The 69,508-nt window shown below is 37.6% G+C and overlaps 1 protein-coding gene across 1 annotated transcript; it reads right to left on the bottom strand.

Annotated features, from left to right (window-relative positions):
* Nucleotides 1–43,721: 43,721 nt before the first annotated feature.
* LOC103807917 (serine/threonine-protein kinase ULK4-like) lies at nucleotides 43,722–57,192 on the bottom strand (the record flags this gene model as incomplete). Its single annotated transcript, XM_009080668.1, has 4 exons — nucleotides 43,722–43,874; nucleotides 45,649–45,834; nucleotides 53,562–53,660; nucleotides 57,026–57,192. Coding segments are annotated over 4 exons (605 nt in total), but the record flags the coding sequence as incomplete, so codon positions are not given.
* Between the last annotated feature and the right edge of the window lie 12,316 nt (nucleotides 57,193–69,508).

The raw sequence follows: 69,508 nt of genomic DNA, 5'->3' as shown, positions 1-69,508 counted from the left end.
TTCCTGCTGTAAGAAGGGATTCTTGCAATTCAAATTTCAAGAAAGCACAGAAACTTAGGGACAATTACTTTTCTCAAGGTTAGTTTCATAATACTGAACTGCTTTCTCTGATTAGTCATAACTCCCATTTTGTAATTTATAACTGAGGTAAATGACCTAAGCAGTAAAATACTCTCTCACCATTTTGAAGAGAAAGAAATTATCTGTCTTTGTTGAGGTTTCAAGCAAACCCTAAGTTTAATGCCTGTGAAGTAAACTGGGAAATAATGCAAAAATAAGGAGCTTTTTATTTGAAACTTTTTTTTTTTGGTTGAAGAAAGGTCTTGAGAGCATATTTAGCCACACCTTCAAGTGTTATCTTCTGAAATAAACCTGCTAGAGATGCTTACCATTTGCACACTCAACAGATGTTTCTCTAGAAGCCATCAGGCCTGTACACACAGATACAAGCAAGACACCTCAAAACACTTTTTCTCACAGACTGGGTTTTTCCTCTTTCCCAAATACACATTTTAACCTCATAAAGTGATGCTTCCTTACTTTTTCATCAAAATTTTATACAGTTAAGCTAACTGCCTTCGCAGATAGTCAGTTCTCACTCAACTTTGCTGACAGTGGCTGAGAGCAGCCGCGTGAGTAACATGGGAGCTGCTGTGGGCTGGTTTATTAGAACCACCAGATACTCGTAGGTCCAGTGTTAACATCGCCTGACACATGCTGTGAATAAAGTATCACTTACCCCCTGTTGGAGTATTTTCTGTGAATGGAAATTTATCTTCAGCTAATACTGCAGTAAAACCAATCAGCAATATATTTTTTTCTGTGCACTAACTGGGACCCCATCGAGGACATGAAATAGAATTTTAGAAATAAAGTTTTCAGACTAAAAAAAAAAACCATTAAAGAATTAAGCACACTCTTATTGCCCTCTAGACACTATTTCAAATAATGTCTTCATAGTAAGTGCTGTTCCCACAATTTTAAATACGCATCTCAGACTTCTCACTCCTGCTCCCATCTTTGACTGGCTGAAGGCACTGTCAGTAGGACATAGAGCCTTTCATCCCCAGCCAAAGCTGCTGTTTCAAGTGTTGTTCAGGCTGGAGTTTGATGGCTATTCACAGCTGCTTAGTGTGACCTTATTCCCATTTTTAAGGAACAAATGTCACAACATATAGTGGTGTCAAAAACATTGCTATAGCTGATGTGACAGCCCAGCAAATAAGTCAATGGGATGGCAACTTCAAAAATGAGGCACAACGCCTGGGCCGGAGAAGAAAACCTTCCAGTGTTGTGACCCATCTTATGCCTATCCCAGGGCATTTAATGGTACTTTTCCTCCCAGGCTGTCAGAGCTGAGCTATTCACAAGCACTGCAGTAATCAAATAAATCATGTCACTTGGTTTGTCATTTCCAACTCACGATGACGTGGACAGAAATATGCAGCCATTCCTTCTCAACAGAGGAGCACAATAACCAAGAAAATACTGTAGAGTCTCATTCAGGTGAACTAACACTAACAGACCCTTTGGCAGTGTTCAAACTTACTAAATATAAGCATTTATTTCATTATAAATCACTCTCCAAGCATATAAACTAGGCTGTCAGTGCCCAGAGGAAGTATAACAAATGAACTCACCACTTCCTATGACGGATCAAATGGATCTGCCACATCTGTAGGCCTACACACTTACTTACTGTTCCAAAGTAACATATCCCTACCTTTGTGTAACAAAGGGCCAGACCCAAAAAAGGCATTTGGAGCCTATAAAACAGAGGCTGTAATGGTTATGTTTTAATTGTCAGCCCCAAAGAATTCCAAGTGGAGACCAAGATACCTGCACTGTGCATGGGGAGTGCGTAGTTGCCAAAGGGCATGGAAACCTGCCCATTGAGAATGAAGTTACCTGAATTCCCTCTCCACTCTGGAGTTCAGTCTGCTAACATAGCACATGAAAACTCATGGTCCAGACAGCAGAGACCACAATTCCAAGCCTTTTCTCAGTGCCCCCACAGCAGGCTATGGCCTCATATGCTCTCCTGGAGTCCTCTCCCCTTTTCTAGGCAAGTGAAGGTCACAATTTTGTTGCTGCAGCACAGTTTCCACTGGATGGGGAGAGGCAGGGAGGCTGGGTGGTTCCCACAGAGGGAGTGAATAACACAGGCACTCAGCAGGGAGGCAGCACGGCTCTCCAGGTTCAAGAAGTTAAACATGAACTCCCATTTAGCAGGGAAGCACTCTTAGCTATTAGGGTGATTTTATATCTGTGGCAGGTTTGTTTTGTTTCATTTTTTAAATAAAGCAAAACAACTAAAACCAGCAACAAAAATCCCAGAAATATAGAGTGGCATTTTGTGAGGTGTTTAATCTGGCATTGGTTAGACATACTCTCAGCAGGTATGTGGGATAGGACCCTTTAAAGCATTAAGGTGCAGCCCATTTACAGGTTGTTTAATGAAAATGAATGGTAATTCTTGCCAAGCTATGCTAGTGTGGCAGAGGAACATCCAAGGAGGGTGTGCTTACAGGGACACCCCATGCTCACCAGGACAGGCACAAGTTATTTCTGCTCTCCACAATGTACGAAAGCTCATTCTAAAAGGGTAAAAACCTTCCTGGCATTGCCTCCTTGCTACTCTTCTCTCTACACACGGTTCAGCTGGAGAGAGACAGACACAGAATGTGTGTGTGGGAAGAACAAATCAAGTTGGACAAGTTATATTTATGTTACTGATTGCCGACTCATTTGAACAGGCCTGAGCAATGCTGCTGGACCATAAAAACAAGAAATGAAAGTTACAAAAGCATGAGTGTTCCAGGTGTGCTTTGGCAAGCATATTGCAGTCAGGGATTGCAGACACACAATTACAAAGCCTTCATGGCCTTCAGATCCTGCAAATACATGTGAAAACAAGCAGGTATCTGTGACGAAAAAAACCCTCCACTACATCAGGCAGCTTAGCTCTGATTTTAGAGTTCAAAAATACTTTTTTTTATCTCTTTATGGATAAAATTCTTGTTCCACTGAAGTCAGCAACAAACTCCTTTTGATTTTGATAAGGCCAAGATTTCATTCGATGTGTTTTGCTTTCTTCTAATTTGTCTATGCGTGTGCAGGTTTATTCTAAGTTCAAAGCAATTCCTATCGGTAACTTGGAACCGTACCAGTTTCCTGGCAGCCTGAAAGCCACACTGACTATTCACAGAGAGACAAGGAATGTCTCCCACACACTATAGAATCGTTAATTGATTTTGGATGTTTCTTGACACCTTCTACTTTGAGGCTATTCTCTGCCCTTCAGCATATACATTTTGCACACAAAGGCATGCTCCCTGATTGTTGTAAAACTGTAAAATTATCAACTCTAAGGGGCATTGTCTGAGCATAAGAGAAGACTTGTAAAACCGTGGGGTAATTATTGAACAGAAGACTGCTCTCTGTGCTCTCTGTCTTAGCTGGGGGTTTTTATTTGATTTTATTGCGAGTAGTGTTCTCGGCTTACTTTTGGGAATTTAATATGCATTTATAACCCAGAAAATGCCCATTATTGCAGCTTCCATCCTCTGTAATGAGTGAGTTTAAAATACTTGACTAAACAGAACTGGACAAGGCAACCTTTTTGCACCCATTAGAGCCAGCTGCCCACAACAACTTCATCAGCAAAAGTGAATGGCAGCCCTGTCTGGCAAAACATGTCTCAAAGGTGCTACAAGAGACTTCCACATAGGGTTGTAGAGAAGGCAAGTTATGCATGCTCATAAGCCAGCCCAGCATCAATATGACATTAAAAATAGCCACTTGCCACCCTGCTGCTGGTGACCTCATCTGCAAACACAGGTTCATCTGCCACACGTATGCCAACAACTCCCAAAGGTACCACTTCAGACTAGTTTCACTCTGTCCTAACAATTATCCCAGTTAGCCTCAAACATCAGCTTTAGCAAAACAGGGTCACATACTAAGCTTACACAAAACTTGCAAGCCCCTCTGATCCCTCTTTCTGCAGCTCCAGGCTAGATCTGATGAGACCACCACCTCCCAGGTACACCTCACCCTCATGGTCTTTGTGACTTCCCACTTACAAAAGGAACATGAAATCCACAGGAATTATTTTTTTCTACAGCCCAGATCCTACATTTAAGTTCCTTTAAGAGTTGTTACAGAGGCCTCTGGTTGTCTTGGAGAAAAAACAACTAAAAGCAGTTATGAACAAACACTAACACACACACAGATTCTCTGCATTTCTAGATTTCCCTTCAAGCTCATAATTCTCTGAATCTCCCATACTCAAATATCCTTCATAGTCTCTCTTTCTCTTAATCAGATTTTCTCCTAAAATAGCTTCTGACAAGTAACTCCTAGTCCCTCTTAAATGTTGATTCCCACAACTCTTTTTCCAGTGACACTGTCTTTTGTGGCCTAATAACTCAACTTGCAAATAAGATCCTCAAATTTCGGCATCTGTCATCCCTTATATCTCTCTCCATAAAAATCACAAAATAGTCTAATGGCAAGGGGTTTTTTTTGAGCTATATCAGACTCCCATGGGTTAGGGATGGCCTTCTTTCTTTTCATGTACATGTTCTTTTCATGTTCATCCAGTACAGGTGAACCTAGATCTTTCACTGACATATCTCATGCTATGACAATTCAAATAATTTCCAACATTTACACACTTGTAAGGGTAAGAATCATTACCACAGAAAATTCATCTTCTCGCTATTAGGAAAGCCAGTGACACCCAGAACATACTGGAAAGTGCTTACCTTTAAATAGTAATTACCATACAGGACAAGTATGCAAGCAACCAAGCAATTGCCAGTTTAATAAATGCTGTCATATCTAAGGACACAAATCCTTGAGCAGCCATGCAGTGATGCTCAGGTGAACTGGACAAACCCCTAGGAATAGCCAAGAAGTTGCAGTTTACTGAGGAATTTGATATTTAATGCATACAGCTTCCAAAAGAATAATACCTCCAACCCTTCATTGTTCCTTGTCCTGCTTTAAAATGCTCCTCATAAAGACAAAAGACTACTATGCCTTGATGAAGGCAGAGTGATGTGAACAGATGCTGTCCAAGCTGGCCTAACACAGATCCATTGGTGCAACTCAAGCCTGATCTAGTATGCAAAATCCCTAACTTTCCCCGAGCAAAACCTTTACTTGGCATTGATCAACTCTGAAGAAGGATGAAACAAAATTAGAAACCTCATGCTCACATTGGACATAATCTGGACTCAAACACAAGACGAACAAATAAAAACCACTACAACTTGGCTTAATGAGTTAGATTTACCATCCCAAGGAAAGCAGAAATGTGATGAGTTAAATTAAGAACTAAATTCATCCTTAAAGAATAAAGAGCAGCAAAATCTTGTTAGAAAAATCATTATGAACTTCGAGCTACATATGAAAGCATCAAACAATAACTCCTTTGTAGCCTCTATAGACTTTGTTTCTATGGACACCTGGACACATAAAACTTGGACATAGAACCTTTGAAGTTTTCTTTAAGCACTAAACATGAACAGTCTTTTGAGAAAAAAAAAAGCTCTGAAGATTTTTTTTTTATTATAGGAAAAAATGGATCAGTATATTTATGCTCTGTGTAAAAAGCAACTATGAATGTAAATGACTGAACAGGGATATAAGTCTATAAAACACCAATTTCTGAGGAAAATTACGTTTTATGTAATGGTTCAATTTCCATAAAATTGTAAAAACTGCCATAAAACCAAATGGACTTCTGAAATCGAAGCTTGCTTATTGTCATGTGACAGATGGCTCTGGCTGCTTGGCAGAGAGCAAACAGCTACCTAGCTGGTCCTCGCTGACCTCAGAGAGAATCATTTTGGTCTGGTTTTTATTTAACAAGCCCAGTTGCATTTAAGTATCTTTACGACAGCTAGTAAGTCATCCATGTGCAATTACATTGAGGAGGTCAAAAGGAAGTAATAGTGATGAGCCCAACAGATGACACAGCTCGGCAATCTCAACAGTATTGCACTATGTAAAATTACAGCGCACTGAAACACCAAATGAGTCCAGCAGTACTTTTGTGCCCACAGAAACAATGAATTAGGACTCTATAATGAAAACAACAGTGATAATCATTGGGAATTACACTGGCCTCGAATTATGAATTGAATAAACAGGCTGCAGGTCTCAGAACTGCCAGTTTCACTGTACAACCCAAAGCAAAACATCTGTCCATGTGAAGAGAGTGTATTTCTCATTGCTGACCATGGCAGTATTACTTTTTAGACAGCTCCTGTATCTATTCATAATCATACTGTGCTCCCAGCACCAAAATACCAGCACAGTGCTGATTGTTAGAGGATATCATGGAAAGCAGAGATGTCCTGAACAAGAGGGTAAGTACCTTCTCCCAGGAATGAGACTCCACAGTATGCCAGCCTGGCATAATTCCATATTATTTATGGAATAATTATAATAATTATTTCATATTATTTATGGAATTCCATATTATTTATGGAATAAAGACTTTTCATTCTTGCTGCTGTCTAAAATGAAGAACAGATCCCATATTTGATCCCACTCCACTTGTGTCAGTGTCATTAAAGAGCAGCCAATACAGTTTGACTGAAAAATGTCAGTTGTGAAAACAACCATTAACCAAAACTTCAGCCCAAATCCGCACTTAGCCCGGACGCACATTATACTTACAGACTTAGACTACTTATTCCAAATAAACATACTAAGATTTAACACAGAATGAGTGGTTCAATAAGTCAAGTTGTAAGCGTTCATAGCTACTTCAGAGGTCATCCTCCCTCACTGCATCTCCTGCTGTAGATAACCAGAAGTCACAAGTACATTCAGGTTTTGACTTTTGTCAACACTTGCCTGTTGTGTCTGGACTCCACATGCTTCACCCTTTCTGAGCCCTGCTGTTTTAGTGACATTAAGAAACTAGCGATTTGATGATTTCACATCATTTTGCCTCTCCCTGCCTCAACTCACACTTTGATGACTATCACAGTTTCATCCGGAACTGGTAGGAAGAGGTTCCTGGGTAGTTTTCCTAAGCTTTTATCAAATTCAGGAGTTCTGGCTCCTGGCAGCCTGTGGATAAGACAAACTCTTCCAGCTGTCTCCAACACAATACCATCTTACTGTCCTTTATAATAAAATTTCAAAATACAGACAAATATAAACATTACAGAGTTTCTATGCTGCCATTGCAAAAACAAACAGGCTTTAAGACAAGGTTAAATGATTTACAGCAGAAACTTGCAGAGAAAAGATAAATCACCTTTTTCTCTTAACACAATGCTGTACAGTCATCTTCGTCTTTTCTTACCAGCTGCCATTTCCACACAGGCATGAAATGCTCTTATTACGCTAAGGAGCAGAAAGGATCAAGATCTTCAACCTGGCAGTCTTCTATCAACAATAGAAGAAAAAGATACAAAGACCACGAGTCCAACACGATGTCACTAACTACTAGTAAGAATGGCAACATGGTGCTTTAGTGTTAACAAAAGAAGTCAGGGAAGACCTATGTTCATTTTACTTAAGTATGAACTCAAGTAGCTGATAACTCATCCCTGACAGTATAAAAAGAAGGGTGATGCATGACAGTTCTGCATAATACTTGACAGCAGATGAAGTGAGGGGAATGAGAATAGCTGCCTGTGCAGGTGGTGGGCATGGGAAGGACAATTTTGCCCTAATGCAACTGCCCAGTTGTGTCACCAAAGTGGGACAAGGCAAGGAGGAATATATCACAGTGTCATGAAACAAATGTGAAGTCATAAAGTATCTGTTTAAATTCTTCATTCTCTCCACGTAGAAGGCTCTGTCTGGCACTGTTACCACAGATACTCCAGTTTATCTTCTCCATTGTGTAGTTAAATAAATTTTAGCTAAATTAAAATAATGCAATTAACTAAAGAGTAAAACAATCACAGCACTTGAGCCAAAGCAGTTTAAGAGATTATCAACTATGTAGCTAGAATGTGAAACCTATGTATATATGCCCCCACTAAATGGCAATATTAAGTGTGCTGGCTTGAACCACCACTGTGGGGGATTTACACTAACATGTTTTACTCCATGCTGTAAGACTGGGGAGCCCATACCATTAGCTGTCTTATCTCAGGAAAGGTAGCATTACTTTCCAACTAAGCAAGCAATAGCTTCCTCAACTACCTTGCCTCGATGGCACCATGGTGGATATCCTAATTCTAAAAGCTCACTAAATGTTACACTTCTGAGCAAGAAATTGGTATATACAGAGGACAGTTGCTAGCACAATTATTTTTAATGCATCCTTCTTTTTATGAGACATATTTGAATTGAGATTAGTTATGTTATCAGTTTTGTTGTGCAAAGGGGTTTTGCTGGGTTTAGTTGCCATAGTTAAAAACAAACAAAAAGCCAAACCCCAAAACCATCGCCCCAACTGTCTGCTCCATTTCATTGTCAGGGGTTCCTGTCCCCAAAACAGTAAGGGGAGAATAAGATCCCTGGTTTTATCTCACTTGCTCTGGCTCACAACATAGCTTGAACAGCTGCCAAAGGTGGGCCTGCCTGAATGCTGAGCTGAGACATGTTTCCAGGTCGGTAGAATGGTGACCGCAGAGCAGCAGGACAGTAGACCAGGCAGGGCAGCAGACTCCCCTGCAGCAAGCACCTCAGAGCCTTAGGCATGAGCTCACAGCCTTTTGTCATTAAAAGGTAGAGATAAAGAGGTAGAAAGCTGAAAAGATAAAACTTTCATCAAAGAAGCAAGCCCACAGCAAAGGCAGAGCCTGTCCTTCTGTAAACACAAAATCTGCTGAATTCCCAAAGAAGAAATCCTTTTTCCTATAGAAAGTAGAAAGTAAAGAATTTCATTTGGATCGGAGAGCACTCTGAAAGACAAACCGTCTGTTTCTCTTTGTAACTCTCTAATACAGCAGAGATTGACCTTTGCATCCTCATTTTGATGCTTATCTTGAACAAACAGCCTAGAAGTCAATGTCTATTGAGAAAAAATTAGTGAAGTGACTTTTGTCTAAAAGTGCAGAGCAAGTCCTAGGGAAAAAATGTAATAAATATGGTCCAGCAGCTGTGGCTAAATGTTAACCAGCTTTGTGATGCTGTGTTTATTTGGCCATTAAAATGCTAGCTCAGACAAGTTAAACTTCAGTCTTGAATTACATGATCGAGTCTTTTAGGGAGAAAGTGATCTTTGTAGCTTCTGCTATCTCAAAATATGTTGCATTTTAGTATTAGCAGAAGAGAAAACATTTGTTTATTTTATACTTGCGTCATCTTTTTGCTTTTATCTCGTGGGCGAGTTTAGCGTTCAAGGAATGGATACCACTGACTGAAGGCAATCGTATTGAATGCAAGGGCTCTGACAAACTTCTGGGCAGTGAACCTTACACCCAGCTTACAGCACCACCACTTCTGCAGTCTTGGCTTCAGCTGAACAGACAGTCATATCAAACTGTGTGCAAACTGGCAACTGACAACCCAGCTTTCAATTGTGATCTAACTGGGCTGTGAACTGGGTAATTTTTCCTCTCCTTTTCTCTTTGACTATGGGAAGAAAATCATAAAGTGCTATTATCACATGGTAATTTTCATAATAAATATGCACAGGTTACAAATAAAGCATTTTAAACTTAACGAAGCAGTGTGTTTTCTTTTAGAGGTTTCAAGCTAAAACTCTTCAGACATTTTTGCTGATGCACAGCTAATTACATCAGTGCTTTGCATTTGCCATTGCACAGCTACCATGAACAAGGTGTGCCTTAAAATTAGATGTTGCAGCCCTTACACTTAACCTGATTAGGTCAATAATTTAAATATTAACACAGTTACGGAAATGCAGGCAGACAGATTCTTGTTAAACAAGAAGTCATTACATACTCTTACATTGTATTCTTTTCAAAGCACAATGTTTTCAGGTGCAGAACAAGCACCTGGATGTCTGCCACAACACACTGCCTTTTGCTCCTATACCCAACATGGTTGTCAATCTTACAACTTTGTCCTCCAGAACAAGGTAACTGAGTCACAGTGCAAGCTTAATCACGTCACAACACAAAGATGATGTGATGATCTCATTACTGTTCCAGGAAAAGGAATAAACTCAATTACTATTGACACCAGCAAATCCAGCTTTCAGCAAAGACCTACAAAGGCCCTCACCACATAACAGAGAGAACAAGTAACATGAGTGGCACTCTATTAAGGAAACTATTATTGTAAGTCAGACAGTGACAATGAGACTTTTAAAGAAAGTCTCAGCACTTTGTCAGAAGATTTTTGAATTCTGAAGGAGATTTGAAGTTCAAGTGATCCTTTTATGGTAAGGTTGAGGTACCTGGAAGTTACCTTTATGCTATGTTAAAATCATTTTTTACATTAAAGAAGAAATTTATTACACTATTTCAAGCACTCAACCCAATCTAAATTGGCTAGGATGTTAATTTTGAAGCTCTTCACCCCTTTTTTTAAACTGTATTTGGATTACTCTCTAGCATAGTATCAGACATGTAGAAACAAACCCTAAAATTACTAAATCTGACTTAAAAAGAATACCTGCCTGATCAAAGCTCACCTGTGTTGCTTTTTTTAGTTTGGGTTTGTGCTTTTTTTGATACAAATAACTCACAGGAAAAGTCTTATCTTCTGAGAGTTGCAGTTAAAACTGATTGCTTATAAAGATTTGAAGAATGATTGGGATTATCATTCTAAAGCAGCACCCAGGGGAACTGGGTGGATCAAGGGATTGCTAATGAGATATTGAGTTTTTCACATCCAAACTGCTGATTTAAATTCAACCCATCACAAAGATCCTCAATTGGTGGACATCTGATGAACTGTAAAAAATGAGGTGATGTTCTCACTCTATTCTTAGAAGATTTATCTTTTAAAAGCAGTAGAGCACTGAACTGCCAGGAAAATCATCACTCTTTGCAGTGAAACCAAGACACGAATTGACAATGAAACAATTTAAGTTAACTTTTATTCCTCAAGGCAGCAATATAAAACAGGGCTTTGGCTTTCTGGATCGGTCTTACTTTCTCCAACCTGCTCAAAATAGGAGTTTCAGCCTCTAAGACTACTACAGTAAATTCAAATAAAACATTTTAATCAGGTAAAAATTACTATTTAAGTTTCAGAGTAGCTATATAGGGCTTTAATGACTTATAATTTACAGAAAGGGCAGTGGTAGATGTTAATGAGTGACTCAGATGACTTTCTATTATGCTTTTCTGCAGGAGCAGTCATTATCACATGTCAGTTGTTCAGAACATAGCACTCGCTAGTCCTCCCTCTCATTTAATAAAAGCCAATTAATCACTTCCAATCATTTAAGAACTCAGTGAATTCAGAGCCTAGTTTCACTCATCAATTACAGTAAATGCATCATTTTAATTAACTTACTAGTCATCGCTGTTCTACAGACATTTTGTTTGTTTGAACATACTTCAGCCTATGAACTGTTTGCAACTCTATTACTGTGATTCTTGATTTACTAATGGGATTTATGACAGATCAATTGTATGACATATTACTGTTTCTCTTTGCTGGGTCAGATTGAGAGTCCACATCCTAGGCCTAAACCTCTTAGCTCTTGGCACATCACATGACTATTGATCTCAAATGGATACCATGCAAACCAGTACAAGCAGATGGACTGACCCTACCTGCACATGAATCAGTGGGTTGGGCACACATTAATTGACACAGCAGGAGCAGAGCCTGTTTCCCTTACACAGCCTTCTTCCCTCTTTCCTTCCTCCCAAAAAGTACTCCTTTCACCCCACAGCTGAAGCCCCTTCTCCCTGCAAGAACCTTCCTCACTTACTACTCGCATGCATGAGGGGAATCCACCAGAGCTATCAGGGCAGGACCCAGACATGTGCTGGTGGCACTGTATAGAATGAGGAAGACTAGATAAGTTCTTTGGTGTGTCTTTCAAAGGATCTCTCTACCCAGTTCATTTCTCTACAAGAGAAAACAGCTTCTTCCTGCACTAGGTCCTAGGACAAATCCAGACAGACTGCCCCTTGGACCAGAAAGAAGTCCCTTTAAATAATGGAAGCTGATGATCATCCACAGATGTTTCCCTCCATGGCACTATCAAAAAGCTCATGCAGGTTCTAAGATGCCCCCTTACACCTGGTATGCACAGCTGGCCAAAGCTACCAAACACAAGACAGGTTCCTTAGCAAGGATAGTGAGAGATGCTACAATGTGTGGAAAAGGGTAGAGAAAAATACCATTTCTTCTCCTGTTAATCCTTTCTTACCCTCTTTCCCCCATGCACTGTCTTCTGGATCTAGCTCGTTCCAAAGCAAATGTTGCCAGCCATTCCTCCACAAACACCCATGAGCGGGTGCTGGAAATTTGCCCCAGGGAACAAAATCAGCAAACTTAATTCATGGCAGGGGGCAGGACTCCTTCACCTCATTAGAGGAAGTCATTGATGCATCCACAGCCCCATCTCCCAAGACAGGCTGTATGTAGAGACAGTGATATAAAAAGGTAACAACCACCATCATCAGCACTCTCAGGGAGGCTTTGAAGAATTCTTGGATATGGCCCTCTGGGACATGGCTGGTGAGAAAGAAGAGACCACCTTAGCAGATGCCAAGAGAAAAATCCATTCTGAAGATACAAGTACCTGGCTACCACCTTTCCAGAAAATCAAGGTCTTGGGTCTGATTCGTGTCACCCAAGGAAGGGATGATCCCCTGCCTTCCCATTAGGTTTTTCTTTAGTTGCTGAGGCAAGACCAGCACTGTCTTCTCTTCCCTGCCTAAACCTCTCCTACAGCTCCAGGTATGACCAGCCTCCATGCTGACCACTGGTGGCTAATTCCACAGGGCTTGGCAAGTGCCAGAAAAGGTGTACATAGAGAGCCCTTTCTTCTTGCATTTCCTGTGGATCTGTAAAAGGGGTGTCATTCTCTTCCATGAGGCTGCTAACATGCTTCTTGGTACCCTTTTAATTTTTCAAGGAATAGATGCGTGCGTACGCTCCAATTTCCCTCCCAAAGAAGCTCAATGTGTGATCAGAGAAATGTGCCTCAGGGCCAGTGGTCTTTCTCAACCCAGACTTTACACTTGTTCTTCTATCACTCAATACACTAGGGTGGGTAAGGCAGGTGCCTTTAGGCTCCACAATACTTTGCACTAGACATCAGCTTGTCACAGCTTTCCACCAACTTACCTTTTTCATGTTGCTGCAGTACAAGGACTGGAACACACCTTCTCTACACTCCAGCACCTGCGCTATGAGGAAAAGATATTTCCTTCCTATCAAACCCAAACTTCCAAAAGGCCTCCATAAAGCCTATGTCCTCTGGCAGGCTATTGTAACAATGACCATAGGCTGACCTTAGCCCAAATTAAGAACTTATGACCATTAGCAACAACAGGTAGTAGTCAATGAAAAAGAGATTGACCAGCCACAGGTGAGCCCCTTACTCATTTCTGGCCTCATGGACATTTTTCTTGGACCAATTTCTGCAAGCTTCAAGACCTGCGTAATAGTTAGGAGGATTTTTCTCTATATACATTATTCAGCATTTATCATTACTGAATATTATCTGCAATTCTGTCACCCATTCAATCAATACTTTGATTTGTCTGCAACCCTTCATGATCAGCCTTAGTTTTGAATCATTCTGTATCATCAAAAATCCTTGTCATAGCAGTCTTCATCTCTTTTTCAGGCAATTTATGAATGCCTTGCAGAGCAAAGATCCCGGTGGGCTTACAACAGTAATCTACATTTATGGTGCAATACTAGCCATTTATTATCTTCTATCATTTAAGCTGCTATTAATCTGTGAGAAGTCATGGCAGCTGAGCTGCTCTAGGAAGTTCTACTGCGAAGCCTTAAGAAATGTCTTTTCAAACTCCCAGCCCACTATATCAAATGGGTTACAATTCTTCACACACTATTGGCTCCCCTGAAGGAACCAGAGAAATATGACTTCCCTCTACTGACATCATATTGACATTGTTACCTGCTATTTTTATCTTTCTGTTTACCCTTCCTTTCCATATTATCATACCTAACAGTTCAGCCTTACAGGAGTCAGACTTAATTGTCAGAATGATCCCTGGAGCCCTTTTAAACATCTTAGTACAGATTATGGTTTACCTAAATAGGTTGCATATCACAACTACAGGCTGAACAATTTATTGGACAATTACCATAGGGACCAGCTGACCTATTACTACTCACTTGATTAAACTGTCCCAAAATCTCTTTTTGTAATACCTTAACACATTTTAGGCAATTTTAGATACACAAAACCAGACTGAGAAGACTAAACTGTGTAACTTAAGAGAGGCAAAAATCAAAAGTCTGGAAAGTGACTTGTGAAATAAGTGCAAGACTTCCCTTCTTCTTGTCTTCAGAGGAATACTTCATGTGCCAGTCTAGAAAATGAAGTCTGATGCAAAGATACAGTAGTTTCTAAAACCTTTGTAAATAATGATGAATGACTATCTTCATTGCAGATGATGTATGTTCATTTGATGAACTGATATGCTACTAATGAGGACTATCTGTTAGAATGAAGACTGGCATCTTTGTGTCTCATGAGACAAGTTTTTAAAAAGTACACACCTTGGAGTGTAACCTAGACAACTGACCTTGCTAAATAACACATACTCCTCAACTTAGTAGAGCAACACAAACAATGATCTAAGTTACCACCATGCATTTCCAATGAACTTTTCTTAGCACCTCAGTATTTATGGACATGAACATTCTAAGACAGACAGCAAACTGTAGACATTAGGAAGCCCTCTGATGGACATCTCACCTGGAGGCAAGCTATCTCATCACCTTAAAATTATTTCTTATGATTTCCCTTGAAACATTTCCTGGATAAAGCTCTCAGAGACGAGACACTTACTAATTGTGCTCATCCTCTATCACATTTCCATCCAAAAATTTCACACACCAGAGGGACTATCCTCAAAACTGGTGTTCAGACATTTCTTGTATGGTGCCATTTCTGAGTTTGCTCATAAAAACAGAAATGAGAAGCTTTTGAAGAGCAAATTCCCATGTATTTGTAGCATATATATGACAAGCACACAAATATATCATAGTAACATATCTAGCTTTAGACTCTGAGAACAAATTATAGGTGTATTTGTTCTTGTTTAATGTGAGCACCACCAGGAAGCACTTTCTAAAAGGAAAGAAGAGAATAATTTTGTGATGGGTGTAGACTAGAGGAGTTCCCTGAAAAGATGGTCAGAGCCAAGAAAAGTAAAATCTTTCTTCATTTTCTAAATGACACAAAGGCTTCCAATAAAGACATTATATAAGTGGAATAATATTATTGCCATAGGAGATGCTGGTGCAGTAAAGCTAGGATATGATAGTATTTCAATGTTAAATAGAAATCACACCTTTAGAGTTCAGAGACTAATAAAACACAGGAAGTTAAAATTAGAAAACGTTGCAAACACATCTGGGAACATAACCAAAATAGTCTTGAGAACAGTGTGCTTACCATATTAGTGGAGGAAAATTTGCATAATTAAAAGGCATTGACAATTTACGCAATGCAGGTGAAGGAGCAAGAACATCATTGCGTTATAATTAGGAGAACTATTTGTCAGTCTCATTTTAAATTGGATTCAGAAATTTCAGACACATCAGTGGCATTTATATGAGTAAAAGTTACTGAAACAACCATATTTAAAACACATTAGGGCCACTAACTTGTAGTAAACCAAAGACTGTCAAGTATGTTGCCAACCAACACTGCGGGGCAAAAATGAGGGCAAGTCTTAGAGGCTGTGGGACAGAAAGTGCTAGATTAGGGGAAATGTCAGAGAGTGGTTAGGGTATGGAAATAGACAGCTGATGGGTACATCAGTGCAAATACCAGACTGCTAACAAGAAAGTCTCCTGGGTGAGACTGCCCTAAGAACAAGTTGGAAACTGGCAATAGGGAGAGCATGGAGAGAGAAGCAAATGGAGGCTATGGCCTTTGCCTTCCTAGATCATAGGAGAGGATTTAATTAGTGGTTAGGATTATCCACAGAGCAGCTTCTCCCATGGAGAGCAGGGGTATTTGAAAATAGGACAATGGCATTTTAGTAGGGCACAACAGCTGAGAAAGGATTCTCCAGTGAAAAGAGAACACTGGTTCACAGCTTCTCTTCTCCCTCCTCATTTTGAATGAACTCAGATCTTGGAAACTGAGTTGCTGCCTGCAGTCGAGTTTGTTTACATGGCTGACTGACAGGAGATAATATTTCTTTACATCTCTCTTTTCAGAAGCCTGCAGCAACAGATGGATTTTGCAGCATAATCTAAAGGTCAACAACTTCTGACCAGCAAACTAATGGAGAACAGATCAGACTGCAGCAAGTGCAGCACTGGGGAAACCTAATTAAAAATTATGTTCTTATTTGACCAGTGTTTCAGAATTGCAAAAGGACAGGGAGAATACCTGAGGCACCTAAGATATGTTTAAATCAATAAATGTTTTTTTCTATGCATAAATGTAAATCACATGCCAAATTCACTAGTTGCAAGACACAATACATAACAATCAATTTCTCCATCAGTTAGAAGTCTTTTTTAAGAAGTCTTTTAAGCACATTTTAGAAGTCTTTTAAGCACATTTAAGCACATTTTAAGCACATTTTAGAAGTCTTTTAAGCACATTAAAGAATTCTGAGCTCAACAGGACAAAGCAGTGGATTTTGTAGTGATGTATCTGAAATGGCTGAGAATTATTTCACGAATTATAAATTTGAACAAAAAGCAAACAACCAAACCAATCAACCCAATGTAAGGCTGTCACATGGACATTTTGAAGCACTTATGATTAATCAAGACTCTCAAGTTGAAAACTTTGAAATGCCCTGCTCCTCTCTGAATGAGAAAACTGGTTCAACCCTGCCACACTGCTCAGCTGCCCTCACTTTCATAAAAATTTCTTCAATTGCCCAAGGCTGCATCCCTCAGCTACTGAATATCTGTCAAACTCAGAGACACTAAACAAATACGGCCCATCCTTAACAGTAATGCATACAACTACAGCACCTAATTCAGAGTAACTGAAAGATCAGTCAGAAACCATTTTCATAGCCTTTCAGCAAGAAATCATTCCAGTCTGGCAGTTTGTAACATGGGCAACTGGTTGGTACCGCCAGTTGTTCTTATTATTCCACAGCAGAGACCATCAAGCAATGAAACAAGTGCAGTTGTTGAAGCACTGCATTGCCTTTAAATTGACAGGCCGAGATGAAAGATCCCTACAAACCTGTAGGTTCTATTTGATTTTATAAGTCAACTTGAGGGAAGTCAGTGTCCTTGATGTCACGTTGAGTGTGACACAAGCACTGACTTTTAGATACGAATTCTACACATATATGGATGCAGCATATGAAGTAGCAAAGCCCAAATCATTGGTTACAACACTGGCAGTAAATTCAGCTATTATGTCCTTGACAATTAATTCTGTAGTTAAAGTTGCAGAACTACTCTTTGATTATTACGCTCCTCTTCTACACATGCTTTTCTGAATATGCCATATAGGAAGATGCATTCCCAGTTTTAAGAGACTTCTGAGAGTTTTTAAGACTGATTAAAGCATTTAACTAAGTTTTCAGCTGCAGACTGTTAAACTGAACACAGAAAATACACATGGAGGAAAGGAAGTGCATATTTTAAAGAGCTGGCTAAAAGACAGCATTTTGCCCCAGAGGTTGATTTGATTCCATGAGACGATGAAGAAGACCAACTAGTGGGAATTCAAACATTAGATCACAATAAATCAACAAACATGAAAACATTAGCTGAGGCATTAAATTTACATTTTCCAGACCATTGGCTCTGGTGACCCAGAATATATTGGGAAATTCAAAGTTCTACTGTCAGTTCTGTAGCTCTGTTTCAATTTTAGCCCAAAGCAAGAATCATGAAATGCAGGCTCTCACTTCACTCTTTTGCTCTCTACTGGAACACACTTATTTTTAGGCATGGCATACTTAAAGTCTTATTACACATAGGAGTGGGGAAGATAAGGTCCAGGCTCTGTCTCAGATTGGGATGATGCACGCAGTGTTTAAATGGAAATAGCAGCTGTTGGGGGGACAGTACAGTCAGCTGCTTAGCCATGAGAAGCTTTAGCATACTCACAGAGAACAGAATTTTCAGATATTTTTTTCTAATACAGAAGAAATCTTTACTGAGCACATAACAAGCTGCCACTTTTTTAAGAGTTTCAAGGTTTAAAAAGCATTACAAACAGGAGAAAGTTTCAAGGGATGGCAAAACCCACATTGTCAAAACATAAGTCAAATTCTTGCCACAGGGAGTAAGTTTTGAGAAAAGCAGAGTTTAAAAAAAATCAACATTTTTAAAACTATGACCAGATATTAATAACAACATAATACCTCTTAATAATCTTCCAGAAAACCGAAAATTTCATCAAGTATAGCTTAGGAAAATTTCAACCTGAAGCCAACACCTATTATGAAAAATCACAGGGGAAGTATCCCAAAGTTACAGGCAACTGTTGCACAATGGAAAAAGTCAGAAAACCCCAATAATAAGCAACCACAAGTGCCATATTAATCCCTGTCTATGGCACAAGGGAAAAGAAAAAATACATACTTGGCTGTCTTTTGCCTAACATGCTTTTAGCATGCTCTGTCTCACTAGCATCATCACAGTGCTTCTCCTATGAATTGTGCTGCCTGTAAATGACTTCCCAGGATACTTTTGTTTGTCTTCCCTGTCTCCGTATTATTTTAGAAACCATACTAGAATAACACTGTTGACAGATGGTTAAATATGTCTGTTGCTACCACAGTTTTGATCACAGCGCACAAAGGCTGTAAAGCACATCCTGCCCACTACTGTTCGTAGAATCACAGAATCAACCTGGTTGGAAGAGACCTCAAAGATCATTGAGTCCAACCCTACCGTGGTTACTAGACCATGGCACTAAGTGCCACATCCAGTCTCAGCTTGAAAACCTTCAGGGATGGTGAATCCACCACCTCCCTGGGCAGCACATTCCAATGCCTGATTACTCTCACTCAGCCCCACCAAGTAGACCCAATGGGACACACTTAGAAATTTTTCCCTTTTTCTACCCCAGTTGAACAATGGTTCTCCTGGACTTCTAACTTTACTTTCCTTGTAGGAAATTCAGATAAATCAAAGTCACCATAATGAGCAAGATAGTGATGGGAATGAATATTGCTTGAGAGTCATACTCTCAAGCAATAACAAATCGCTTACAAAATATTTGTAGTAATACAAACAGAACACAGTAAAAATATAGATTCTAGGTTTTCTCATAATAAATTACTATGATCAAACATCTCGAGTTGCAAAAATATTGTACAGATACAGTTCCAAATCCACTCACACCTCCTTGTTTCAACTGGACATTATGTTACGAGGCTACGCTGATTTGTTTTATTGATACTGCATTATTAAAAGTTTCTCCCTCGTAACTTCAGCTTAGCTGGGACTAAGGGGCAGAAGACCTTGTTACTGATGCACACCCTGAGTGGCCATCCCTCTCCCATCTTTCCAAGCAAACTCAGACATGAAGTTTGGTCTTCAAAAATTTCTTTAACAAAATTATTTTCCTTTGGATCAAGTTTCTCATGTTGTTGCTAATAGTGGCCTCATCAATGTAATTTTAAACAAAAAATAGTTACTACAGTTACTGGGATATTAGATAGGTTTTAAGGTCATAGAATAAACTAGAATTAATACAGAAACTTTTTAATTTTTTCTGCATGAGATTTACTTATTTTTAGAAACCACATTAAATTCACATGGATCTCGACCTGATATTTTTTCTTTCAGATAGATTTTTAGATAGATTTTTTCTTTTCTCTGAAACCATATCCATTAATACTACTATCACATACAGGAGAATTGAGTAAGATGAATAATAAGTTTGGTCAAGGATTTACACCTATACTAGGCAGGAAAAATATACCCATCTCACTAGTTAGTCCTATAGTATGCAAATTACCCTAACAATAGCAAACAATTTTCTTTAGTCATTCATTCATTCATTCTCCTATACAACAACCTTTCTATTTATCAAGATAAATGAAGGAGCTGAGCTACAATTCTTCAGGGAAAATTTAATAACCCCTTTTAAGTAAATTTTGATTTTGAACCATAGTGCCATACAACATTGGTACCAGCATTCTGCACCATGTCAAAACAAGTTCCAATTAACACAGGCTGTGATTTATTTTCCAATTCTAAAGCTGCAGAGGTAGATGCTAACTAGTTCTCTCTTTATATCTGCTTGACTGAAGATAAATAATTAAGGTAACTTTCTACCTTCTGTCACTGGAAAACACAGTTTTTGTCACTTTACCACAATGGATTGCTTCTAACACTGCTATCAAATTGCTTATGGCAAATTCTTTATATATTCATTGGAAGGTGGGGTTTTTTTCCTTGTCAAGGACTATTAACTAAGGATGACAGGTCTTAAAATAAAACAGTCCAAAAGGTATCATTTTTGTTACCTGTGGTTTTCAGGAAGACTTCTAAGACACCAAACACCTTCACACATTAAAACCTTCTGGTATAACTGGCAGAGGTGATGTTTTCTAAAGCATCATATTCACAGTTTAAAAAAATCCTATCTATTCTCATACTTACAGTAACTGAGAAAGAAAAGAAAAAGGTTTATTGTGCAACTAAACCACCTAAATACTGCATTAGTAAAGGCAGAAACTGTGCAGATGTGATGCTTAGGGTCATGGTTTAGTGGTGGCCTTGATTGTCTTAGGTTAACGGTTTGACTATCTTAATAGTCTTTTCCAACCGAAATGATTCTATGATTCACAGATATAACAGTCATTAATAATATTTATTTATATTCTTGACAGTGGCCAAAGGTCTGGCTTACAAGAACTGGGCCACAGCACACAAGGCAAAGTATAGATGTGGCAAGTTCTGTGGAACTAAGACCAGGAACAAAGTAGAGAGGGAAAAACCCAATCCAAACCAATCAGTTATGGAGAGTAGAAGCAAAATGCTTGCTTAACCGTAACAAAATAGCATGGTAATTAGGCTAAGAACATATTCAAGTTGTCAATTGCACAGATAAACTAAGTCAAGGCAATTAAACATTTTGCTTTGCATGGTGGTGAAACTTCTTTTGTTTTGAGCATGGGCATATCGCTACCACACAAGATACAACAACACACAATTGCACTGTGGCACTTTTACTGGAAAAGTACATTCATGATTGTCCTTTACATCAGCAGAATTATTCTTAGTTTTTCTCTAGTCAAAGAAGGGGCAAAATAATGTTTTTAAGTTTCTCATTTCATCAGTGACTTGTTTTAACAAATAAGTAAATAAAGAGTTGGAAGATCAGACAATCTGGGGTGAATGGAAGGTTATAATATAGGTTGTTTCATCTCTAGGACAATATTAATGGTGGAATGAATATGAACAGGCATCCTTCATTCATTGCTATCTGTCAGCCACCCAGTTCTCGATCACTTTAGCATCAGGTCAAAAATGAACATCTAATACATCTTATCCAAGCCCCCCCCCCCACCCCCCCCCATTTTCAGAGTTGAAAGAAAGCGTTTGCATGATATGATTGTTAACATTGGCTTTAAATATTAAACCCCTTAAATTGCAAAAAAGACTGAAAACCAAACAAAAACAGCGCTCTTTAAAACAGCCAATAATAAGTTCCTTCTCTGAGCAAGAATGAAGCATTGCAGAGCTGGAAATGAAACACCGAGATAGAAGTGCAGAGTCTCAAAAAGCAAAGACCACTAAACTCTGCAGAACAGTGTCACTCTCTGTGCAGCTGTATTGCTCATAGCTTATCCTTCTCCTTCAATGAACTGAACATGGCTCACCATCAAGACCTGATCTAGCTCCAAGCAAAATGACCTACCCATAAACAAGATGAAAGTAACTGCTAATTGAACTTAAAATTAACTGATGATTCTGAAATTTCAAGGGTCCAAATACATAGCCAAAAATGTTTCTTTCCTGATACATGAAACAAAAAAAAGAAAAAGAGAAAATAGACTTTAGATAAAAATATACAGAAAACAAGGTGCTCTCATGAACCTTTTCCCCATATCCATGAGTAGCAATTTTAGAGTTGGGACTCAGACCAGGACAATTTCACCAAGAAGAATGGCAATGTCTGAAGGACTAATGGCTCTGCAAACATGGACCAGCTGTTTCCACAATCAAATAACCACAACCTCTTTTTTACTACCTGTGAGGAAGACACACAAAAAGAGGAATCTCAAAGGTAGGAACAGTGCTGCAGTTTTGGTTATTTCTTTGAGATGTGCTTGCTCACAGTTATGCAGTGGGTTGATTCTTCGTAATTTAGATTTTAATTTACTTTAAAACTTTTCCCTTCAGTGTATTTAATGAGCACAGTAAGACTACAAAATGTGTATTAGTCAGCTAATACACCCACGCCCTGGGTGTGTTATAGCCCTCAGCAACAGTGCTGCCCCAGTACATGCAAGATGTATGCACACTGGCTGACAGAAACACACCTCGTTGTGTGTTACTGCTTACATAAGACAGGATTTAGCATATGTAACTGTATATTAATGACACACCTTGATACATTGTTAAACTGGAAACTATGGCTGTACTCCATCAGAGGCTTAGGTGTGTGCTGTATTACATGGAGAAAAAAATTAATTAAGAAATCCTGAATTCTTGCTGGCAGTAGCTGTAGCGATATGCTGGGAACAAGAGACCGCACTCCTCACTGACCTACATGGAGCAAGAACTGCGACAGCCTACTAAAAAATGCTGAATGCCTCTCGGACAGAATCTCTAGCCTCAAACGTGTTACGATGATAGGATTAGTTTAGAACGAAAAAAAAATCCCCATTCCCCCTTAGACTGTGTGCTCTGCATCGCTGTAAAACAGCCTGAGCCAGAGCTGCGGGCGAGGAGCCTTTCTCACCTCACCCCCCTAGCCAACCTCCCCAGTGCCAGCGCTGGCATTTGTGCAATCAGATGGTGAGAAATCAGGGATGCGATCTGGCCAACCCCTCCCATGCTTTTTTCCCTAGGTTAGTTTTACAGTTTACCACTCACGCTCACACTGGCACCAGAGAGGCGGCAGAAACACATGGCTGGGACCTCCCTTTTTGACGCCAGCCCACACACAGGCTGGCTCACAGCAATCGCGAAAATGTATCATTAACAATGCTGGCAAGAACCTGCCCCGAAGTTGCCTTGCCCTAGTGACTATTTTCATCTGAGCGCGGAGTTAAGGCAGCTCTCCGCTCTGGAGCTGAGCTGTTCCCCTGCTGGCAAACCTCCCTCCAGCCTGCACTGCAGCAGAGCTGCCTCTAACACAGCAACGCGAAGTGCCGAGACCAGCTCTGATCCAGCCACTGACATTTTAATACAGATTTTTATTCATTGCCCCATTTTCAATATCTGATACTTTCCCCTCTAAGCCCATTAACCAAGCTCTCTGTGACTGTTTATCCCCTTCATGCATCAAGCTTACCCACCAGGAAAGTTTTGCCTCCAGCTGCCAGAGCTCCATCAGTTCTCCTACCAGGTCCATTTGAAAGAAGTAGTAAGGTGTTAATTAGGATGTTAATGGCTACAGAAACACCTTTTTTTTCCCCCCTCCATTTCAAGGAAGAAACTGCTGGAAACAGCATTCCTTGCAGAAGTGTTAGACTGCATAAAAAATTTAACGAACAAAAATGCCTTTATTTGGCACACAGTGTAGATAGTCTTTGGCTCCCAACGGCTCCAAAACCCCAATTCTGTTTATTTCTTTCTTTCACATTTTATTTGGAACCATCGAATTGTGGGGGAAAAAAAAGTATATATTTTCTCAGTGCCTTTGAGTGACAGAAATTTTTTTTTTAATCTTTAAAATTTATTCCATACCAGAGTGCATCTTCACAACGAGAAAACGGTTGTGTTAATGTGTGAAGTAACATGTGGTTTCACAAGCCAGCTGAGCCAACCTCGCATCCCTCTGCTGCAGAAAGAGGCTTCCTCCTCTCCCTTCTTCCCTGCTGAGTCTACCCAGTGCCAGCCCACAGCCCTGCGAGCTCTGGCACTTGTCTGATACCTCTGAGCTCAGTTAACTCACTAAACTGACATAAAGCTGTTCACTTTTTTTGCTGGGTTCATTTTCTGCCAGTTGGGTGATCTGAACCAGCTGAAAGAGGGGGCAGCACAAAGTGCAGGAAAAGCAGTGGGAAACGTGTACCTGGGGGATTCTTCCTTTTCAACAGCATCAAGCTGCTAAAATGGCTCAGGCATCTTGTGAAACCTCACCCTAAGGGCACAGCTTTACTAAATCGCTTGATACAAATTATGACTTTGCCATTACAAAAAAGAGATGGGTCCTAGCAGTCATCCAATCTCACATTAAATGAATTCAGCTTGCTAAATTGGCAGAAAACTACCTGGGGTGGCAGCTGCTCTTTGCTAGGTCAGCAAGCAGAACTGGCACATCTGGTCCATGAGCACAGAAGCTGATGTGAGGCAAAGACAGAACTGTGTGGCAGAGGAGGGAAGGAAGAGAAGAGCCAGGGAGAAGAGTGAGCCCACTCCCTTTCAGCTGCTGTGAGAGCTGAAATCTTGTGAAATCACACTCTGGTTTATGAAAACTCCTAGCATAAAACCACCCCTTATTTCTCCACTCCTGTTAACAGATAACTGTGAAGCTACTGTTCTCCCAAAGTCTTTATTATAAACTTGTTGATTTATGTAGAAGCTAAAAACTGTGTTTCTTTTTTAATCAAAATTTTAATTTCATGTGATATCCAGTCTAACAGTCACTGCAAAAATAGATGCAGTGATTTGAGATACTGCTGTACACCAGACTGTGTTACTGTTCTCCCAGCTTGATGATTTAATCATGACTGTTCTTCATTCAGTGCAGTACGAAATTGTCACGGCAAGTTCAAATTAGCCTCAGCAGCAATTTATATTAAGCAGAGAAGGAAATTCTGGTTGTAATGTGAAAATAATTTTTGGAGATGTCAAATGGATAGGAAAGCTTGAATTCCAACACTGCAGTTGGAACTGGGTGGATAGGTCCCCTCAAAGTCATGGCAGCACACCAATATCCTGCCAAATATACAGCACAGGTTGTTTTTTTTAAACCAGCATCTTTCTAAATGCTGGTTTGGTTTTAATTTTCACTAGCTAGTGTTTTAAAAACATTTATCTCTCTTGGGTGGGAGTTCTGGGATTTGTTTTTTGTTTCTTTTTCAATGGATCAGGTTATTTGGATCCTTACACATTATGTTACAGCTAGATGGAGAGGAGAGTGCATTTGTCAGGTGGCTGGTGTCACTCAGAGATTTGAGGCAGCTGGTACCTTTGCCAACAAAAAAAGGTTTTTCTCTCAGCATATGCTACATCAGTACTAGGGAGGTTTGCACCACACTGTACCAACCCAGTTAGAGCAGCACATTTGTAAGTGTGGCATGACAAGACCTCAGAGTACCCTGTTCTGACATGAAATATGCTCATGGGATAGAGGGATATTTTTCCATTACTTCGATTGAAACATACTCCTATCTTTGGCTTTTGGTTTCTCATGTCTATTTTCTGATCTATTTTGATAAAAGCCTGTTAGAAAAGACATTATACAGAAATTTCAGATCAAATTTGCAGAAATAGATGCAGTGATAAATAAACAATGGAGTTCATGAAATCTGATCCATGACAAATACAAACTTGTGACCTGTTTCTGGTTCTGGCAGATGACTTGTCCTACAAAAAGCTGTTGAAATTCTGAGCATTCACATCTGAACTCCACTCCAAACTTAATTTAAACTTCAGCTTTAAGAAATCTGGATTATTACCTCATCTTTACTTTTAACTACTAATAAGCAAGTAACTTTATGGATTGCTACATCTGACAAATTATTAAATATTTCAGCTATTTTCTAAGTGAAATGAAATCTACATGTGTTTCTTTAGTTCCCATCTCCTTTCACTGGAATGAATATCTTTCCCTGTATTGGTATTACTTCCTTTAAATAACATGATAACTCATCCTTTCTCATCTTCTCAGAGTACAAAATAAATCATTACGTTGTTTTAGTCTACTCTTTCCTAAGGAATATAGTTCTCACACATCTAATCCTTTTGAGTAACTAAAATCCTCGAGCCTTTGAATCATTCTGGTTTTGTAATACTTCTCTGTAATAATAAAACCAGGATGCAGGCACTGACTCCCCTAATTCACATTCTGACACTTGTATTGGTGCAGGAAACCGTGCACTATTGTATTTGGACTCGATTGTTCACAGACATGCAAGTATTTCACTTTGGAAGTTACAGTATTGTTACCTTTCTTTAAAAAATATTGTTCACTGAAGCACTAAGTTAAGAAAAAATACTGAATGGAAAGGAATGAAAATAAATTATTTCTCCAAAGAAGGTAATCACAGAGCTAAGCATTATCTATGGAGAGAAAGAAAATCCCAAGTACCGATAGGGCTTGTCAGAGTTACTTCAATGTGCCTGATTTTTTATAAACACTAACCTACAATTTCCTGACATCCTAAATTATATGTTTCTGAGAAGAGTACAGTTTGACTACAGTGTGTCATACATACAAAGTCCTTGCTGAGTGAACAGAAGAACATGTTTAATGCTATTATGACAGGCTAGAAAAAAAATCCTTACAAAATAAGTCCTCTAAATAAAAAAAAATCCCAGAGTTTGGTCTAGAGAAGGTATTTGGCACAACCTCAGTTTAGACTCAACCTTAGTTCCCAGTCTCCATTATTACCTCCACCAGAAAGGCCTCAATAATCAGTTAAAAAAAAGCATCAACAGGGGAAAATCCTCTGGATCCCAGAGGGCTGCAAAAGACCTGACTGCAATCCAAGAGGATGGAAAATAACCAAACCAAATATTTTGACCAGAATTAAGCATTAATGCTTAGGCAGCTTCCAGAAAGAGCTATGATTCAATGGAGTTCAAAATCAAATATTAGAGGAGGAAAATAGTTTTTAAGTTTATTATGCAAACCAGATATTTTCTATGCAAATTCAGGCACTGAACTTCTGTAATCTGAATTTTAAAACATAGGTTGATGCCTTGATTGTAAATGGTGTTTGTTTTTTCTTCCTGAATGTCATGTTAAATTACGGTGTGCATATGCAGGGTGTGTGGGTGGAATGGACTGGCAGAAGGAAGAATTAATTCTTGGGGAAAAAAAAAAAGGCTTTGTTTTTCTAAGGGCATGGTTAAGAAGAATAATATAACACTTTCAATAAAAATGGAGCTAACCACTGCTTGTAAACACATCACTGTGCAAATGAAGAAACATTGCTTGTTAAGTACTGACAATATTTGACTCAGCCCATGCATATAACCTACTCAGCTGGGCTTGCTGGCTTCAGTCCCAGCCTTCTCACCTAAGTGGCTATATTCTCTCCATGGGGATAGCAGGGTGCCTCACAAGTCAATATCGACAATCTTCAGATTGGCCTTCTGAACACATTTCCGCGATTAATTCCTACATGTAAATCCATTATTAAAGTGCAACTTAGATATATTGACCAAAATGCTTGGCTTCTGTAATTCCCATTTTGCCTTATCAACCAGAGTGGTGCAACAGCTCTTAAATACCTTTTATATTTAAAACTCTACTGTAGACCTAATGTGTATTTTCAGTTTACAAATCTGTGACACAGATTAATGAGGAGAGGATGGAAAGTCACAGCACACTTCTTAATAGAGCAAACTCTCCTGGTCCCTGTCTTGATATTTGCAGCCATAGCTTTCTTTCAATATTATGAAGTAGCAGTTGGTCTGGATATTTGAAAATTAGGAACACTGAGCTTGTGGGCCTAATCGGACAAGAGAGTGAGAAAACCCAAAGTCTAATAACTTCAATAGAATGTTGATGTTCCCCACTTCTTGCATTTTTTTGACTAATACAGTAGCACTTCTTAGCTTGCACAAACTGGGGCAGCTCTGCTGTGTCAGTAACACTTTGTTAATTTACACCAGATCAGCCTTTCTTAGTCTAATGAACAATAAACAAGAAAGTCTGTTTTATGATGCATCTCTGTCTTGGAAGATTGTTATGAGGTTAATTGTACAAAAAAACAACAGCACTGTGCTACTGGAAAAAAAGAGATGATCAAGTTTCTCATATTTATGCAACAACTTCTCAAAATACAAATTAAACCCTAGTTTGCATCTCAATTGTCAGACTAAGATGAAGGTATCTCATCATGAAATCTGTTTGTAACACAGATAACAGTATTACTGTTCTGCAGTGCACAGAATTTGATGAATGCCTTTTCTGGAATAGTTTTTAACGCTTCATCCCATCAGAATATGCACTAAAATCTCTCCCCTGTAACAGTCATACCATTCTGCAAAAAGATGCCATAATGGTATAAGCGTAAGAGAGCATAGAGGACTGTGTTAATATTTGCTGACCTTTCAGGTTTACTGAAATCACATTGCTTCAATTTCCTTGAAAAAATGGTATTTTGGATCAATATGTGAGTTTGACCTCAATGGTTATTTGTAATTTCCTACTGAAAGTACAGAAAAATTTCGTCTTGCTAAGTTTCATCTTCTTGCATGCTAATAGTATTCCAATAATTGAATTGACAACAACAGCATCTATAAAGATTAGTATTCTATATACATTAGCTGAACACCAGTTTTGTACAACTTCTTCCATCCCTTAAACCAAATTGCTCTAAATTTCTTTTTAAGATAGCATTAGTTTCTGTGGTCACATTCTAGGATTAGGAATCAGAAATTTTTTTTCCAGTTCTATCACTAGCCATCTTGGCTAAAACAACCAAAGATGACAGAGTAAAATCAAAATAATTGACAGAAGCCTCGGTATGTAATACTAGTTTAAACAATTTTGTTGCTTCAAACTGGTCATATCTTCTAAAAAACATCAGGCTCTAAAGGTAAGAATACAGAAAAAGATGCTTGGAAGTGAGATAAACAGAAACCAAATTAGTTTCACTTTTCTGAGCAGAAAATGGAGCAGGTTAAAGTTATTAAGACCAAAAATAACCTTTCAGGTTAGTATGCTTTCAGTAGACAATACTGGCTGCTTTTAACAAAAGAAAATAAAACTTAGATGGGTCAGAAGTCAGTGATGGGTTTGGGACTTACCCAATTTAAAGTCTTACAAATAAAAATCTGAAACTGTCACCCAAAAGCAATACAGGGTGAATCTGCAGGCGGTTGCTGTTCTCTGTCTTGTCCACACACTAATCGAGCTGCCTCATTCTGCACCAGTGGCAGCCCATCACTACAGCACTAGGAACCTAAGCATCTGAATTGGAGTATTTCCTTAGGATTGTGGTCAGATTTGGAATTGTACTAGTAGTGTCTGTTTCTAACAAAGACAGGAAGCCTAAGGAAAGGCTACACAACAAAAGGTGTGCTTTCTCAGGTGTGTGTTGAACAAGCAACAAGATGTTGATACATAAAATTTGATCCCTCTGTTCCCAAGGATGGGTTGTTTTCTCAGCCTGTGTCTGCAGGCAGAGACTAAAACTGACTCACATATTCCCACTACAGTTGTCTTGAGCAAGTTTAGAAACGTTCCTTTGCTACTTCTTTCCTCAAACCTAACACAATGTAGTATTTTGCTGTAAAGTTCAGTTTCTGCTCAGAGTACATGCAGTAGTGCTCTGGGCAATTCAGTTCCTCTGGAATTTAATGCAGCAAGGTGCAGCAGTCTGGAAGAAAGCTCTGCAGCAGCCACAGGCCAGCTGTGACCCATGGACAGCTCAAACACAGCACTACCCAAAGAAATACATCATGTGGAAGTTGACGGTCGTAGAGGGGTGCTGAGCCCCATTCTCTGCACAATGAACCATGGATCACCACCTATTGTTAGGATTACTCAGCATTTATGTAGGAGCTGGAAGAGGTTTAAGGCTATGATAAATACATTGGTATTCTATGTTTAAAGGCAAGAAGAAACCCTCTCTACTGACGTACAGTAGCGTGAAATAGCTGAATGAACAAGTCTACCCGTGACTCTAAATGGGGCAGACAGGTGGTTTCACATTATTACCTTGTGAATATATAGATAAAATACAGATATTTTAATACAGATATTTTACAGAAATGCTTCTCTCGTAATAAGATCAATTGTTTTCATGGGCAAACCACTGTTTGGTTTTCCATGGCAAAATTTCACCCTGCCAAAGCCCCAGTGAACTCTCCAGTTTTCATTTGCAGTAATATCGGCACATACACAGTAATATATTTTGCTTAGAATCCACTAGTTAAGGCCCAAAAAAGTTCATCTAGAAACAAATGACCATTTTTTTGACTAATGACAGGAATAGGAGAAGGAGTTTGAAAGTTATTGAAGATTCATCTAATTATTAACACAGATTAATTGGTGATGTGTGCTCTCCTTGATATAAGAACCACATAATACTAATGAAACAAAACTGAGCTTTGAACATCTCCAACAGTCTTCTGCACTTCAATCTTTTCTATGAGGCATCTTAGCATATTGTTTATAAACATAATTTTTGTTTCAAATTTGACTGAATTTCATAAAGGACAAATGTTTAAAATAAATACAGAAATGAAATAAAATTTTCATTTAGGATTAAAACTTTCTATTTTCTGCTAAAACTCCTTCTCTGCTAAAACTTTTTCCCTGTAATTACATTTCATTTGGTTGATCCCATTCCCTCCTCAGTGTTTTTCTTTGATCAATAAACGAATGCTAGTTAAACATACATAAAAATCATGGTCATTAAGTTAGAAAGGCAGACTTGCCAAATTCAACTATGTACACTAAATATTTTCTTCCCATAAGTTGTGTTCAGCTTTACAGCTAAGTTAAGGCTAAAAAAACTTCAGAGCTAAGGTATCTGTATTAGGTATGTAAAGGGAACATCTTTTGTCTTAAATATTTTTAAACTACGAATTACAATACTATGACAACTATTCTGGCATTCAAAAAAAAAAGACAGTGAACTGCTAAAAATACAAGCTGTCACAAACCCATTAATTTCCTTTCTTGAAACTTTTCATACTCGCATGAACACTGTTTGCCTAACAGATATCAGCTTCACTAAAGAGAAACATTATTTGTTTTATAAATAGCCACTGCAAAAGATGTATTTGACTCACATTACATCCTATCAATATTCATTGCTGCTGCCACAAGAGCTGTAAGAAAATAAACAGTGGCTTTGAGTTTCATTACCAGTTCTTAAGTTTGAACCAAAGACTACTTATCTGCACCTTCAATATGACAAAATATTTCAGGACAGTATCTTATTTTTGCTTTGATATGATTGTTCATCCAGACTAAAGGATAAGGAAATAAGAGGGTTAGAACTATGAGACTCCCTTTCCAGTGACACTGCAAACATGCACACTACCAAAGGATGTGCTTCTTGAGAGATGTGCATGAAACTTCTCATAACACCATACCATGTTGCTCTCTCATATGTAACTAATTCTACACACTGGAGTGGAAGCACACCAATCAACATCAGCTATATTTGAGAGCAGAGGTACATTTTGAGGAGTTAAAAAAGAATAAATCACTCTAATAGAATAAAAAAACCCATAAAATAAAAAATATGAATTCAAGTGAGAAGTAGAAGATACTAGATCACCTTTTAATTCACACTATTTAAAATTCAAGCTTCCAAGATGTCTAATTCTTTGCTTCAATGGCACTATCAAATCCGTTTTCTTTTCTGAAAATTGCAGGATGCCACTGCACTTTTTGAGTATCATATCTGTCTCATTTCTGCATGAGGAAGGGATAGCACAAATCCCTGCCAAGAAATTCTGTTATTCAAGGTTAAGCTCAGATGCTCTTGCATAGGGATATTTCTACCTGTCTTCTATCTTGCCTCACCTCTTTCTTCCTTCTTTGCTTTAGGTCACACTCAGTTTTAACCTTATGATTAAACTGTCATGAGTGAGCGATTTGTACCATGTTAAAACTATGGGGGTTTTAAACCTCAGTTTTCAAATGTGAGAACATCAAAACATTTGTGACTTTTTTACTCTGTGACTTCACAGGAGTGTGTAATGATCATTATGAGCTGTTTCAGATTTTAAAATTAATAATCAGATTTAACCTAAAGATGCAATGGTAAAAGCACCATCAGAGGGCAAAACACTAGTGGTGTCACTCAGAAGTTTCTGCCCACATATTCAGCTCAATGGTTTTGAGACTAGAGAGGAATTAGAAGAGTGCTATAAGGAAATTATTATGTATTATATGGTATAAATCTAGAAAATTATTGACACCTGTAATTATGTAACTAGAAACACCACAATTTTTGCATTAGAATATCAAGATATTCTTACATAAATTGTTTTATGTAAATGAAATAATAATTTATGAGAACATAACCCATTTAAATCAATGTCAATGATATCACATTTAGATAAAAAGAAATAGCAGAAATGTGACACTAAAATGAGAAGTGATTAATCTAGACCATAGTTGTAAATGCAACTCATCATTTAAACTGAATTTAAATCATCATACAGGGCAGTGAGAATTTACAGTACTTTGGAAACTTTTCTCCAAAGGAAATCACAGCAGAAGTAACAAAAAGCAGAGAGACACCTTTCCTCAGCAACACCCAAATAAGAAAATTACTTCCTGCATACTGAAGGCAGCAGGAAGCATTCAATTGCTGTACATGCTGGGTTGACTACTACCATACCTCTGGTAGTATCTGCACACTTCCCAAACAAGAGTTTGCTACTTTTCCATCTCAAGCAAAAGTAACAAGTGAGGTGGTGGACATGTAATGAAACTTTTTACAGACATTAGCAAGCTGAAGGAAAGAAATTTTGCTTCCCATTAGGCAAGTCAGAAGAAAACACTTAAGAACAGTTCTTTCTGTTGACATTAACAAACCTGAAACATATATTTTAAGTCTTAATTTTGATAGTGACCAAAGTGCTTGTTCATTCATTCATCCTGTTTCTGTCCCAGAAAACCAAACTAATATTCTGGTCAAAGTCACAGACTATATCTATGCACAGTGCTAAGTATGAGAAATGAAACCCTCTAGACAGAAATAATGATGACAGCTACAAGAGACATGCAGTCAGCACAAAAGCTGAGCAAGTCGATACCTATCTTCTCACAAAGTCCACACAATAGCTAGACTTGCACATAGTGACAGCAGAAAGATATATGAAATTAATAGGACCAGTATTTCCTCTGACTGGAGAACAACGTGAGCCATCCTGGCACAAGTCAATAATGCTGGTATGTCAGTCCCTAGGTACACTGAAGACATGATGGCCCTATTTCACTCCTGAAAGCAGAAAACCTTTCAGCTTAGAAAGGTTCCCAGACCTTTCTTTTATATCTTCTTATTGGGACTTGCTAACAGCTCCTCTATGCTTGTTCACATCTCCAGGCCAGACAGAAATAAGGGCCTTGCTTTGGCTTCCTTCAGGATGTTGTGTGTCAGCAGGGCACTAATGACAGACAGAACTTTTGCTTTCCTTTTTGTAGGCTCTGAAATAACCCACATGCAGTTACAGGAGCTGGAAAAGTATTTCACTGTATTTCACTGTGACCTTCCCCCATAGTTTATCTATGCCAAGGAACATAAAGCTGAAACTCTCAATAATGAGTCTACCACTACAAGAGATCCTTAAATACAGAAACTAAAACTAACCACTATAGTGCAGAAATCACTTTTTAGAATGACAACATTAGGAAAAAAAATACACATACTTTTTTCTGACAGGTCTCAAGTTGTTTATTTGTAGATGCACTGAAGCTGTCCAAATAAAGCAGCAAAATAATCTACATAAATCACCTTAGGTGCTATACATAAACAACACTTACTGCAAGGAATAAAGAAAAAATCAAAACCCAAACAAACACAAAACAATATAAAGATGAGACAAGGAAGTAATTTTTTTCTGTTGGTATATAATCTTACTTCCAGATCTAGTTCTTAAACAAAGATTATCTCAGATATATTTTTTCTTTGTATATTTTGCAATCAAACTGGTTTAGACATCCCCAATAATGAAGGCGTTGCTACTATTATTATAAAGTCATATAAAAGTAGGTGAGCAGCTGTAGCCTAATAAACACAGAGCTGAACAAAGGAAACTGCTGACAAGCTGCAATCTTGTTTTAATGTAAATTCTCATGTGTTCACATCATATTTTAATTGTACACAACAATAAATAAGCTTCTGTCACTAGCAGTTTCTCATAAATGGGCTAATGCTAATTATGCCTCTATATTCAACCACGTGGTTTTAGTGAAAAGATTAATGTCAGGAAAATAACACAAAAGTAATGAGCCTTGCAAGCCATTTGAGTGGCAGAAAATATTATACTTTTCTTGACTTGATTTTTCCAGTTTTATATGAAAGCTGTGACAACTCTCTCATAAAGCATCTCAATATTTCAAACATTATATCTAGCAATGAATTATGGAAGAAATATATAACCCATTTCCCTAAATTTCTCTTCAGGATTGTTGCAGTGATGAACTGAAAGCCAAAATGTGCAACTCCAGAACTGTAACTGAATTTAAAGATTGGTCTTTCCTACATCTGGAAATATATAATTAAGTATGGACAACAACTTCCCCTTCTCTTCTGGCCTTTGTTCTGCAGCTGGCATTAGGAAATGTTTGTTTGGCCTGAAATAATTTGTACTAGTCTGACAAAGTTAGATACAGCATCTAAAATAATGATGGTCCAGGGAACAATTAAGAAGAAAGAGCCCTTTGAGACACTCAAGTGCTACCAACTTGCTTCTTTTTATCAGACTAATCCTTCAAGTTACATGTCTTCAGTTTCCAGTCAAAATCAAAACTGTACCAAGTACCCTATAAACATACAGCTTGAGGAACAAAGGTGATGCTTGCATTATGAGGTGGTTCCTAAACAGACACATCCTTTCTGTACTGCTGGGGTGGTATCAGGTCTGGCTGGAGCACATCCCATTCTTCCTGCAGAAGAGTGGGAGATACATCACTGTCCATCAAAGGGGAGAGCAGAAAGGTACATGTGAGGTACCACAACCTCCAACCTCTTTTGTTTCTCTCTGCTGGAACAGAAAGACAGCAAGCTGAAACCCAGTAAGCTGGGGAGCTGGATCAATGCAGCGCTACAGGAGAGACAGGCTGTACAGAGCAGGATACAAGATTCATATCACACAAAAATCATTATATTCAATAGTCTCAAAATCTAATGTGTTTTGTATTGTTTGGGAATTACATTCAGACCTGCAGTGCTGGCAAGATACTCAGTTAGTGTTCATCACTGCTTTATATTTCTCACCTCTACTCATTTCAGGACAGTGCTATTTTTCTTTCTCTTTACACGTATTCAGCAGTAGCCAATGCTGCTCCTTTCATATTCCAATCCATATCCTGCCACTGTCCTCTGCACCTTGCCTGACTCCCAGATGTCCCAGAGTCACTAAATCACTGTCAGAGAGATCACATTTGCATTCTACTTTCTCATCCAAGTTCAAGTAAAAGTATCATCATTTTTTAAGTCCTTGAAGTACTCTACAAGGTATTAGGCAAAAGTTACATAAAAAAATCCTGGCAGATTAATGTTTGGCTGCTATTATTTTCTATTAGACATAGACAAATCCAGTTTGCCTTGTTTCAAAGCCATTTGAACTTTGTGGGTCAAAAGCTTGATTAGATCCTTACTAGGTTCATCTCCCATTTAAAACAGTTTGTCAAAAGGGGAGCAAGGAAAAAGACACAGATACAAGCTTTAAAAACCAAACCCCTACTGATGTTACTTTTGCTTTCAGGAAGACTATCAGGCTTCCCACAAAGTTTAGTCTCATAGCACAGAATCCTATTTCACTACTTCTTTTTTTTTTTTTTCTTGAAATGTAAAGCTGAAGGAACTTAAATTCAAATGGAATAAACATTTTAAAACAAAATACAGTGGAATTTCTGCTCCTCCATCAGTTCTTTGGTCTCTTCTTTCAATCATTTTGTAAGAGAAATAAAGGAGTAGAACTTAAAGTTCCTAATGCTTTGGGATGCCGAGTCAGAGAAACTTTTGTAGGCCTACATTAATGAGTAAGCAATTAGCACTTCCAGGAAATTATATTTCCTTCAGAGTCTGTGCCACTAAATTTGGAAAATTAAGGTATTTCATATCCTAGCAATTAAAAAAGCTTTTAGCCATTATGTAGATGAAAATACTAAAAACCAGGAGAAATTATAATTTAATGAGAAAACTTAAAAGGACTACAGAACAGTATATAAGCCTAATAGGTGTACACATACAAACACATAACAGTATGTTAATGCAATTAAGTGCTCTTGAGATCATAAATAGTTATGCAAAACTGAAGTATGAAGCTGCAAGAAGGAAAAGAAGACGTTGAAATCTGCAGTAGTCAAAATCTAAGAAAAGAGTAGGCATTTTAACATTGTCCAATCTCCAACATCCATTCCCACAAAGCTTTCAGTTTCATTTAGAAGAAAAAAGTGAGGTTCAAGAAGAAACAGGAACATCTGGTTCAGGAACTGAGCAGATAAGCAAAAACATACAAGTAGAGGTAGAAATGTAGAATAAAAGACATGTTAATAAAAGGATCCTAAGAAATATAACGGTGAAGGTGATATAAAGATTAGAAAACACTGTAAAATCATTCATGATTAAATAACATCATTTTCAAAATGCAATATATATTTCATTTTAGAGCTACAATTACATGAATAAATGGCATGAGCATCTCTCTGATGTCATCAGAGCTCCTCAGTGGAGTAACAGTCCACTTGAGCAATCCTGAGGGCTTATTATTTAAGTCTTCCAATGACAGCTGGAAGTTGTTTTTCAGCAATAAGAATTTTCCTCACCAAACTAAAAGAAATATTGCCATATTAGTAGAGTCAAGGTCTCATGTAACTGACTGATATATGGTGCACAAACTACACCTGTCTTAGAGCTACTGACTTTGAAAATAAATATTGTGTAACATTTCATAAATATACCCCCATTTATACTGCACATACATAAACTGTACTAATGGTTTAAAATTACTCTTTATAAACCACAATTCCTTTTAAGTTTTATGTAAACTTATGGTTTATCACATATGCTAAAAATTACCTTTTATAATATTTAAATACTGGTAGCACTTTGAAGAAAAGGAGAATTATGAGGATGTGTTAATATACTAATTTCCACGGGAACTATTTGATTGTAAAAGACTAACATGACTTTGATTCTAACTCTAATCTGCTTTGGGAAGACTCTTGCTCTAATGATAATAAGCAACACACAGCTACTCACTAAGGACTCTTAGATAACATTTTAGGGCTGGCTAAGTGCTGCTTTACCAGTAAGTTCTGCACAGCTTTTCAGCTCCAGCACTCAGGACAAGCAGCACTGTGCCCAGGCTCCCTTAGGAAATTCTGTCTTTATATCTCCCCAAAGAAACCTCTGCCCAGAGAACACACAGAGAGCCCTGTGCCAGCACTTCCCTGGAAATGTTTGCCTCTTACATGAAAAGCCACAAACGAATCATTCAGTCAGAATGAGCACAAGGTATTCTACCTCTATTCTTTCTTCTTTAAGTGATGAAATGGGAAAATAATAAATTGTAGTTACAAATAACGGAGTTGTAAAACATTAGTCTGGTGGACTCCACACCTCACATCACATCATATATACATGGCAGACTGTTATATGCAAATTTCATTTAGCACAGGTGAGGCAGGTTTTAAGAAAAATGATCTTTTTCTGATGCAGTTCTAATATGCAGTAAGTGTGTTAATTATCATTTCCAAGGATTTACAGCATAAAGATCAGATTTTCACCCACAAGGTACAGTATTATGCACTGTGGAACATACCATTTTGACTTTTCAACATATACTGGGGTTTTGCTCTACAGCAGTTCTCTTGCAATTAAGTACATCAATCTAATTCCATAAGAAAATTATTTTAAATCAGTGGAGCTACTGGATACTCTAAAACTACATGCACTTCTTGATCCATTTCTAATGAACACTACATATTTCTGGAAGAAGTACTCTTTTATTGATATTAAAGGACTTAGGTAATCATCTGTTTTTGACAAGACTGAGGATTGCGTGTCAACTTCATTGCTCTTAAAATGCCCCCTAAGCAATCTAAACCAGTAAGTTGTATAAGCAGAGTAGAGCTGGTAAGCAAATAGTGAGATATTCTTATGCTGCATCATATGAGCTCATCAACTAGGCATTGCATCCCAGAGAAAGCATCTGGTGTGTGAAATTTAGGACAGTAATTCACAGCCCATAGAACACTACATCACCATGAATTACATTTGTTATAAATTTATAATGATGTTCATATGAAAACATTACATTTTAATAGTTTAAAGAAGTGACAGCACTGGACACTTTATAAATGTTTAACTAGAAGGGTCTTCATAATTTAAAATGTTGATGTTACATCACTGAAGATGCAGGGTTGAAACTGTTTGAACTTGGAGAAGGGCATCAGTTACTGTAGGAATTTATAGAAAGCCTAACCTCAATGCACATAACTGTTATTTTTAAACATAACCTTGTTTCAGAACACTTACATGAATCACAGAACCATCTGAAATTGTGCAACACCATGTTCATAAAGCCCAGATATGGTCATCATTGCCAGGAATTAGCATGTGAGCATGGGCCTGCTGTTGAAGAACCTTAAAAGTATGTACTTGTTGTTAATGAATACATTAACCAACCACCAGATGCATGAGATACCCAGAGAAAAAAGCTTAAGTATTTTGTTTTATTTCATTGTATGTATGTTTTGACTGGTGCTTCTGAAATAATTTTCATCTTTGGTCTTTCCAACAATCTCTAACTCCTTAAACACTGCCTTCCTTTTGCTCTATATGGGCATATTGCTTGGTCTCACTACCAGAACCAGCATACCTTGGGTTGCATTTATGTCACTGTTTTTACTCTCAATTTCCATCTGACAGACAACTTGTATCTGAAATGCCCTGTCAGCCCATTTGTCTCCGTTGCCTAATTCACGTGCCTTAGAGCCTTCTATCTTCAGAGCCTGATTGCCAAGGACTATCCAACTATATTCCCTGTTTATCTGCATCCACATACAGGCTATTAAAATCAAGCTCTGTGCGACCTGCAGATTTGCTCATGGCAAGATTTTTGAAAACACCTGCTTTTCAGCAGTGGTCCAGCCTTACAAGATGAAGAGGGTAAGGATCTAGAAAAAGTGAAACATAGGTAATGTTTGTTAGATGCCCTGTTCAAGTGCAGAAGATGAAATATATTTTTTAAAAAATACTTTTCAAAAATAATTTTAATGTTTCAATAGATAGAAACATTGACAAGGGAAATAAGGGAGCCCTGAGGATTAACAAAGAGGGTACGTCAAGACCTTTTATTCTGACTGTCTGCTGCTGGGTGATTTAGTAGCCAAAGGAAGGAATACTCCTTTCCAGTAGCGAATCTAATTCCTAAATTAGATTTCATCCTGGTAAAGATGGGTGATTTAGTAGCCAAAGGAAGGAACACTCCTTTCCAGTAGGGAATCTAATTCCTACATTAGATTTCATCCTGGTAAAGGGTGGTTAAAATTTTACTTACACAATGAAATGTAACAGACTATTTTACCTTTAGTAAACTTGTCAGAAAGGTGACTGAGACACACTAGATGTAATGAAAAAGGGAGATGTTGTTGAAAGGTTTGCAACCTAAGTTTGCAAAAAGTCACAGTGAAGCTGCTTTTTACTCATCTCTCATCTTCATCATGGGCAACCAAAACCTTCCAAAGCTCTTTTAGTTTCTGGTAACAGATTCACATGAAGACTATATGAAGACAGGATTTTAAGAGACTCCTGTGACCCTAAGAATTTAAATTGGAAATAAAAACTAAGATACCTTTGTATTAGTAATCAGGAGCAACTAGTTAAATCTCCATACCTGCTTACACAGAACTGATAGTTGCCCAAAGATCTGTTTTATCCAGAATGGTCATCTTTGAGTCAAATTATTTCCTGTTAGGGAGAGTCACTTTCAGGCCATTCCTTGATCCTATTTTGAATACAGGAAACAAGCTGGATTGTTCTCTGGAGCAAGAAATTAATTTTTACTATGCTTGCACAGAGCTTATCACAATGAGGTCCTGGTCTACAGCGCTAATGAAATTCAGTTATAATAATAGTGCAAGCAGCACCTACACCTCATATGCTCCCATTAATGCTACAGAATGTGGAAATATGTGCAACCTGATATTAACATTCAAGCTGAGACAAGAGTTTTAATAACACAGTCCTATTTGATTGGTGTCGATAGATTCTCTTAAGCAAAATGTTATCTGAGGACCACGATTACTGTTCTGATTTTACCCCAGGTTATATGAAACCTAGTACTTTTAATAGAACAGGCCTTTGGACTCTGGTGATCAGGTGAAAAAATATCTCAGCTTAGATCCAATTAAAATGAAATTTTAATTCTCACAGTTAAGAATTTCTGGACACTTTGAGTTAAGAATATCCCAAGTCATATACAAAAAGCAAATACACTGTATTTGTGGTTATAGGTACACAAGGATACAAATTACCACATAAAGTGAATTAGTAGCCTTCATGTTTACCACTCTAGTCTTCTCAACCACAGAACTGATTCTATTCTACATGTCATTTGAAGCAGCAAGTGTAGTCACAGAAGTACAAAATTCACACTGCTGAAGAGGATTCTGACACAGACAGCAATAAGTGATCCTATAAGCCTGGACAATCCTATTGAGATTTAAATATTTGCCTTTTCTCAGAGAAGAAATAAGCAGAGCATTCCTATACCATCTAGTGCTTTGAGTCAAAAAATAGCAAAGTTTTCCACTATCTGATATCAGCCACAGAACTTCTGGACAGGATCAAAAGTGACAAGACAGAAGAAGATAAGAATTCTAGTGACTGCATCAGTGACTGAGAGTTACCCATAGATACTCATTCTGTTTCTGTTCTTAAGACAGAAGGATAAATACCGGGAAAAAACCCACCAGTACACAAGTTTAGAAAGCGGTGCTTAAGAATTCTTGCCAACAGAAAGAAGGATATTTTAAAAATCCAAAAGAGAAATGAAAAGGGAGGCTAATCAGAAACTGAAAAGGCTTATTAAAATTCTTTCAGTGTTCTAACCAAGTGTGTAAATCTAAATACCTAAATATTCTTCCTTCTCCTCCAGTAGAAACCATAGAATGCAAATGTCAAAAACAGAGAAAGTCAAGGGACAGTGCTAACATATTGTACTTCTACTCAGCATCCTGAAAACACTCCATCAGTTACATGAAGTATAAATGCACCTGAATTTAGCCCTTTACAAGCTACATAAGCCAAGCACACAGGTAAAACATGCACATGCCTCTAGAGTGAAACACTATATAACCATTTCAGATTAAACCGGAAAATTCTTCTCAGACCTATTGAGAAAATTTGTGCCTGGGATTTCAATACACAAAATCTAATTAGTCAAGGTAAAAATAACCATGTATACGACCATAAAGAATGCCATGGGATCTCAAATGTTAATCATCACCAGCATCCCTCTCACGTCTGGATATCGTAAAAAAACCAACCCTGAGTGTGCAAACAGAGGGAGCTTCCCCACACAGCCAGAAGGGTGAAGGTACATTTTCCTTCCCATATATCTGTTTCAAAGGATTTTGAGCAACTTGTCCTGTTATGATCTTCATAATGTATCTTAATGCTGGTTAGCTTTGTTCTCTTGGGGGGGATCTTAAGCTGTTTGTATCTAATAAAATACTCCATCTTAATATATATATAGTAATAATGTCTTAAGAACATTACTCTTGTAGACAGAAACCAATAAAAGAAGGTCTATAAAGAAGGGATGCAGGTTTGGTACCAATTTGAAAACAAGAGATTAACACTAATGAAGGACAGAAATTGTTCTTATACAAGCCACTTGAATTTTAAAAATATGTATAGTTTAAGGAAAACACATATAACAAATTGTGTGTTTATAGTGAGTATACCTCCCTATACATATCACCAACCCACAAGCGAGTATGAACACAACAGTCTAACAAGCATGTCTGTTATAAAATTATTCCTCAGAGCAATGGAATATTATGGATTACCTTAGCAATTAATGAAATTAATTAAAGGCTCCTTGAAACATTCAGATCAGGAGAAAGATGCATAAGAAGTTTTTCTTTAGCTAATTTGAGATTATTTGAGTGCTGTGCTCCCTCGGCAGGAGACACACTAACAGGTTCCTGCAGCTTTGTAAAACCATGGGAAAACAGACTCCTCGGGGAATTGCCGCACAAGCACCTCCTTGTGGCGCTGAATCCTCGGAGCAGAAGCCGTAAAAGAGATGCTATCTGAAAACCTCCTGGGATTTTCCTTCAGCTTCTTTGAGGGGATGTACTTGTGGGAATCTACCGAGGAGCAAACCTCCAGCAAGAAGTTTGACTTACCGAGGGATTGCAGAACTGCTACCCTAAATCAAACATTTGTGCTGCTCAGACTGTGTATCTCTCCAAGCTCCAAATGCATGATCAGGGATTAACAGAACGAGGATTTAATCTGGCAACTATCACAGTCAAAATATATACACATACTTTGATATTCAAACACACAGCTGTGCATTCAAGAGATGCAAACACAATGCATCTCTATATAAAACTGAGGATGATAATCATTACTAATCTACATGACAGAAATACTTAGGGACACGTGATTTGAGTGATATTTTAGACACAGTGATCAGTGGTTTCCCAGGCTTTGGTTCACTGGAAACAGGGCAGTAAATCTTCCTGCAGGTACACAGTGATGCCATTGCTGTGGCTCAAATTGGCAGGGAAATCAGATTACAGTTCAATAGGCCTACAATAAAATTAATTAATGTTATGGAACTTTGCCACAGTCAAGTATTATGATTCTAGTCTTAATGGCTTTACTACACAGCCTAAAATGATTTGAGAAGTCCTTATACATACCCCACAGGGTATATTATATGCAGATGACATCCTAAATGTCTTAGTTGCTTACAAATAAAGGATGAACAACTTTTTGACAGTTATGATACACAAATTAGTGAAAATGAGATTCTAGAAAGACAATCAGAAGAAAAAGGGTGATTTAGTAGAAATCAATATATTTTCCAACTAGTACTTAAGGGAAAAGGCACAGAACAAAAGTTTCCTCTCCTCAGTGAGTGAAGAATTGCAGGTTAAAGCATAAATGTTTACTCATTTTTCTCAGACAAATTCTGCCTTAGTACTAGATGGAATTAAAAAAGAGTCTCCTCTTGTTTTGAAAGGCGAAAGATTTTGAGTACCCAGCTGTAATCCTACAATGATTATGTGTCCAGTGGAAAGATGCTAGCTAGTTCTATTAAAAATGCCTTTACATTACATACTAGATGATAAATTGTGATGGCAGGTAGATTTTTTTTTCCTCTGGGAAAGAACCCAAAACCAACCAAACAAAAAAACCACCCCACAAAACAAAAAAAACTTCCCAGTCAAGCAGCCAAAAACTGAACTATTTGCTTCCCAAATGAAAATTTCTTCCGCTTCAACAAGAAATTAACTTGCATAATTTACTAGACTGTAATACTCATACAATCATAGAATTTAAGGGCTGGAATGTACCTTACAGATCATCTAGTCCCAATCCCCCACTGGCTTGCTGGAGTCATGTGAAACACTTGTATAAAGGTTAACCCATCATACTGCGATGCCTTTTCCTCATTTCCAGCAGTACATGCTGTAAGGGCATCCTTAACTGCGATGCCTTTTCCTCATTTCCAGCAATACATGCTGTAAGGGCATCCATGGATGTACACACCTGTCTTACATAAGCAACAACTGCCTGTATCAACAAAGTTAATGTAATCACAAATTGGAAAAGATGCCCTATGTAAGAACTGATTGTCAACAATGGAAATTGGTGCACTTACTGATCTTGCTACTAAAATCTTGCTCAGATATTACAAAAAGAAAGACACTGCTCTAGGCTTCAAAATTCAGCTGATGTGGGCTGAATCTTTCTTAAACAGATATGATTGTATTTCAATGTCTTTTGTAATTATGACAATTTTGACAAGATAATCATCTGTTCTGAACAAGGACTTTTTAAGGTTTAGAGACATAACACATAAGATTTATTTAATAATCTGTCAATTTTTCTATGAACCCTGCTTTCAAAAGAAATACTATGATTTCATTAAAATAATTACAGAAAATCTACACCTGAAATTATAAATAACAAGTACCAGGTATACAAAGGAGTGATCTAAAAGTACAGGAACTTGAAAGATTCAAAAGGTGATAGCATAACTTTGTTCTATTAAGATAGTTAACAGAAGTTTCCATGTTAAATATCCTGCACACTAGGTCAACTTTTGAACCATAGTCTTCAAAATGGAGAGAAACAAGTCTGTAGCTATGCTAAAATTACATAATCTAGAAATTACATAGCAGCCTCATTTCTCTCTCCTTTCCTCACACTTTGTTGCCTGTTTCCTCTTACTGCTTTTGGAGAAAAGCAAAAGCCAATACTACAGAGCACAACAATCACTCAGAGAAGCAGAAGTACAGGATAAAATCAATAGGAAGTGTCTTTAAAATTTTAAACATCATATCAATTTTAATTGTATATATTAATATTTCTTCTAGGGCAAGATAGGAGTGGGAAAACCAAGGAATAGAATGGTATGGTGTTTAGGCAGTACAGATGTAGAACAGTAGGCACAAGAAAGAGGATGAGAACAGCTCCGAAATTTCTACAGAAGAGTTGCTTCCTCTTAACTCCTGCTGCCACCAATTATGGTCTTACTGTAGTAGTCAGCACTGCACTTGCAAAATTCAAGTACGTTTTGCCTCTTATACTGGGGAAGTTATCCTCTTTTAATTGAAAACTCCTGCTTTTGGAGAGCAAAGGGTGAAGTACTCAAGCAACACAAGGTTGATGACCATGTAGGCAAAGCTTCTTAAGACACTTCAAGATAAAAACCCCATAGTATTCTCTGAGAAAATGCTACAGATACAGAAGGTTTTCCACCTAAGCTACCTGCAAGACACAGCACTTCTGTCATTCCACCGCAGCAGAACATGGCAGAACTCAAACTCCTACCTGTGAATAACACCACCAGAATAAGCTCCTGCACGATTCCCACTGACTGGCATTCTACATTACAACCACTCCAGCAGAAGTGGTTCCTATCGCTTGGCGAGAATGAGGACTTGACAGCCTACGCACAAACCTATTCCAAGTATAAAATGACATTTTATTCACCACAAAATCAACCACTGTGTTTCTGAACAGCTATTTAATGCTACAAGGTTAGCTCTTTCAGAAGGCATTCAGAAAATTGTTCCATTTCTTCATAGAGCTGAATTACAAAACAAATGTATAAATAGAATGAGTTATTTAAATAGGCGAATGGATAACAGATATGGGAGAATTCCAACAATCATTTTCTAAGAGGCTATCTTCTCCAGAGAAGTGAAATTTAAAGACAGGAAATTCACATTTTTTTTTTCAAAATTCTTTTAAAGTATTTTTTCCTGTAAGAGGAAAGAAACAGCCAAAAAAATTTATCAAATGATATAAAAGAAACTTCAAAAACGTCACGTCAACTCACCAGCCTGATTACAATTTTCAACAGATGTTTCAGTTGTTGTTTATCTTTTTTGGACTTCAGTACTTCAGCAAAGCTGTCCATATTTTCTGGAGACATAATCTTCTGGCTGTCTCCTCCATACAGCTGACCCAGCAATAAGAAGCACCGTGAGGCACTCACAAATATTTCAGTATCTTCACTGCGAAGCTAAAAATGAACCAAAAATGAACAAACAAAAATCAAATTGCAGTTTCAGAAAAATTGCATATCACTGGGGATTTGGAAGAGTATTAACATTTGCATTGTGCCAGGAAGGAATCATTTCTAGTTGACTGACTCAAAATTCCATTAAACGAAGCTTAATAAAGTGATGAAAATATAATTAAAATATATCTGTTCTTAAGCAGCAGTATAATAATGTCTTCACTATGATTCTAGCAAATCACCTATCTACAGCAACATCATAACAGCACTGGAAATGTTGCTTCCAACTATCCTATTTCATTTTGCTTTTAACAGAAGTAGTAATAGCAGAAAGCATCATTATAGCCATGATGTCTAATCTTCTACATTATGCACACCATAAAATTTCATTTAATAATTTCTAAATCAAGTCTATGGCTTCTGGTTTAGGTAGAGCACAGGCTACCTAGCTATTTAATGGATTTTAAGTAGTTACATTAGGAGCTACGTTTTGAAGATTTTAAGTATTTTCCTGCATTCCAGCTTTTCTGCACTCCTTTGAAGATTAGACACTGCAGCAGGCCCTAGCAATAGGGTGGAAAATTCTTTCCTGGGAAGCAAAATTATGGAAGAGATTTAGGGACATGACTAGTAATCATCTTTATGTGAGCTTCTGATAGTATGACACTGCTATCAAAATGATTTATATCTTTCTTGAAAGTACAATCTGGAAATAACAAGTAGAGACATTCTATTCTATTCCATTTGATTCCATTCTATGCTATTATGCTGTATTTGGCACTGACAATAACATCTGGAATGACAACAGGAATGCAACACCTAGTTTTCAGGAAAGCTAGCCATAGAGGTTTCTTGGGAACAGGCAAGAAGATGAGAGATTGGAAAACATAACAGCAAAGGACTGAGGGAATTCAATGTCTAGAGCATATCAAAGAGAGGGTTAAAGGGCACTTGATCACATCCTCTCAGTTACTGTGAGAAAAAGCAGGCTGAAGATAGGTTAATTCCTATACCTGGAATAGGACTGGTAAGAGATGATAGCTTGAAAGTTTAGACAAAGCAATTCAGATTAGAATGAAGATAATACTTGGACTACCTTTTTTCTTTCTCTCTTTAATAAGAGCAATTAACTGCTGAAACAACTCTCTTAGAACTGAGACAGATTCTCCACCAAAGGCAATTCAAGTATCACAAAAATATATTTTTTTCTAAAAAAATAACAAAACCATTTACTATAACGAGGAATTAATTGAGGAAAGTCCTGTCTTATGTTATATACTATCCTCAACTAAATGACTTCAACAGCTTTTTCTCACTTTATAATCTATGACCTGAACAAAATACATTGGTGGAGGTCTTAATCAATTAGGTATAGAAGTGTAAAAACACCTCATCACTCCCACTCATTTTTTAATTCCAAAATTACTATTTGCATACAAAGAAGTTAAAGTACAGTTAACAAACTCTCCTTATGGACAATAAAGGCAAATAATTTATATAATCTGTCCAACCATTTATATAACACACCCAACCATTTCAATAATGATTACCTATTTAATCTGCAGTATGAGTTTCCTAAGTTTTTTCATTCTAAGGAAATCCCATACAGTTACTTTAAAGCAATCTGAACATATCATCAGACACACACCCTTCAAATATTCAAGCAGCAATTCCCCAGGGATCTGCATGCAAATATAATCCTGTTTTCCACTAGCTTTGTAGAGCTGGCTGTTTAAAACAGACTGAACTGAGATGTAATCTCAGAATACATAGCCCCAAGCCATATCACATCCTATTTGACCTAATGCTATGCAAGTGACAGGACCACAGCAGTTATTTCTTCCTCAGTTTTGCTGTATGGTTTCTCTTCATGACAATCTAAATGCCATCTATTTGATTGTTTCCTTTCCAACATCCAGAATTATCTAATAACATCATCAACTTAATTAGCAAGGCTAAAAAGCAGGAAAAGCTACAAATAGTAACAAGCTTTATAGCTCCATTTATACCTTCAATCCTTATCAAGATTTTTTTTAAAAAAATCCACTGATCTCACTGGGGGTTTTGAGATGATTTGTATTTCCTTTACTGAAATAAAATGCAATTAGGTAACAGAAGGACAAACTAAACTACTTTAATATATGTCCCTTACACCTTTTAAAAGCAGCAACTCCAATTTACAGTTTGTTATTAGATCAGTGCAGACAGGTATATCAACCACTCCCTGAAGAAAATCACAGTACAAATGTTGTTTGATGGCTAACCAAAAAAAAAAAAAAAAAAAAATCAGTGAAAATTTTGGACAGATATATCCTTGCCAAGATATTGCAGTTGAGACTAGTTCCTTGGGCTCCATAAGCACAGAAATCCCATGTGTAGTCAGGAATCACAACAGCCATACTTAGACATGAGACTGTTCCCAAGGTCTTTTTCTGAGATACTCACTAAATATCAGAGAAGTGGAAAGGTGTCAGTCTCTGTTGAGGATTGCCCTACAATAAACTTGTGTGAAGAAACACATAAGCATCACATTATTCAATCTCAAATGCCAATGAAGCCCTTCATCCCCTGTTGTACTTTAGGCTCTTCTGCTCCTCTGCTTCACTAGAGTCCCTTTGAGCTTCAGTGTTATCTAGACTTCGGGGAGCAAGTTGCTGTTACCCTGGAAAAATTCAGGGTAAAACAATAACAGCATAGGTCTTGTACGAAGAGAAAAACAAGCTGGGAATAGGAAAGACCATATTTACTCTGGAGAGAATGAGAATCACTGGCATACAGTCTAACTCTTCAATAATTAAGGTAGAAGAGGAACCTCTCAGCAATGTCCCTATTTAAGTATGTCTGCATCAGCATTTTTCTCTGTAACTCTCATCATTTTGCTGTTTCACTACTGACAAGTAGTGATTTAGATGTCAAAAGCCCTAAGCTGGTAACCTGAAATTTAGCATGGGCTGCCAGTCAGTGCTAGTACTGCTTATAAAGAGTAGAGGATCTGAAGAAAATTACTGGTATAAAACAAAAGCAGTGACTGAAAATATAATAAATATCCGTAAATATAGAAAACCAAGGCATGAAAATTCAGCTTTCAAGTGAGTAGATGTCTTGTGTTTAACAAGAACAGTAAAGACAGAATCATGTTTCTCAACAATGAATACAGATGGACGGTTCACCTCTTAATTAGCTGGAACAACATTCTGAATATTTTTCTAATCATAGCAATTCGATTTGGTATGAAGTATATTTCTTTGAAATGCATTTACAGTTTTTCATAACAGCAACTAATTAAGTTTTGTTCTTTCAGGGGAGGAGGAACCCACAAAACAGAGTTCCAATGCTTTAAGAAAATATCTGCCCCATATTTCATATTTACATGAAAAAAGTCTAGTGGCCTTTCATTTCTTTTTGCTTTACCAGTCTTAGATGGAATTATGGATTCAGAAATGTTAGTAGCATTTTTCCTTGCAGCTGTTAATATTCTGGGCTAGTGTACAGCTTGAAAAAAACCCACATCTTAAATTACTAAACAGCTAAGGTCATAAACTTTGCCATTCTCTAACTCAAAACTGTAGATCTATTTTACACTTCAAAACTTTAAAATAATACCTCATGAAAAGACTTCAGTGCAATGAAGATAGTGTATTACCCTTTACTTAATTTTTATAGCCTTGTTATAACTTCCTGCAAACAGGCTTGTAACACAAAACGCCTCTTCCTTTCTAGACAGAACCTGTTCTGTGCATTTTAGAGTTAATGTGGTGAAGAGCAGGAAGTTTTCTGTTATGGCACATCTATATTTCTGCAGCTTGTTCTCAAAAATTCCATCATTTTGAACTGAGTTGCAGTGTGTTCATGAATTGCAAAGCACTGCAAGAAACGTGTCATCATTTGAGCTGAAGTGGCAGTTTTCACACCATCGGAGTTGTTACAGCGTCTAATTTTAGAGCTACAATGAAACTGTCTGGATTACCCAGAGGGGACACTATTTCAGTGCATTAATGAGGTTATACACTAAGCGAGTTTATTACGATAAGAGATAGATATTCATTAGATCACTAATGTGATTACAGAATGTGCTGTAAAGGAAGCACCATTGGGATCTATAGGGAAAAAGATTTTGCAAACATTGAACAAAATGTAAAAGCAAAATATCACTATTAATCTGCAAACTTTACTATCCTATACTTATTAGAAAATATGCACAGTTTCAAATTAAAAAAATAAATATTTTGACTTCGGGCAAAATTGCCATTCGCCAGTTTAAGGGAAAATATTTTAAAAACATATATATTTTCAGTTCATTTTAATCTAGCATTTAATTTAGTGCTGAGAAACTAAATGCCCATTGTTCATGTGACAACATATTCTTATTTCCTCTGTTATATTTGTTTGGGGTTTTTTTTGGTTTTTTTTTTAGGGTAGCTCTGTATAAGAGAATTCTTCAAATATAATTTGCAGGTAACATTTCAAATACAATAACGGCAATAGATTACATAATGCATAAAAAACCCCATGCCTCTCCACTCTGGCCAATGAACAGTCTGTATTCCCAAGAAATGTGAAATAAAATTCTCCGTTCTCCAAGGTTATCATTCTTCTGCTGTCCTTTTCATTATTCACTGGCAAATACCTCAACATGCTTTGAAAATGAAGTCTGGGCACAGCCTTAGAGTCAAGTGCAATACAGAGACAGAAAGGACTTAGAAGAGATCATCTCCTTCACCCATGCGCATTGAGGCTTTAGATTGGTGCTCTTCATGTTTGCACATGATTAACAGGACTTTCATCAGTAACATACAGAGCACAGCAATGAACTTCAAATTTTACTAGTAATATGATAATGAAGAAACCTATCACCAAAAGCCAAGAAAAGTTCTCTCGTCACAGCCTGATAGGCTGCAGAAAAGACTGGAAGATCTATACCTAGGAACCAAATCTAGGACCTACAGAGAACAAAACTGTTTTTCATAGGAACTGGAAAGGTTTCTCAAAGGTTTTTCACTTCTCTCATCTGAAGTGATTTCAAAAGTATATAGACATTAATATTTTTTCCAGTATAATGGGTACATCAAAAATTAGAAGGTGTATTCTATCTTCTATAATTGCTGCAAGTTTCAATATACTATTCAAATTGCATTTTTGTTAAGCAGAGAAACATTTCCCAACAAAGGTAAGCGTAATTAACTTTTAAACACAAAGTTGTCAAGCAGAAGACTAAATGCTGAATTTATTTTCCTCTCATTGATCAATTAGGGGCATAATGATCATTGGATTAAACATTGAATTCTCCGTATTTGCAGTGTTTTCCGCATGACAGAATTCATAATTATTTCTTTTGCATTCTTAAAAACTCTGAAGCTTCATTTACATGCAATCTAGGTTTCCTATATTTGCTTTGCTATGCCTTTAGTGATAGACTAAATCACAACTATAGAAAGGGAAAATTGATTCTAAGGTTTCAACATTTTTAACTCACATCGATTTTTTGAGAGATTATTAAGAGAAAAAGACATGTAGAACTTGAGGAAAATAAAAAGTCAAGTAAATGGTGCATGAAATAATAATTTTACTTGAGGGATATACATACTAATAAGGGAAAATTATTCAAAGTGATGTAAGAAACTATAAATATAGTAAGATAGGTAGAAATAGCAAACCAGAGAAGATCATTTTAACTCAATATCTTAATGCAATGATTAGTTTAAAATTTAAGACCTCCATTGTCTCCAGAAAATAAAGTTCACAAAGAACTGAATGCCTCAAAATGGCAATATAGGGTTATGTAGCCACACAGCACAATGAATACAGAGAATGACACTGGCAGCTCCACAGAACTTCAGTTTAGGTAGGCCTGAGCCTCTTTGAGGGTAGGGAGTGTATATGTCTTGAGAGGTGCTCTAGACTTCACAGAGAATCTAGTTCCATTTAAAGAGATTAGAGCATAAACCATTTTAAACAAGTGGAACCCAAATGCTAAAATAATTATTCCATTGTTCAAACTCTTCCAACCTTAAGAGGAAATATTTAACACAGCAATGGGCAAAAAAAAAATATTTAAAAAAATATTTTAAAATAGCTGAAATAACTTTCATAGATCCAAGCAAGCCCATGTTTGTAAAGAACAATACATGTACATTACAAGAGAAAACCCCTCACTTACAAAATCTTAAACAAAATTCAAAGCCAAAAAAAAAAACCCCAAAGTGGCACCAATGGTCTTTACTCTTTACCTGTATGTTAAAAGCAGCAGATTTAAAATAAGCATTTTAAACATACCAGAATCTGTAGAAGTACAGAACAAAGCAAAACCAAATAGTGATTTGCAGCCATGCTTCTGAAATACAAGGGCAACTCACAATCTAATCAGTACATGCTAACTATACAATTATCCCATCCTTTAATTAAAAACTTACAAAAGACTTCCAGGTGGTATAGGATGAGTAAAGCTTGGCCTCTAATTTTTTTGTTCTTTAGAGAGTTAATAATTTAAATTTATGACTAGTTTCACTTTAAAGGAAAATTTGCATCTCTTCATGTCATACTATTTCTCATATATAGTGATTAAAAAAAAATAACAAAAAATTAAAAGAACTTATAAAGATGAAAAATTATATAGTTGAAATTCAATCACTTTGGTTTAGGTCACTCAGTGAACATCTCCAAAAAGCCTTTGTCAATAGCTGGTTTAAATAAATCCATCAAAGGAGGACTTAGCAACAAGTATAATGCCAAAAATTAATAAAAAAGGAATCACACACTTCTCCAAAATAGAAGATGACAGACAGTGCTAAAGATAGCAAAAGGACCACAGTATTCTATCAGAAAACATCTGAAAGCCTCTATTTAAATGAAAAAGAAAAAGCCCTGGGTTTGGGAGAGAGCACAGTGACTCTGAAACACCTCCAAGTGAAATAACCTGGGAAGGATACTGTGATGTGCCACAGGGAAATTCTCACATACCATTTTAATGGCTTTACATTGAATAAAAGGCTGATGCAGCCTCTAAAAGCCCTGTCGGCCTCAAGAAGCTTTCCTCTACTCCAAACCATTACACACAGAGCCAGTACAAATCTCTGGCACAGTAGGACAGAGGTTGAGCTGATGAGATGCATCAGGGCCACAATGCAGTACTCTGTGGAGATCTCAGTGCAGTGCTATGACATCTAGTAAACCCTGAAGGGGCTGCCTTTAAACAGACACACTTCAAAGACATTTACAGATCACCAGGGACCACTCCCACCCATAAATCCATCAGGATCATGTTAAAATAAAATAAAACCCTTGAGTAAAACTCAGAAGGCTCAAACCCCAGAAAATAATATTAAAAGGCATCACTTGCAGCAAACAAATTTTGTGTTTACTGACTTTTCCAATGGTAGCAGTACTACTAATTTCAGATTTTGAATACCATCCTTCCCCTATGCAGTAATCAACAGTTGATTCTTAAGGACTAAAATTTGCCTATACATATGTAACCAAACAGAGAATCTGCAGCCTGTCCCTCATCCCACTTCTATGCTTGGGACTGACAGGCTTACTCTGACATCACTGGTAACCTGCACATCACCGTGACCTGTAACTTCTTACAAAGTATTAAGAGTCCTTGCTTCATACTAGGTGAGAGATTATAAACAATGAAAAACTAGCAAACAGAGATCTAAGATGTTGAATTTGGTTGAATAATTCCAACTATAGCAGCATTCCAAAAGGCTTACAATCAAGCAAATTCTCACCAGTTGAATAAGCTGGCTACTTAGGTCCATCAGGGGTTTATTGGCAAGCAGAAGGTCTTCGGCAGTCTGCGTGTCCCCCCCTGTGCCAGACTTCTGTGCCTTAATAAGATGAGAGAAAATAAAAAGCAACCTTGGTGACTGTTCTGTTATGAGGAACAAATTAGGTCCATTAGGTGGTCAAAGTGTGAATGGAAGTCTGAGGGAGACTTATACAACCCTTCTCTAGTTAAGAATTCCTGTGCTCCCAATGAGCAGCTATGGTCCCGATGTCTGTGACAATAAGCACAAAGCAAACGGGACTCATGCTGTCATGCCCATTCTGCACAGGCTGAATATACTGACCTATATGACATTTCTTCAGCAAAGTGCAATAATCTGTACATGGAAAAGATATCCCCAAACTCATAAATGTTTTATGTATTTGTAATTTATTTCAACATAACATGTCTATTTTAACATTAAAGTTTAACTGGTTTTATTCCCTTTATCAGGAACAATTTTACATGCAACTCAAACAAAGAAAATCAAGGTGACTGAAAATTTAGGATTCTCATCGATGTTGTCCAATTTTGCCCTTCTGACTCATCTTGTATCCTGAAATATTCACAATATATTATAGCAATTTGAAAAAAAATTAAACAGGAACAATAAAGTCTTCCAGTGACCAAACTCTGCGATAAGACCTGTCACTACTTAAAAATTAAACAGGAACAATAAAGTCTTCAAGTGACCAAACTCTGTGATAAGACCTGTCACTACTTGTAATTCTGACCACTGACATCCCCCCTTATCAAGACACACTGCCACCCTATTTATGACCCATTCCTGCCCCAGGGCAACAGAAAGATCTGCTTGAAAGATTTTTCATTCAATTTCATTATCTTGCCACCAGCTTTGGACCATGACCCTATAGACAGTCAATCTGCTAGAGGAAAAAGTAAATATTTTGTCTGAAGATAACATTTAAAAATCATTTCGTATTGTGCTTCATTTATAGCTCAACCTTAAAAATCACCATCCAAATGTAATACCTGAAGATTTTAATTTGGTTAAGCGAACAGAGGAACAAGGCGCCTAAGAAGGAGACACTGCTCCTCAGGCTCCACTGTTGATACTGAGGAGTTGAAAGGGCAATGCCTTTCTTCTGAAAAGAATTTTGAAATAAAACAGAAGTGAAGAGTTGTTTCCCCAGGTAATAAGTCACATAGGTATGTCTCTCACTGAGACTAACCACAATGACCTGGAATGCTGATGCCCAAGAAGGGCAAAAAGACAGTGCAGAGAAGACAAAAACATGGAATGTTCATATTAATGAAAAAAGGCAAGTAAGCCACCTGCACTTCAGCAAAATTTCTAACAGCTTTTTTCTGGTTAGTGCTTGGATAAGAAGATAGATATCCTTCCATCAAGGATGTTTGACTACTTTCTTTAACTTTTATGTGTTTTTTGGGAAAGAGAATGATTAATATCACCACAGGAATTATACATTATATACTACACCATGCTTAAACCTACATTAAGTTACTAAATAGAGTCTACATCTCATATTGAGATTGCAAATTCCTTTCAGCTACTGTGGATCACCTGTGGCATATAATGTGACGAAACTTCACCGAGACAGATATCCAGACTAATCTGAAACTTTGTACCACTTGCATTAAAACTTCCATTAAAACACATACAAAGAGCAAACTCAGGAATGAACCTGGATACAGTTATCAGCAGTTTCCAGCATGTGAAGGGCAATGGAAAAGTGGTGTCATGTTTTGCCTACGCACCTGGATAAGGTTATCACTTTACACATAAAATGCTAAAATAAAAAAGATTCAAGTGGAGGTACTACCGTCTGTAAAAGGCAACTTGAGACTAAAAAATTAATACTAAAAGAAAATTTGATTTTTTTTCAAGTTCTGTTTTAGAAGGTGTCTTATTCAGAAGATTTCTGCACAAAGAATTATATTCGTTATCACTACAGTGATGCACTTAGTGACATGTGGATAGAGAAATACTATGTAGTCACTAACTAATGGCCATCGTTCAGTCACCACCAGGGCATGTGTACTGAGGCACCTGTGGAACTCTCAGTGGCCTTGTGACAAGGATTGTCAAGACAAGCAAGCCAAGGGCAAGTAACATCATCATAGTTCTATAGGAGCACAGGACGGAGCTATGCTTCAAAACTCAGTTTTCCAGATGCTTCTTGTTACCCATTAGCCTTCCACACCAAAAAGATTACTTTGACTAGAGTTAGACAAAACTGGAGCTGGAGTTTTAGTGCATCAATCAACTGATGTATTCAAGTAAATCCAGAAGAGAATTGGTCTTAAATGAATAGATTTAAATTTTATCTAAACAAAAATCATCAGTTTGACTAATATTACCAACCCCTGCACAGGATCCTCTTTCCTCATGTGTCCTCCAGGATAACTGGCCTCACCACTTTGTATGGAGCATAAATACAGAATTTAGCTCTGTGTGACTACATAGAGTGATGCCAAAAATATGACAATCAGCAATTAGTCTACAAAATTTGATTTACATAGTGATTGTTAGATGAGAAAACCATTACAGAATCTGCTAACAGAGGATTCAAAAAAGACAAGGTATTGTACCATGACATCTAGATTTTTCTTTCAAAAATTAAAATAAAACAAAACAAAAACCTCTCCCAGTGAAATATCTGGTTCATAAACATAGCTGATTATGTAAATCAGTGTAGAAAAAAGGGAAAAAAACCCCTCAATTTTCAATATCAGCTTCTTACATTAAGCCCTCTTAAAAAAAAAGAAAAAACCACCAAAACACTCCAAAACAACCAACCAATGAAACAAACCAAAAAACCCAAACCAAAACCCCCCAAACCCAAACCAAAAAACTACCAACCCACAGAGGAAGACCCTGTCAGAACAAAGCAGCCACATCCTGGAAGACAATACAACCCATTTGCAATCTTTTCAGTCTCTATTCTCCAGATATATTTGACCTGATAAGCTTCTCTGTTCTTCACGGGATAATCCTAACAACATCAAAAGCCTGACATGAAGAGTACACATTGTTGTCTGCAGTGTAAATAACAGAATCATAGATACAGAAGTTACTTCCACTTGACTAACTTCGAAATTTAGCAGACCATTTGAAAACAAAGTTTGCTAGCTTAACATAATGTCTAAAAAAAGATGAATGCTTTTTCTTGATATGTTAATAAGTGAGTTATGTGAAATTTCTTTGAATAGTATCTTTTTGTGCTTCATTTTTAAGGAGAAGGAGGTCTTTGTTAGAGGAGGAAATCCTACCAATGCCATGACTTGCAATGGTTCAAACAGAAACTTGGAAGACAAGTTGAGCTTCCACCACACTCAAAAGTCAATAAAATCAGAATAGTGGGAATCTCATTATTAGGATAACAGAGGTTATCTAAAATTTTTTTTTAAGATGGTGGTGACCCCAGAAAATAAGTCCCATACCTGCGAAGTTTGGTGCACAATGTTTTCTGTATACTTCAGCATGCATTGCAAAATGTCCAGCAAGGACCGCAGCAGTGCACCTGGTGTCTTGGTGCTGCTTTTGTCATCTGCCTCCAAGTACAGTGGCACAGTTTGCATTAGGAGACGGCGGATGTGACAAGTCAGTCCTACATAGAAAGTGAGACCAAAAAAAAAAAGAAACAGGTTATCAGGGAAAGAACAATGTGGAAGGTGATTAGAACAACAACAAATTTTACGTACATTATGAATATTTATTAAATTTCCTCTTTTTATCCATTATTAGAATTACCTCCTCTCCTATTCTGTTTGCACCAGCTCATAAAGAGAGTTAAATTTTGCTAATTGCATAGAAAATTATATGACATTCATTAAATTAAAACATACTTTGAATCCTAAACTCTTCTGTAGCATGGTGGTACACAAATCTCTTTCACAACACCTGTGGTCACAAGAACTTATCAATTTCTCTAGGCTGTTATAAAAGTGACACTTCAAGGTCAGAGCCTAAAGTTTCATAACTGAGCCTGAAGTTTCTGAATTGGCCTGCCAATTGGAACCTTACCCATATGCTTTAACAGTAGAATTGGTTATGCTTAACATAAAATATATTCAGAAGAACATTATAAATGTTTTGGATACTGAATACTACACCTAGAATGTTAAGATTTGTTTGACTGATGGTAGTAAAAACTTTCCTGAAAATACCATCTTGCTTTGAAGGGGTTTTTTTAAGCTCCTTTAGAATTTGACATCAGCTCCTGTAGCTTCCCCAATCACAAATCAACTGATATAGCAGAAAAAATATAATCCATTTCAAGGCAGCACTGATTCAATTCAGAATCTATCTTACTTTCAAATACAAAGTGACTGAGTTCATTATATTTGATCTTAATCTTTTACTTTCAGAGTTTCATAAGGTATGAAAGATAGTTTGTTAAGAAACAAAAACATAATATGTTTGTAAACTCTCTCTTAAACTAACAATTAGGTTTGGGTTTAGATCTAGAACTTGAGTACACACATGTAGTAACACTATAGCGTATTAACTTCTAGTCCCCATGACTGTTGCAAATAACAAAAGCATTTCACTGATTTAAATGAAGTAAATAAACTGCTTCTGTAAGTTCTCATTTTAAAAGTAGTTGCATATATTTTTACAAACATCAATACACGATTGAAATAAAATATTGTAGAATACATAATGTGCTTACACCTTTCAGCTTTTGAGAGAAGTCAAATCTGTGGGGTGTTGAACTATTTTGGCTTTGAAAGATGCTCCATCAAATCACTAAACTTCCCATGAAGCATCTTCCTCCCCTGTTGCTCACCCTTAATACTTTCCTCAGGAAATTAAATACAAAAAACTTTACTTTAGAATACAGTTATGGTTCTGGATCATTAAGACTCGTGCTCTGCTTCCATCTCACATCTTTTGTGCTTTTATGATTACTAGCATTATTCCTTCACAACAGTTTGATTGATGGACATCAGTTCAGGCTAAGCTTTGAATTTCCTGGAGTTTTGTCTGAATAAACCAAGCTCTCAAAATTAAATCATTCTAATCTCACACATTTAATTTCCTTCTCCTTTTTCAGAATGCAATTTCTGCTGCAGTTCTGAACACTTCATACAAAAATGAGATACCATGCAGAGACACATTTAAGTGATGTCACCGATACCCATCAAGAAGGAAAAAACCAGACATAATTGTATGTCTACCCGATACTAGTTATTCTGTGACTATTTTCAACAGGCTAAATAAATCAGAACAAACCTAAGAAAACAATCCGGTAAAACTTGGTCCCTATAAAAGTGATGTCTGAAAAACTGCTTGCATGACCAAGTACACTCTGTTTCAGCCTGTATATGGCCACAAAACCCACAGCCACATCAAAATGAATGAGTCACCCCATTCTTTCCAGATGGCTTTACATATGACCCTTAAGATGGTGACTTGGATATGAATGCAGGCAAGAACACCTTCAAATGAAGGCACTGCATTGTATTGGTCATCATTTAGAATTTTTTAGGCAGTAGTCCTCTCTGCATTTACAGCACTAAGTAGGGTAATGACTAGTAGTGGATGAAACACCAGGATCCATGACTGATCGGCAATTATTTCTCTTTCAGCTTTGAACAGAATGATTGTTTATTCCCTTGACTCTACCAGCCTGAGTCTCATAACTGCCTCATTTCTGCTCTTTGGTGAACAGGGAGGTGAACCAAACACTCAGCCTTTTCCCAATCCATCGAAACCTGAATAAAAAAATCATCTAGGTTTTACTCTCTTGAAGTAGTTACATCCTAAGGGTGTGAATATTAGCAACCCTACCTCCAAACACCTGAGATATTCATGTTAACTAAACCATTTTATATAGGTAGATACATGCTTACACAGAGCTATACATACAATATATGTACAGAGTATATGCATACTAAATCTGGAAATTTGGGGGGGAAAAAAGACTTCCTGGACTTACAACACCTTTAGAAAATTCTAATAAAGTTTTGGTGTGTTAAAAAACATCTAAAATAAAACACTGGTGCAAAACCTTCCCTAACACACTGCATGATTCACACAGAAACCTGATAAACACTCGGTTTCACAGATTAAAGCAACAGACTGACCACTCGGCCAAGTAAATAAAGTTTCAGACATGATCTTTAAAATATTTTCTTGTGTCACAACAAAATGAAAATTGGAGGCCACAGTTGTAGACATATAAATATACTCCTTCCTTACACCACAAGACAAAATACACACTCTTTGTCCTCAGAAGAGAAAGTTGGGAAGTTGCTATAATTTACAGTGACCATGACAAAACTCCATAGAATTTTAATGGCCTTGGCCACTGGCTCTGTAACCAGTTTACTCAAAAGGCAGCTATAAAGATCAAGACTAACATGTCTCAGCATTCCAAAAATTGAATCCCAAAAGAGGTAGTCTGAAAAAATGGACACAATTCTAAAAAATAAAGAAGGAAATAGTATTCATAATTCAGTAAATCATAATATACAAATCACATATGGGTCTCTACATTTCAGATTTTCGCGCAAATTCTACAACAGATTCAAGAATCACATTTTTGTTAATTTCCCATAAAACCTAGACCAATATTTATCTTTAAGAACTTCAAACACTATATTTCAGTCATATTTAACAGCTATAAGTTTCTTATGCAGAAATTCTCAACTCTTCATTAGAAACTAAAATGGGCTCTGAATCCGAAGGCACACACGCCATGCACTCCTGAACTCTGCAAGTGGTGGATCTGCACACGAATTCTGTATCATAGAGGAGAGGTAAACCAAATTCAGTTGAGGAAGATGGTTCTACTGGGACAAGCTACATATATTTAAGCATTCTGGTACTTCCAAGTATGTTGGTAATAGTTCACCTTCTCAAGAGAAAAGTGTTAGTAACAGGTTGCATGGGTAAGGGTAATGCACCATAATTTCTTTCAGCTAGGCATTTCTTAGTAAGAGAATAAAGCAAAATCTTGCCATTTAATTTACTACAGATTTCTTTGGTTACTCTGTTAATTTGCTAATTTCTGCAAACCAAATATATCATAACATATTGTTTGTAGCTATAGATAGTTTACACTTATCACAATACTTTATAGTGCAAAAGTCATGCTTTGTATTTATTTGCAAAAGGAGAATCTTCAAAATATCAAGCCCCAGTGCAGTTCTCTCCTATTCACATTTTGCTGAAAAATAAGGCAGAACTTGCATTTTGTATTAGAATTAGTGTGTTTATGAATTAACATAACTGGAATTAGACAAAGAACCTTTTCTAATTGTGGTCCAAGATTCATAACACGTATTAAAATGATTGTATCCAGAATTCCTAGCCACAGACTTAGAGCTTTGACAAACCTAGTATTCACAGCAGAGTATTTCTCCTGCCCAGAGACCCCTGCAATGAACTGAATACGTTGCTAATAGTGCTTTATGAATGTGGACTGTGATGACTATGCTAGTGTTTTACAAATCTTTTCAAAAGATAAAAGGAGTCTTTTGGCCCATGATACAGCTAATCGGACTGAATGTGCCATGCTACCTTCTGGAATGAAAGCTGAGAGGAGATATTTTATTCTCACCTATTAGCAGGATGGATAAAGGAAAAGAAATCTTCACTTCCAAATCATATGAAACATCAAAGGACAGCCTACGAAGCAATCTTCTAGGCAATCCTTTCATGCCTACCAGCAATTAGAGCATTCAACAAACCTGTCTGCTTCCAGCTGAAGAAAATGTTAGAGCAGGTGCACTTCCTCCGAACAATGCCACCGCACAGCCAAGCAGCCAGCAGCAAAACTCTCAGCCCAGCAAAAAGGTTTCTCTTTGTTCCTCTCTACACATTGCTCTCTGGAGAGCCATTTTTCCCATTTGTATCACACCTACACAACTGACTCCCCAGGGATATTACCAAATATATATTCACTAGACTTTTCTTCCTTCTTTTACTCACAGAGTGGACCTGCGATATTGCTAGACTATTTTATAATCTTTTAAATTTCAATGGTAAAACTCACAAATATTGCTAAGAAAAAACACAGGACTGCATTATGACAGATGCATTCACACAGGAATGAGTTCTTCAGTACCCAAGCACTTAAGATAATCCATGATGTCACAAAGATTTTTCATAAAACCTTATTTATGTACATAAACCTGGGATGCAATTTGAATTTCTTTGCATCACAGCGTTACTACTCCAGTTTTCCTATTCTGAACAACTGAAAATAGGCAACATAAAGCAAATGGTATCTTTAGGGTAATGGCACTTTTAAAAGAGGCTCATTGCTTTTAATGCTATTTTTGTTTATTATTTGTTACTGTTTGTGTTCTAGGAACTATTTGTCTTAGTGCTACAATAATGTTGAGGTAAGGCTAAACTAGGATCGAAAATTAAATCACCGATGATTTCAAAATTTGGTGAGTTATGAATGTCAGATCAAGTGGAAAGTACAGCTGTTGAGCACATCAATTGCATGACTGCTGCCCTGAAAATTATTTCTGATCTTAAAAATTAATAGGATCTAAAGAAGAAAATTTTGCACATACTGGATAGTCTATTCCTAGTACTGGTACAGTGATTGGACATTTTATGACAGAATAAAGAATCACTAGGTTTGTAGGACAAAAACCTCATTTGAGTGTGTCATACTGTAGCGGTCAAAGCTCTCCAGAACTTCCCTTTGTGGAAGTGTCTGTGGCTCAGCTTTTCCTACACACATGGAAAGTAAGGCACTCACCAATGGTACCCAAGCAGGCAGCCCTGCCCTCACATACAGGAAAATGGATGCGATAAGGATTATGACAACCAGGGAAGAAAAGCCAGTTACCACCTTTACTACTGCTAGGTCGAAAGCCGACTGGGAAGTACTATGTTACCTTGAGTGTGGATGTCTGAGAGGAATACCAAACTGACATTCTCAGTGGCAATATGCTTCTGCTTTGAGTCAAAGCACAACATAGTTCTGCTTCACTTTTTTCAGGACTGGCAGTATTTAGCTGTTGCTGTTAGAGGGCAGTTCAGAGGTGGCATCTTTCTCTTGTGAAGAAAGAGCACAGAACTGGAGACTCCCTAGGGAACCACGACAAACTCTTCCCAACCAAAGAGAATCCTGCCAACACAGAAATCTACTTTTTTTCTATAATTTAATCTATGGAACAAATGTGTAAGTGATTAAGACCAGCAGGTATATAGATCAGCCAACTAAAAGATAGAAAACCAAGTGGATTCTCTCATAAGAAAAGGTACCTGAGTGTAATAAAGGATAGCAAAAGCACAATTTGAACAGTTTAGAAATAATAAAATCACATACTGTTGAATATGCTTGACTGGTCAAGATAAAAATAATAAAATACAACAAACTATACCTACTAGGCTAGACTGCGGTTGTTCTCTGGGAAAAGACGTGGTTAGAATGACATACACAGAGGAGGAGTATTTCTGAAAGTATAATCACTGCTCCCTTCAGAGTTCTTGATTTATTGCTGCTTTAGAAAATGGGGAAAAAGAACTTTCAAAAAAGAGAAAAGAAAAAAGGGGAAAAAAAAGGATTTTCTCATCTGAGAATCTTGTTAAGGTTTCTGTGACAAAATTTCATTGGAATTAAGGTTTTTGTGTCAGATTGACTCAACCATTCTATAATTAATTCAGAAAAGATATCCAAGCTCTTTGAAATTAAGTTCACAGCACATGTGGGTACATAGCATCGAAGTTTGGAAGGCAGGGGATTTTGTTCTAGACAAGATTTACCAAGATAGTCCTCATTTCTAGGAGTACAACTCATCAAACGTCAACACGAACTTGTTCTACAAGGATGGAATGAAAGATCAGAAGGCAATTTCCCTTGGAAAATAATTATAAGAACATTCAAATGCTTTCTGGCTATATCAGAACTAATAAAAAAAATTCCAAAATTTATATGAGCGAATACAAGATAACTATGGATTGTAATCACATTCAGGGGATCTATTTGCTGTGTTGCTAAGACATTAAATAGTATCCCATGTGAGCAGTCAGGTTTGATTTGTTTGGATACCGTGTTGTTGGCACCACAGTGCCTAGAAATACTATCAGCTTCTTATGTTCTCTAAGTAGCTGAGAATAACTGGACATTTGTTACAAAAGCACAAGTGGAAAACATAATAGAAAGGTAGGATCCACTGAAGATGTACACACAAACTTTAAATGCTCATATCAGGCAGCTTGTGAGACTTGACATAAAAGAAACATTTTGTAAAAAGTATTTATTCAAATTAAACTTTAGCCCTCTAGAGAAGGATTTTAGCACCCAGCAGACTCATAAGATTTTGTGCCAGTTCTGTCACTAATACATGTGTTATGTACATCACAAATAGACTGCTTTTTTTTCTAATCATGGCCCATAAGGCCTTTGATGCATTTAAAAATAGAGTGCTATCATCTCAAGAGGTAACGGACAATAAAGTACAACATTGAGGCTGCCCGACAGCTGATCATTTTGCAAACAGCTCTGTTGACAGCAAATACTAGTTCTTCCCAGGTGTTTGCTAGTGATCAATTGTTGGAGGGTATTACCTCCACAATAGTATGTGAGTGCATGAGGCAGACAGGATGTGAATATCCCTCAGTCTCCCCTGACAGGCCATGCTAGGCTGCCTTAAACTGTTCAGATGTGTAGCCTGCACTAACACTGCTTGATGTGGATTCACAGACTCAACTCTTCTAGCCGGAAGGCCTGGGGAGGGATGGAGGTGAAAGTGATACAGTGACTTCCCAGGACATACATTTAAAATATTTCTGTCACCAGCTATGCATACATTAAACACCTAACTTGCATTCTTTTCATATGGATTTAAGCATTTTTGTTGATACAGATTTTTAATATGTTGATTGTGCAGTACTTTCAAGCACAACATTCCATCAAAAAAAATTAAAAATTATATAAAACAAGACCGTAATAAGATAAAATCACACTGTCTGGATTGACTATTACTGCAGTTATTAAGCAAACTCTATAGCAGCTTTTCAGATAGATATATTTTCCCAATATGTCAGAGATACATTAGAGCTTGTAGTCCAGTTTATAAAGCACTGTAATTTTACAGCATGCTATATTTCAAGTCAGCTCCCAGTACTCCCCATTTCACCCCTTACAAGGTGTCAACTGAAATAGAATCCCTTGGTTTTGTCAGACAGAAGGTAGACGATGTTTAGGAGATTTTCCAAACAACAGGTTTTAACAATCTGCATAGGAACAAGAACATCTAACAGGACCACTTTATTCTTTGACAGATAACAGTCTTTAAAACCTCCTTTAAAGCCAATCTGAGATATTAGCTGTTGCTGCTGCTTCACAGCTACATGGAAGAACTGCTTGCATATTGTGAATTAATATGTGTATGCTTTTTAGAAAAACAAAGACTGCATGAGGACCTCAAATTAATGGTAAAAACTAGACAAAGTTCTTCACTAGGTTAAATCAGGAATTCATTCTATTCAGCAAAATTCAGATTCAATAAAGTCTTCTGACTTACTGCTCTGAAAGATCAACTCTGCAACAATTACCATGTGATAAAATACAGACGAATTTATATCCTGGGCTTAATTTAGAACTAGAGACTCTTCTAAAGAGATTGCTATTTTAAGAATAGACTTCCTGTCACACAAGATTAAACCCTATTTATCTGCTTCAAATATCTTACCGTGCTTCTGCTTTGACATCAACTTTCCCTTCTACCAAAACCCTTGAGAGATCACATTCAAACTTTGAGAGCTGCCTTTTTGACAAAACCCACACAGCCCAGATAAGTCCTGAACAGCCTCAGAATGCAGATAGAGCCCTAAACTGTTGTCACAAACTGGCAGCATTCAACAGCTTTGAATGATGTTACCAGCACTAATTGCTCTAGCTAGGCCTTCAAGAGGCCCTGGACTGGGAGTGATAAGGACCAACAAACCTTGGCTTCAGAAAATACTCTGAAGTTTTCAGTTTTACATTGCAGAAATCAAACACAGTTGAATACTGTTCCCACATATATTCAGCAAAGGATAAGGGTAAAAGCTCAATACATTTCCATGCTGAAAATTCTTGTTCTGTAAAAGAAGCTATTAACTACTTATTCCTGTTCCTCTTGGTCCATTTACACTAGTCTGCCATAGGATGAAAACTTAGAGTACAAATGCTTGGATTTTTGAGTGACATTCTTTTACTATGGTTATAACTACACCAAAGAACAAAAGCAAAGGTTAAAGTATCCACTAAGTGGAATTTGCTGCTGGTTATTACAACAAAATGGAATCTATGCCACAGTTTCCTGTATTGTTGTGTGTTGTTCATCAATTCAGTTTACAACAGAAATGAAAGCTGACAGCTAGCAACTGTAACTGTCCGAGGTGGCCTTGGTGTATTTGCACTTATATAATCAAAGGGCTTAAACAGAGGTCAGCATTTAACATGAGAGCAAATCTGGTTGTGCAGCTACAGCCAGAATATATTTTGTAGCCTTAAACCTACTCTGCTAGGTCAATTGTTTTCCAAATAAGTGTTAGGATAATTTTGACCAGTAGACTCTCTAATTTGCTATCATCTCACCTTACCAATAAGGCCATACCTGACTAAATCTCTAAAATCTAACCACAGGTTTTTCACCTCAGATGATGTTATCCTTCTTAAGTGGCTCAGGCATATGTCTTGTTTTGTTTGCATGGATGCTTCTTCTACACTGACCTATCCATGATTTTCAACCCTACCACTGGGACCTTTGAGCTTGAACCCATCACACTGTGATCACACTGTCACCTCAGGCTATACCAGAAGTGCCTTACCTAACATCCATCATTAGTACAACCTAGACCAACAGAATCTTCATTTTCTGTCAGCTCAGCTACCTGATCCCAACTATCTTGACTTTAAATGGCTGCACTGAGCTAAGTCAGCTGGTCCTACAGCTCAGCTTACTTAATCAAGAGGCAGACCTGGCTCTGAAAGAACTGCAAGCCCATGTGTGTTTGAATTCTGCGCTGCATCCTGTCTCCCCTATCCCAACAGCATTCACACAATAGAACATATGGGTGTAATGACACTAGGTTGTGGACAACTTGTACATTTTCTACACAGGTAGCTGTTGCAGGGAGTAGTGGAGCCTGCGTGTGTATGTTAACAGGTTGGCTCACACTCTTGCCAAAACTTGGAGAGACTTGGAAGGAGATCAGACAAAATGGTTTGGCCTACTAGGTTATCTTGGCCCAAACCACCCAGTTTTGAAAAAAAACAAACAGTGAACTAATCCACCCTCCCCAACGAGCTGAAATGAATCCTGCTGCCAATGCAAGGCTTTAACTGAGAATCTGGATTCTGCTTTATTCAAGGGCAACCAATTATTTTTAGAAGTGAGAAAGAAGTTAAGAACATTGATTCAATCACAGTGAGAAAGATACCCACCACCATAACAGAGAGCCAGGGTTGTTTTAAGTTTGCGCCTTGTCAAGATGTGCAACAGACCAGCAAAAGAAACTTAGTATGTAAGCATTGGTTTAGTCCCTGCAATTGTTTTGGCTGGGAGAGAGATTTCTTCATAGTAGCTTGCATGGGGCTCTGTTTGGGTTTTGTGCTGAAAACAGTGTTGATAACACAGAGATGTTTTTGTTATTACTGAGCAGTGCTTAGGCAGAGTCAAGGGCGTTTTTGTTCCTCACCCCACCCTGCTAACCAACAGGCTGGGGGTGCACATGAATTTGGGAGGGGACACAGCTGGGATGGCTGACCCCACTGACCGAAGAAATATTCCATACCATACCGTGTCATGTTCAACGATAAAAGTGGAGGTGATGTTTCAGGGCTACAGCTCCTGGAGAGCGTGGGCATTAGTTAGCTGGTGTTGAGCAATTGTTTTCATTTGCATCACTCCTTCTTGTTGAGTTTTATTGTCCTCTCCCTCTGGTTTGCTTGGTTGGTTTTTTCCTCTCCTTTTCTTGCAATTTTTTAAATTCTTCTTATTATATCTTTTTAATTATTAAACTGGTTTTAGATCAATGCATTAATTTCTTTCTCACTTTTACCTTTATGATTCTCCCCCATAGCATCTGGATGTGGGGGATTCAGTGAGTGGTAGGCTAGTGCTTAGTTGCCAGCCATGGTTAAATCATGATAGTACCTTTAGCTTTTTCTCTACTATGCCTGCTCTGCTGGGCATAGGTGTTTCTTAGGCACTAATGTACTTACAGGATCACAGTAGGTTTACCAACTTGCTACAACACAGGGAGACTCCAACATCCTGTTGGATCTTATGTGCCTTGGTCACTACCACTACTCACCTAGATTTCTCTTCCAGCCTGCTAATGCTCAGATCGCTGATTCAAACAAGCACGTTTAGGCAAAGAAATTCAGTCCAATCTTTTTGTGTAACATGATAATGGGGGTGGGGGGAAAAGGGGAGTTTGCAATGACAGACATGTATCCCTTTGTTCCTCCTCCATGTTATCTCAAGTGAAGAGACAAACATCAAGGATGATAAAATTTAACAGGATCTTGAAACAATTAAGAAATTACCCCAGCATTTTCTAAGACAATGTACTCTGGAACAGATTCAACACGGGTCACTGCTTCCATCTAGGATTCAGGAATGTAATAGATATCCTACAGAATGGTGGTATCAGGGCATATTTGATAGGGTTTCCCTCTGTTTATGAGAAGAAACTCTTCTTCCAGTAAAGAGAGAAAGTTAGCATGTCAAACAGCTTTAAGGGATTCCCACTGAGTTTTAGTACAGAGTGTACACTTTTCCAGATAGAACCAATATTCTGTTGCAATCAGTAAATAGCTGAGATCTGCTCAAAATTTTTGCTCTCCTCTGTTCAAACTAGCTTGTCCTTTGCCTTTGTTTGCCATTTTTAGAAAGAGAGAACTGACTATGCTTAGTGAAGGTTGTGCTTTTAGGGAGAGGGAGTTTAGAAGTAGGCTACAAAAATTGAAGTCTGGACCTAGTGCATCTGAATCAATGCCAAGTAAATGCAGCTCTGTTGGTAAGGCCAGGGGAATTAAGATCTGTGAAACTGGACTGTCAACAAATTATGCAAGAACTGGAGAGAAGCTGCAGCAAGTAAACTCCGGAAATGAAAAGATGTATATATTAAAGCTTTTAATGGTATAGATTTTCAAGAGAAGCGATTTCACAGCAAGTAGAGTTCAAACATTTTGCACAACTTGGCCTGACAGAATACTGCACTGAACTGGGAGAGTGGGATACAATTCAGCCTGGGATTCTGGATGTCACATACAGCATCAACACCGGCCAGGTCAGTGGAACAAAAGTAGGAGGTTGCTGCCAAGAGTTGTCATTTACTGCCTTCTGGTTGTGTTACTGCAGCACAGAACACTGTGCATGACTGTATGCACACCTTTTATGAACACAGGTTTTCTTGCAGGGGGCTAGGCAGAGCTCCCCATTCAGTTCTCACACTCAGCCCAGAATGAATATTTCTGCACTCAGGCTAATCCCATAATGCACAGACTTTGTCTAAGTGACTGCCTGACCAATAGCCTAGGCAAGCCAAATCTTGTAAGCAATGCTGTTATTGCCATATCTTCTGTCAAAACCTGTAAACATGCCTTGATAATCTGCTCCTGTGAGTATTCTATCTGCCTTTTTTGTATCTTGCTTATGACTTTTCCTTACAGTTTAGACAAAGTGCTGCCTCTAAATTCATCTTCCAGTGTTGCTGTTTGAACCATGTGCTCTCTGAACTCAACAACATACAATGCAATTTCTGAAGAAAATGCATTCTAAGTAAAAGTTTGAGCTTTTTTTCCAGTAAGAAAAAAAGGCATAAACTAGCACTTCATGTCATTCTGGGTTGGATGATGGGATCAAAATACATGATACCTGTGTTTATTCAGAAAAAATGTGTATTGGAAAGACTGTTCTGCCATCACAGATTGTGGGAGAATTTCTGATTGCTAA

This window comes from Acanthisitta chloris, unplaced genomic scaffold (assembly GCF_000695815.1).
Source record: "Acanthisitta chloris isolate BGI_N310 unplaced genomic scaffold, ASM69581v1 scaffold10008, whole genome shotgun sequence".
Taxonomy (NCBI): Eukaryota; Metazoa; Chordata; class Aves; order Passeriformes; family Acanthisittidae; genus Acanthisitta; species Acanthisitta chloris.
The sequence above is the reverse complement of the archived record's forward strand: the minus strand, read 5'-3'. Positions and strand labels throughout refer to the sequence as shown.